The 72089-nt window shown below is 37.9% G+C and overlaps 3 protein-coding genes across 6 annotated transcripts in view; all 3 read left to right on the forward strand.

Annotated features, from left to right (window-relative positions):
* LOC124408721 overlaps positions 1-2407 on the forward strand; it is a 6808-nt gene extending 4401 nt beyond the window's left edge. Inside the window, exons 4-10 of one of the 2 annotated variants that reach the window (XM_046885858.1) lie at positions 26-94; positions 702-773; positions 857-970; positions 1057-1122; positions 1187-1255; positions 1350-1508; positions 2133-2407. In XM_046885858.1, the coding sequence (XP_046741814.1) occupies positions 26-94; positions 702-773; positions 857-970; positions 1057-1122; positions 1187-1255; positions 1350-1508; positions 2133-2321 (738 nt within the window). In that variant the 3' untranslated portion in view covers positions 2322-2407. Of the gene's footprint in view, positions 1-25; positions 95-701; positions 774-856; positions 971-1056; positions 1123-1186; positions 1256-1349; positions 1509-2116 lie in introns of both variants that reach the window. The other variant, XM_046885859.1, reaches the window with a different exon arrangement.
* Positions 2408-13590: 11183 nt separating this feature from the next.
* LOC124409331 (keratin, type I cytoskeletal 10) lies at positions 13591-31209 on the forward strand. The gene is made up of 8 exons (XM_046886884.1): positions 13591-13788; positions 23471-23665; positions 24271-24406; positions 26306-26428; positions 26748-27042; positions 27303-27589; positions 29498-29632; positions 30935-31209. The coding sequence occupies exons 3-8, from the start codon at positions 24302-24304 to the stop codon at positions 31031-31033; spliced, it is 1044 nt and encodes a 347-aa protein (XP_046742840.1). The 5' UTR covers positions 13591-13788; positions 23471-23665; positions 24271-24301; the 3' UTR covers positions 31034-31209.
* A 4882-nt stretch (positions 31210-36091) lies between these two features.
* On the forward strand, positions 36092-50760 carry LOC124409288. 3 transcript variants are annotated; one of them, XM_046886821.1, is made up of 5 exons: positions 36092-36363; positions 47550-47819; positions 48069-48560; positions 49870-50142; positions 50308-50760. In XM_046886821.1, exons 2-5 carry the CDS (start codon positions 47550-47552, stop codon positions 50392-50394), a joined length of 1122 nt encoding a protein of 373 aa, XP_046742777.1. In that variant the 5' UTR covers positions 36092-36363; the 3' UTR covers positions 50395-50760. The 3 variants fall into 3 exon arrangements, with proteins under 3 accessions (XP_046742777.1, XP_046742776.1, XP_046742775.1); XM_046886820.1 differs by lacking the exon at positions 36092-36363 and adding an exon at positions 38543-39195; XM_046886819.1 differs by lacking the exon at positions 36092-36363 and adding an exon at positions 43088-43162.
* Positions 50761-72089: the final 21329 nt, after the last annotated feature.

Genomic DNA, 72089 nt, shown 5'->3' on the forward strand with positions numbered 1-72089 from the left:
TGAAATAATTATTCACAATTTTCAGCCCAATTCGGACACGGACCTCGTCGAACTTTTTGAAGCCGGTATACCTTTAATAGAGGGCTTGTCACAAGTAAGCATTTCACGTGATCCACCGATTCTGACTGGAAATATACAATAAATAAGTAAAAAATAAATTATACAATAACATACAGACAATAACGTCGATCATTTCGCTCGGTGATATGTTTTGCGGTACTTACGGAATCTCAAAAGTGGCTCAACCGATTTACTCCCAATTTGGAAACAGGATTTTTGAATATTCTATCCTTTTTTCCACGATATAGAATGTTTTATTATGTTATTATTTTTCTTCGAATAAACTCGTGACCGTTTGAAGTTGAAAGTCGCTTTTTCAGTCAAACTGTTTTTACTTCTCTTTTATTGAATTAGCAAAAATATATACTTATATCTATATCATGTATATAAAAATCTTAAAGCGTGGGATAAAATCGAATTATTGGCTGTATAAAAATAAATTTCAAAATTCACTCACTTTTTGATTAATTCATTTACTCGAGCTCATTTATCCATTATTAGGATTTCTCTTGATCGATATCGATCAATCAATACCTCGGACACATGCTTTTCACTACCTCTTTGATTTCCCTCCATTTATAGTAACCAATAAAAGCTCCCATTTTCCAGTAATAATAATAAATTTGATTTATTCTTTCAAGGGTGACGAAGATGGTGAAGGCGCCATTGACCTGGTCGGAATTATTTCACCTATCATAGCAAGTTTGAGTGGGGTGCGCAGAAATTAATTATAATCACTCGCAGTTACTTTCACAGTAATAAACCCATGCATTGACGTTTTTCTCGACTCTTGCAGCCAAATCAAAACGGTAATGGAACCGTTTTCCAAGCTATCCTGCCACTGATCCTTCCACTAATCAGTCCGTTCATCGGGCCCATTGTGGGGCCCATAATTCAGTCAAGCAGTAGCGTAAGTTTTTGACTCGATTCATGCAATGTGCCAGTTTTAGCATCAATTTTAGAGAACTAGACTACTCCGATGACGCCATTTTTCAGCCTGATCACCAGAGCGGGTCATCGATTACACCACTGATCCAAGCCATCGCTGGACCACTCAGCCTGGTAAGTCGCAAATCAAGTACAAGAATAACAGATCACCGATCGCTTCCTTGATCTTGGATTTCAGCCGGCACAACCCGGAGGCATTTCCATAGCGTCCAGCCTGATCGCTGGAATCATAGCCAGCCTGAGCAAGGTGGGTACAGATGAAAGTTTACCCGGATCAGCCAAGTCGACGGTCTTCTTTTGAAATAATGCGAAAAACCACAACCTGGGCTATTCACTTTCAGGATTTGAAAGCTGGTGCCCAAGGCGGATCTGACATCAGTGCGGCAATAAGTACACTCGTTTCAGGAGTAGTAGCGGGCGGAAGTGCGGGGCTCAGTGCAGGACACATGAAGCAACCGCGACCAACGCGGGCACATCACGGATACGGAACTTATGGCCAGGTATAAATTGCCTTGTCCTATAGATCCGACCCGCGAAACCCGTTTATGATCCTTATTTCGAAAAGGAGGTCACAGCTTCTCGTAGTTGAATTTAACGGAGTGACGTCACGCGGTGGATACGTATTTTGCACCGTCGATAACCGGATATTGGATTGGATATATTGCACAGAATTTTTCATGGAATTACGGAACCAAGAATCATGTAACTCCCTCTGTCTATGGGGATGTCTGGAAATGTATCAAATTCATCGAATCTCTGTTCATCAAGATCATTATTCGTATCGTCGAAAGAAAGAGACTATTATTTCCGGTTTCAATATCCGGTTTATCGGATGAGCGAAAGTGTGTATCCTTTCTAGAACTTCTCGGGGGCATAAAACTCATTTATTTTAATACGATTACGTGGGAAAGATGAAGCCTCGCTTCTCACAGATTGGTGCAGAGAACATTTCTATTGCGATGTCGTTCACGAACGTTGTGCAAGCGGTCTCTGCATTTGAAATAATTGAAAAATGACTTCGACACATTCGCCTTGACGGCCCTAATTTCTTCACACGCACTTCACGCACTCCATTCCTTTTCTTCTTCTTCTCTCATTCATCTCATAGACTGGTGTCCCGGCAGGGTCCAGTCCCCGCTAGCAGCGTCGATACCCTGGATCTGGTAGGCTCCTCGATCAAAGATACTCTGGGCCTGTCGCTGCAGCTGGCCAAGTCCGTATTCTCTTCAGTGACGGAAATTTTGGGTGCCTCATCAGCGGAACATCATCGACCCGTTTACGGGCCTCCGAAAGCTGATCATCGTGTAACGTAACTTTAAACTTGGCCATTTGAAATTATCATTTTAGATACGTGTTGTGTGAAGTTATAAATTTATAAGAGATTCATCGTTGTTTTGAATCCAAACTCCACTAACACGATTAGAGAGATTTAGTACTCACATCAGATGCTCGATAAAACGTTTCTCACTTGCTCGTTCATTGTCGCATGTAATTTACCAGAAACAGACCGGTACTTGTATTATTCATCAAATTCTCAAGCTCCAATCGGAAATGTGCAAATTTTTAAATTGCATGAATACCGTGTAACCATTTTATTGAAACGATGTTTGCTGATTTCGACATGTGATTGACTCTGGTTGTATCCCGAATGTCGTAAAATTATAAATAATTGCAGTTACAGAATATGTTCGAACTTCGACGTCGAGATTCAAGTAATAGACTGTTTAATAATCAAAGTAACAATACTCGATTTAACATCCATTAGCAATTGATATTTTGATTGAATACTCTTAAATAAAAAAGGCTTGTGTATCGCATCAATCAAGAACGAGTTTCTTTCTTATTTTTGTAAGCTATCGCTACAACGCTCACAGTTGTAATGATCTTTCAATGAGATTGGGGAAATGAACCCCCTGATATTCAATTTTCGTCACCGTACTACGTCACAAGGTGAAAATAATCTAATGGCATCATTCACACGTTGCATGACAGGTAAATTAACCCTTACGCTGCACATAAAAAATCAAAATGAAATTTTTAATACGAAAAAAAATCATAAAACAAAAAAATACCGAGAAATGGATCATACTACTTGAAAAATCATATCCTACTGAATTTTCAATTTTTTGCGCTAAAAATTGAGTGAGTAACTCTCAATATACGGATATTGAAGATGAAAAAAAAAATATGGAGATCCTGCGCGCTGCAAAAACGGAACTTATCTTAGTGAGTGAGGTTGAAATTTTAGCAAATGAACGAATTATCGATTCTCACGATATTTCATTACATATATATCGGATCGAATCAGAATATTTTGTTTTCTTTTTAAATGAAATTTAAGATGAACATACCGTGGGGTCATGTTGACCCCGGTAAACTACGTCACGTTCGCAGGTATTGCGGAAGCAAAAATTAAATTGACGTGACGGCTTACGTCGCAGTAGGTATCAAATTTTTGACATCCGGTTATGAATGCTCTTATGATTCGACATCACGAACCATTCGAGTCAGCGTATATAATCTCACTTGCACTCGTTGGCTTCTCTCTTTCTCCCGGTACTTCCGCATGGCTCTCGGTGACTCAAGGAAGTATCGATTCTCCGGTTACGCACTGCACTCGGGCACGCATATGACGTGCTTCGTTACGCATGGCGCAAACGTGTCTGTATGTTTGAGTAACTCTGGTTAATAGGCACAATGCTTACGTATGCATTGGTATGTGTGCCAGCCGGTATATTACTCGGAAGAAATCATTCACCAAAGAAAACTGGTCGCGCTTATGCTTATACCTGTTCGCTGATAATAATTTACCCAGCGTTTCTTCTTGTACCTTCTACATACCTGCATCGCACACTTTCTAAGGTTATTCAAATTTTTCTTCACCGCAGAACAGTGGAATTTTTAAGGGTGGGGCTCAAAATTTGGAAGGGTCAGTATTGCGAATGGCCGATACATCGGAATTTCAAACTTGCGAAAATAAAATAACGAAAGACGGATTGTTCGAAATGTTGATTTTTGAAAGTGGCGCTGATTAGAATGACTACTAACCGGTGACTGAAGATTTCGAACAATTCATCTTTCGTTATTTTATTAACGCATGTTTGAAATTTCGATATATCTCGTGCAATTAGCTGATTGCTACGAATCCGTATCAGGATTCAAATCATCGGGATAAATCGCTGTGTTTAAAAATCCTCTCATGGGAGCCATGAAAAAATGTTCCTTCTTCACTGGTGAATATATTTATTTGTTTGGTTCGGCAATAAGATACCGGAATTTAAAAAATTGCAAAAATTCCTCATACAATTTGCTGAAGGGTATTAAAACTGGATGAGATAGAAAACCAAAAAATTATAAATCAATCCGACGTAGTGTGGTAAAAGCTTGTTGCAGCTAACAATAAGAGAATAATTAAATTGTTGTTAGTTGAATGCTCTTAGTGAAAGTCTTTTGCCTTGTGTTAAAACACGTTGCCGGTAAGTTTCATCTCTCACATTGAACCATTACAAGTTTTTAATAAAATGATTGGTTAAAATTTATCTACAACTGATGTTTCTGATGACTGCAGAAGAGATTAGCTGATCAATTATTACGACAAATTAAATGAACAGAAAATTATACGTTTCGGGCAAATGATATAATTGAATTATTTAGACACAAATGCAAAGCAATCTTGCCGTTAGAAATAATAGAATAAACGGCAGTTTGTCTGTGGGGGAATGTCGAAGTACTTTCTGGTGCTTGGTGCTCCATCGGACTGCCTTAAGTACTGCTCTTGACTTGTAAGACCTCGTGGCACCCGATAGTCACCTTGGAACTACTTTCTTTAGCCTGCTGATTCACTTCGCCATTTACACCCATATTAGTAGCCGCATATTTCGTTACATTGCAGATTTATTTTTAATAAAAATTGAAAGTGAAAAGAGAACGTCATTCAATACATAAGAGCCGACAAAAAATGTTCAAAACAGCTTAAGATTGATCAAATATAGTGATAGACGAACCTGTGTTACGGAAAAAAGCTTATCTTTCTTTCGCAAAAAGTTTGTCTGAAATTTTTGCCCATAGTGAAATAAACTAACTGGCACATTACCCTTTATTATTATTCACATGATAGAATCTCTAAAATCACTCACAGTATTTCAGAAAGTGGTAAAATTATTTTCAGAATGATCAATGAACTTGGTACAAGTTGACGAGAGAGAATTTTTTCGAATTAACAAACTATCGAAATTGATTAAAATTTACAAGTTACGAATTCTGTTGCATTTTTAATTCATACATTAATAAAAATCTAGATATTTGGAATTCCTATGTACGTATGATCGGCACGTATTTCTACTGAGGGGTAATGCTGTTTTTGGAACAACAATTATTTACAATTTTTATGAAAAACGTTCGGTTCGCCGAAGAGGAAATATTGTTTCAAAAGTGCTTGCGCGTTTCACTGAATTATTTTCACCCAACAGTGAACCGAAACACTTTCACCCAGTGCAGGTGCTCTAATTGTGAACGGGAGTTTTAATTAGTCTGATATGCTCCTTTGTTAGAAGTTTCTCGTCCAATGTCACGTTAAGGCCAAACGGATAAAGATAATGCGAGTCTCCTGATCCTATGAAGTCTTGCACGAAGAACGAAGGACCTGCGTCACTCTCTCCTTGAGCGATAACTTTTTCTGAACACGTAACGTAAACATGTGAATGCGAAGCGGCTGGATGATTTATCAAAGATAAAAAAGGATCTTTAAAAAATGCTACATGCTGTACAGCATTCGAATGCGAAATAATAAAACCGTTGAACTCGTACGTTACGAGTGAGAAATGCGTACTTTCACCGTCCTGAAAAAATCTGCCTAAGACTTGCAGACTCCGGAGTGTCAATGTACCTGTAGAAGTGGTTAAAATTCTCGTGTTACAGAATCGCAGGTAAACCTAGTTTGAAAAAGTTGATAATCTACCGTCTGGTTTATTTGACTTACGTAAGCTCGGACCATTCGTATAATCGTAAGTGAATATTCACCTGCAAAAATAGGAGGGTGACAAAAACGAGGAGGAGTATCAAGTTACGGGACGATCAGAAACAGAAAGCAAACAAAGGTAGGTAACCACCATCTTGGATTATTATTACTCTGTAAAAACAAAGGATATCGCATTATGTATCATCAAATAGACATTTGGTAAGTGAGAAAAAAATTCCTTTCTCCCAGTGATGTGGATCCCCTTTTATTAACAAAAACCCTGAGCTTATGTCATTTACACGCCACACGGCAGTTTGCAAAACGTTAAAATTATTTTGTCATTGAGTTGAATCTCGCGTGGACAGTCTCGAATGTGATTCAATTATCACTTTGGTCGTTAGTATAATTACATTTCATCCGATGAGTAGTCTCACGTGTAAAATTGCGTTATTTTTTCAATAGCATTAAAATAATTATTCAGTTGGAACAATGCATCATAGGAGCATCGCGCAAATACGATTGCTTAATTATATGGTCGGCAACTTTCTGAGTTTATTTACTACTTCTTGAAGTGTTGTGTAAATGCCAGAAATTCTGCGAAGCTATTGAATATATGAGTTCGCTAAATTTTGCATCAATCGTAACCAGTCTTGAGTACAATGCAAAAAAGTTGTATTGTAACTTTCTTTCAAGTTAACGCGTGTCTGAAAAACAAAAAAAAAAAAATCATACAACGTTGAGTAATGAAATTAATTTATTTCCACCACTGTAGTATGAAATCAGTCGTGTGACATATATGATATATTTGTTCTGTCTACGATTTATATTTACAATTATCTAGTAACTTTGTGCAATTTTATTTCGCAACTTCTCTGCCTAAATCGATGAAGCTTGATGAAGTAATTGCCAGAGTTTCTCATGAAAACATCTTGATTTTCGTCTTGTTTTATACTTTTGGTGTTTCGTATGCATATTAAACACTAAATTTGACAGCTTCGATTTGTTGATTCACAAGATACTGCAAAGTAGTAGTCAAAGTCAATAAGCAACGTGTACAAACGCACTTGTAAGTCAATTTTTCTTTCAAAAGCCAAAAAATCGTTAATCCTTTTACAGTAGCTCCTGATGGTTGTTAGAAATTAATTAAGTCATACCATGGACAGTGTAAGGTTGAAAAAGTGGACCCATTATTAAGTCAATGTTCCGGTGTTTGTCGGGACCTGATGCCATCAAACAGACGATGAGAGCAGCAGTGAAAGCACATTAAATTTTTTTCTTCTCTTTACTTGGGATTCAACAGGTTCTGCATACATTACCGCTTGAATCTTGTCTACTCATTTTGACTAGTAAACTGCTACGTGCCAAAAACCTGATGGTTCTTAAGATTATGTATGTAATAATATACGATCAGAATACGAAATCGAATCTCGTGAAAGTTGCAGCATGCGATAACTATTCATCGTGCGAATCCTTCGTCAACTCGAGATTCACTAATTTATTTGTATTCGTTTTCGAAAAAATTAGACGGTTAGTTACCTCTCAACTAATTATACTATGGAAATCCGCATGCACTTTCAATGTCACTGAGTTTTAAGAACTGAAGGAATATTACTTGTGCCAGTTGTGGCATATTTTATCTGTGATATGCATAATGCGTCGAACATCAAATAAATTAGCCACGTGCAAAGTGCAAAGACAAATGCATGTAGTAACAACAAATTTAGTGAGGTGTTTTGGCTCGGTTAGTAATCTTCTACAATCCAGGAACTAGAAGGTTTGCTAAAACGCTGCGAATGTGTACTGATCGACACCTTATATCTTTATATTGGCAGAATAATTGTGAAATAAAGATCATAGATTCTTGTCAAATAATTGTCTAACTATGATATTCAACTATTACTATCAACAGCCTTCTTCAAATCTAATTTGTGCGGATCAATGCAGCAATTGATAAACAGGAGAGAAGAAAGAACTTGTAAGGCTCATTGAAACCTACGTTCATTTAATAGTGACTCAGTAAGTACCCCCCTACCCAAAAGTATTTTAATAATAATCTCAAGTCAATATAACCCAGCTGATGTTCAGAAGTGAGGACGTGATCGCCTGGCTAAATAATCAAGTTGCAAGCTTCTTATGTGCTGCAAATACCCCTGAAAAAAATTTGAATACAGAAAAAACGAAATTAGTTCAGCGTAAAACGAATGAGTAACCATCGATAGATCGTTGATCTTATTGTATACTTTATTGATCCTATTGTATACATAACAGCAGTGACCGTATCATGTTATCACGATTTCTTATTTTTTTTATTTGTTTATTTATTGGCGCAATGCGACCGCGGAGATTGAGAGAGACGAATAAGAAGCAGGAGGCTGAGTGTTAGGAAAGGATGCAGACGTGTTATACGAGATGGAATTCTCAAGTGAGCGGTAAATCGACGAAAATGATGGATCGCGAATCGTAGATGAGAGCCCGGGGCCCTGCTAAGGCCATTCACTTTCGAATCCTAAAGAAAGCGCGATTCTCGACAAACTTGAGGTCGGTGTATGACCTCAGATATTCTCGGTCGATCTTCTCTTTCACCGACAACTTCGAGGTTGCGCGGCTCGACGTTTCCTGAAGATTTGTCATCGAAGGTGCGTTCCGCGGTAGCGTTGATTGATCTGTAACGAAATTGAAAAAAAAATGTTTAAATTAATAGGAAGGCAGGGAAAATGCAGCGTAATCACATGAGCTTTCTAAACACTTCTGTAACCCTAGTTATAACGGCTAGACAAATCTGTTGAATTACAGATTTAGTCTCCCTTACGCGCGATCTAGGCGTTACGTGTTACCCGTTACGCTCGCAAATGTTATTCATAACTCGTCATTATCAAGGAAAAAGTCTAAATTATAAGCCGTTATAATATAATTGCACGCAAGTTTCATGTATCAGGAAAGTCACGAAGCAACACGCTAACCGGTGATTGTTGCTGAATTATTTGGTCGACAAATAATTTCAGACCTGTGCACAGAAATTAGATTCTATTTCTAATGCGGTATCCACCCTGCACGGACAAACCCACTTCTAAAAATCTATTTCGTAATGGCACAAAGAACATCGTGTGATTTTCGTCACACCGGTTATAAGACCTGACCGCAAAGGAATCCCACACTCACCTTTTTTTCAGAAATCATGCCGATTCCGGCTCCTCGGAGAGCACTTTCGATTTGGCCAAATATCAATTTTCGAACGAGTGAGGGAGAGAGAGGAAGAGAGAGAGAGAGTGAGAGTGAGAAAGTGAAAGTTATGCATGGTGGTTCAGCACTGTTCATTCTTTTGGCATTTAAAACAAGTTTTTAAATCTTGAGGTGATTCGCTATCAAATTTCTTGCACAGTTTCATTTTCTCATAACTCTCACTACATAAAATTTATGCGACATCTTCGAAGATTATTTTCATTGCATATCTATTTGATACTTTCTGTATATTTCTAGAGATTTGATCATGAGAAATTTGAACGATAATTTATAATCATTCTGTACTTTCAATTATTTACGGCGATATGTCGTCCGAAAAAAATCGTCTACCATCAGCTGAGCCTTGGATTGACTCCAGCCACGGTATAATTTTCCATTAAACTTATTACGCCCTAAGGCATCATGTAATATAAACGGCGATGCAGATTCACACTTACGAAACAATTCTCTATCTGCTTTGATATATCTTTGCGGATCGTTGCGCAAGTTTTCCATCTAGACTAGAGCTCGACTATAAAGTTTTGAAACTACGTATCGTAAGCCTTTTGCTTTATTGCACCGAAGACACAGACTCGAACCGCATTCTCACTGACGAGCTATCATCGTTTTACGTTTCAGTGGTCAGAGGCCATATTCTCCATAATTTACTGCAGGCCAACAATTTCTCTGACCCATGTGCAGGCGCACAGAAACTCAAAGATCAATGCAATCGTTTCGATTCGATAGCTGCTTTGCGAGCAGCCAACATCTTCAATGTCTCATAAATTTTCATCAAAAAATACTATCAAAATAAGAGTAGTTTCGTTTTTAACGTTCCTCAATTCAATCCAGCTCATCCCTATGGCTTCAAAACAGTTATAATTGCAGTGAAAAGGCGGAAGTTGGTGTCGAGCAAAGCTGGGCCATGGTTCGTGCATGTAAACGTTGGGTCCAGCCAATAGGTATTCAACCGGCTTGCAAAACTTGCCCTCGAAGCAGCGCTGGCTCAGGCAAGATGTTCACATCCATGAATTATTTACGTAATCATGCGGCAATCACTGTGGCTTCGCTCTATGACCCTTAAAGCAGACTTTCTAACTGCATTCTGGGTGTACACTTGTACAACCAGGAGTACAGCCTTGTGTCGTTGTGGTGATTGTGAAACCATTTTAGGGGTTAAAGCGAACCCGAGTTCGAGAACGACAAGTATTGTCACATGAAGAGGTTTCCGAAAAACACTTCTACTGGAAGTCGTGTTAAATAAGATGTGTACACACATGAGAAGTAGTTGATCAAAAGCGGGCAAAGACTCATTGTGTTACGGATCCATATCATCGCTTCAAATTTCAAGTACATCAAAAAATTTTAGAGTTTCACTGACATGTTCCTCTAAGCCACGTGATGGGCCCTGCCACCTGAAAACGTGAAACTTCCATCTTCGTTCTTTCGCGATCTATGCGGAAGTACGAAGTTGCGGACGGAGTGTATTGAGTTACGAGCAAGAAGGTGGAAGGTGGCATTTCAAATGACAGGTTACAATGTAACGAGGCTAACGCTGATTTCTTAAGTGTCAATTTTCTCTCAGACGAGAGCTGCAGAATAATACTTTGGACCTTTCTGGTGATCAGTAATCAGAGATTACGTCTGCTGCTCCATGCGTGTTGTAAGCTCTCAACGTATAGTAACTGCTGTAAGCGTGTTTCGCTAATAGCGTTTGCTTTTGCTCCTATTTCAAACTACTCGCTGGCTCCTTGCAGGCACACGTCTTGATTATACGTGACAAACGGTTGTCGATATCCGGAGAGCATAATCAGTGATCCAGTGAAACGCACGTATATCGAGAGATTCGAATATTTCATTAATGAAATGTAAGCTCCGTGAATTGAATGGCGGTGATGATGGTACAGGAGCAGCATCCTGCAGTTATGTCATCGAAATTACTTCGAGGTAAACTGTAGAAAGAAATTTGAATTGCTTTTAGGTTTTTTGCTGCAACGTTGGATGAGTTCATTAGTTGTTGGTATTTCGAAACGGTAATTAATCCAGTCATGGCCGGGTGTACAGTAATTGCAACCCTTTGCAAATGGTCTGAAATAATGCAATATACACCTGAATCGATTCGAGAAGCTATCTTAGAGTTATTTACTATTCCGTAGATAATTCGTTTTAATTTTCCTTACGTATCCAATTGAAGGACGAGGTACATAAATGCCTGTGTAATGAAAGCGCAGCTGTAAATATATGCAATTTTGATTCATAACTTCATAAATTATTATTCCTAAATATGGGAATAATTTTGCAGAGTTTCAAATTAATTATGACACTTCAATTAGCGTACTGAATATTCTACAGTAACGCTACGAGAAAAAAAGTTTCACAGAAAACGTCGATGAATTATCATCTTGCTCGCCAACTACGTAAGGTATACCATATTTATGTATACGAGGGAATATTTTTCTCTCACTTACTTTGAAACCAAGAACAAGTTAAACTGTACTAGAGCAGTCAATTTTTTGAAAATTAAAAGACGAGATTTTGTATTCTCGTTCCAATTATTTTGTTAGAACGTTCGTCAAAGCTTTAGTCGTTAATAAATTGTCAGAACTACGTAATCCAGATACTAACCAACCACTTTCATTGCACGGGTAAAAAGAAGGGACGTTTCACCACTCGCATGTTACGATTATGGAATCCAAACGCAACCTCATAATTATCAGTTTGAAATAGGATGGCAGGTTCACACAAGTCGAGGCCTTATTCCTCAGAGCTATACATAAGCAGACGAGAAAAAGTAGTTCTGGTTAAGTATAGGCCATAATCAAAGTCTGTCAAAGTCGGTACTAATTCGATATTGATATAGGTGTATTTTATCGACGTCCTTTCTATCTAAATTTAAAACATGATTTTAACTTTATGCTAATAAACGTGCAGTTGAATGATTTTTTGTTATATAATTTATGAGAAGTTTCCCGAATCACAAATAGTTATGGAGATATGAAATGCTGAATTAGTTACATATTGTAAATTGTACATCCAAAACTATTGAACGTATTGATTATCTTCAATCAACTATGTGCCTCGCATCTTGGAATAAACACTTTTACTCTTACTGTCAAATTTCACTAACATTTCTCACTCTAACAAATTAAAATTCGTGACTAACGATTTAAAAGCCCTCAGATACCATCTTACGTAGAAATATGAGGATTTTTTTCATTTTGAAAAACTATAATATGGATTCACCATTATAAATTTCAGAAGTTTACACGAATTTTGCTATCAAATAATTCAAAAAGTACTGACCGATTAAAATCGAAATCACATCACTTGTAAATTTGGGAAAGCCGCGTCGATTGAGATCGAAATCATTAAAATCCGGTAACTCCTTCTCGAGATATTAGATCGGATTGGAATCATCGAATTAAAGCGTCGAGATCTAGCGAAAACTGAGCCTTTCAATTTCGGGGTGATTACAATAACTGCCTTTCAGTCACTGAAAACAGAGAAACGAAAAGTTTAAAATTAATAAGAATGAAAAATATGGAAAACAGTTAGTCTCGATCTAACATTAACAGTTACTTGAAGAATCTTGAAAACGACAAAATCCACATTTGTCGTCAATCTAATATCAAGATCTTCTTTTCCCTCTGCAACTTTCCAAGTCTTGTGTAAGACTTTTTTTGATGGCATAATTCGTTGCTACTTTCATGTGTGAATGTACTTCACCTACTCGCATTATCACCGTGTCGAAAACGAGCCTCAATAATTGAGAAGACTGCAATCGTGTCCCCTCAAATCGTTATCACAATTACTCTCTTATTAGATAAGTATATCCGCAATAGCTTCTGCATTTTCGACATGAAGTTCCGACGATATTGACCGTTTCGCTTAGCTATTACCCAATAGATTTCTACCAATAAAGGTAAGGGCACCGTCTACGCTGACATTACGCCACTGGTACCGGGCATTTCTTTTCAACATCCGGCACACGCGCCATTTCTCTGCTTTCTTTGTTTCAATTGCGCGAGGCAAAAGACACGCGAGCAAGCCAGCTTACTTACAGATTCAAGTCGCGAGGCACAAGGAGAAATTAGTCTTGACAGTGGGCGTGTTGGTTCCCAGCAGACTGTTACGCCTAGCAGTCTAACAGTGAGTGTCATCTGCGCCACAGGTAAAGACTGAAAGAGACATAAACGGTATCGAGAAACAGTCAGCAGACCAAGAAGGCACGAGTATTGCTGCCAGATCGTCTACCAATCGTCGGCATTCTGGTTGCCGAGACGTAGGTCAGTGAAATGCTCGCCTGAAAAGGACCCGAGCCAAGGAGAAACGGTCCAGTAAGGTGGTGCAGTACGGTACTGATTGTGAGACGCCAAAGGTAAGCCGGGCTGCTGTCTGCTGATCTCTGCGTGAGGTGTTTAGAAGTGATTTAATCGCCTCCAACATCGCTCTCGTGATTTCAACCAAAGTGTAGACGGTGTCAAGTAAATTCGAGTGGAGTGGAGTGGAGTGGAGTGGTGGTACTGTAGCCAGAAGCAAAGATCCTATCGGGAAACGTGTTCATGGTTCGAGGAGTGGGAAGGAAGCTCACCGACCCAAACTCGGTGAGCATGCGACCTTTTATTACCTTTGTTATTGTTATCAAGCTAGAGCACAAACACAATCTTACAAATCCTGCTGGATGACGTTTTTGCTTCTCATTACTGTTGCTTTTGATATTCGTATACTCTTGACGTAAGGTGGTTTGCAGGCATGGATGATTAGCAAGTGAGCAGTTCAATCATGCAGAATGATGATCACTTTCTCTGTCTATATTATACTAGGAGACGAAATTGAGTCGATAGTTCGAACAGGTTTCTGAGGATGAAATTAGGTCGCGCCAATCCTTTCTCCGGGTGAAAACTTATTCGGGCGAGACAGTGACGATTGTCAATTAGCTCCATCTGACGCATGATAGAAAAAATTGGATCTTGATTCTCACAGCAGAAGCATGGACACGTATACTCTGTAAATAAAATGTGCGTGGAATGGTTGATAAAAAATATTGAATGTCGCATGCATATGCATTTGCACGTTTCTTATTTGCAACTTGAATATTTCTATATGTATAAGGCAATGTTCCACTTTGCGATTTGTTATGCGTCTGCAAAAAATATCTCTGCTCGGGTCCAGAGCATGCACGCTCTGCACACTAATGCATTATAAATATGTATAATAGCAATAGTAATCATACAGAGTATTTTTCTTCTATAATCTCGAATGGTAGAGAATTTCGTCGAGAAAATTGATACAAAGTCCACCTCAGTTGTCGTAATTGCATAGACATCAGAAGTCGCTGTACAAAGTGCAATCAGACTAGTAATTATTTCGCAGGCGTCACGTATATTCCCTGTATTGAATTCTATATTCATTATTTTTCGTCAAATCAGTATATCAGAAATAACCTCGATTTATGCTATAAAAATTCAACGCAGAAATTAGCATCACAAGTAAGAAATGCTAATTTGAAATCAGCAATCACATTGGCAATCATATTAAAAGAGTTATTGATCAGATCATAATTTTTATAGTAAATTTTATTTTCTATAAAACTACGATGACTGCGAAATTTTTTATGACTTTGATATTCAGATATTCATTTTCATGGTTTTCGATGTCCGAGAACCTACCTTCAAGAACTTTATAGATCTTGACGTAACATTCTTGTTTAAGTTAATTAATCATCTGGAATGTTGATTTGTGTATGTTAAGTCAGAACTTGATTGCTACGGGTTATGAGAATCATCATCTGTGCAAAATACCAAAGTATTTGTTTGTTGGTGCCAATTTTCCAGTTCCAACCGGGCAGAATTATTTTTTGCGAAACGTGAACATTGCTTGGCACGTGGCGTTTATGATATTTCTTTACGGATCCTGTTAGAATACTAATATTCAGTCTCCTAAATGGCTTGATATGAGTGTTCGGATTAATCGGCTTAATCGGAATTATAAGATAGATTTCCCTTCTGAAATTCACACACTAACGAAGTAATGAAATAGCATTTGCTATATAAATCGATGGATGTTTGATAATACTCGTTGCCTTATCAGTAAAGTGGTGAAAAATAGTGAACACCTCGCAGACTATAATTAATATAAATAGCAAGCTCCGTTCCAAGGCATCTGAATTATTAATTGGTGAGAGCAAATTCTATTTCATTGCTCCGTTGAAAAATAATTCAAAAACCTGTAATCATGAGCAATTCACTCAAGTATATCAGCATCGTTTCAAAACAAGCACACAAATTAATTACCACATCAGACGAAATAGATCCTCACGTATTTGATGACAATTGGTTATTTAGACTTACATAGTCTTGAAATAAGAAAAGAGTTATCATAAAACATTTTACTAATATCTTTTTTTTAGTTTATCTTTTTTTTCTAATTCAAAAAAAGTAGTTTACCACAGTTTTTTCCCATGAATGTTTGATTTTCATCGACTAGCAAAGAATGTGATTACTTAAAAATGCTGACTAAGGGTTTTAGTGTCAGTGTTGCCTAGGTCAAGATTGTAGTCAACATAAATGCTATTCCCACACTTCACGGTGCAAAATAAGTCAATGTTTCTCGATTTCAATGAAGTTTGGGTGGTAACTAGAATTTATTCGTTATAAATAAAACGAATTAACACATTTCAAAGTGATTCACAAGATTTCGCACAATTATACCGTCGATCAAGACTGACTATAGCATCCTCCAAACGAAGCATTGACAAGATCTGACACATTAACATTCGAATCCTTCAGTCCTGAATCCGCGAAACTTAATTCTTTAAATGATTGAATCAAGATGCATTTTCTAACTCAACGATGCGGAGAAAACTCTACACAGATCAATACAATATTTCACTAAATTTGCTTCTCTCCAATAAAAGTACAAACTGACGATCATTTCATTTTAACAAAGTGCATTTGACAAAAAATGAAGCTTACAGACTCGATGTACAGTAGAATTGTTGGTTTCTAATTTGACAAAAATATACCGTGTTTTAATATTTAGATTCGAATATCGGTTGGACGAATGGAATTCTTGGTGAATTTGGTTTCAGTGTTAAAATACTGCAAATACCATTTCTACACTGTGACACTCGACATTAGACAGTTATCAGATACGACGAGCGATTGCTTTAGGTTATGAATCAATTTCCGTGATGTTTCACACTCGAATGATAAGTTGAAGAAACTCATAAAAAATTTCTCAACCAGTCTTTACTGTATATTGCCATACGCCCATCCGCTATAAAAATACAGTCACCCATTACAACATCTATTGCGTACATAATAATTAGGAAAGTAGATGTTATTTCATCGAGTTGGATTTACCCGAAACAGTTGAAGAAATTTCGCAACCCAATGATTTTATGTACAATATTTTTGATAATGGTCTAAACTTATTACATGCGTTTAGCTTAGCAATTTCAGAATTATTACATTTCTTTCATTAAGCCATTTGCATGTACTCTTGACATGGTTTATCGTGTAATTAAGCTATCTCAGATAATTAGCTGTAACAATGTTTTTGTATTATGAACAACTGAAAATTTGGCTAAAAAATTGAATTTCAACTCTCATAAAAACGTTTCCATATTTTACACGAAACAGAATATATGTTCTGACGATGAGACAAAAATTGTATGATTACACAGAGCATAAGTCAAAATCAATCACGTCGCAGAAAACGATGTCGAAGTTGAAAAATTTCTGTAGTAATTACCAATGATTGATTCTCATTAATTTTCACTCGTAATATAGGTAACAAAATATCTTGGAACCAGTATCAAATAGTGGATACAACACTTAAAGAGAACCTTCTTCTCAATGGTGGTCAAATTAACATTTTCTCTGGAGCTGTACGTGATTGGCTAGTCGTTCAATTGACAAAATTAAAATTTCATATTCAAAATTTCGGTTAGACAGTGAAATATTAGAACGGTGTGGGGAAAATCTCTTGACACACAATCATCCATTGGGCGATGAATGGATTTCAGCATCCAAGACACTGGTGTGAAGCAGGTACCTTGTTTATATTCCAATAAAATGTGGTGCTTACTCGGAAACACCCTTGGCATTATTATTTGTCGGTATGGAATGAGGTTAACTCGCTAACTGAAGTTAACCCGATCAACCACAGGCTGTGAAATATTTCGTAGAACATGTCAGACCTCGTTTGCGAAATAGTAAATTTTGTTCCAATAAGCGATCTACACTTTGAACCAAAATAAAATTGACATGTGACTCAATACCTGTGATAAAATTAGAAGGCAGTTTCTCGAGTTAAAGACTGCATTGAGGGAAGGTCAGATTTTGTGGACTTTTGGACATTGTCCTTGAAGGTCAAAGTATATTTTCAACAACAGAATTACTTTCAAAACATCGTTTGCTGAAAAAAAAATTTTTCGCTTAGGGCAGTAGTGTTGTAATTACAGTATCTGGTTTCCGATCTCACAATCAATCATGTAGTTTCATCAGACGGAAACTCCGTCGCAGGTAGGTACTTTACTGCAGGATGGATATTTAGACATGGCTAATCTGGCCCAGTTTTCAGCACACTGCTCAAGGGATTAATTAGCGTAGGCTTTTAACAGCGGCACAAAATAATTACTAAGAACTGGATCAACGCTTGATGTAGCATTATTTCGGTCATAAGTCTTTAATGAAACTTGCGCTGGTTAAGTTCCGAGACTAACTAAGTGCATCCGCTGTTACACTACGATCTTGTTAATAGTTTATTCTCATAGAGACTTTCTTCACCTTTCTCTCTTAGAACAAGCATCATTGAACATTCTCATCGAAATGTCTGGAATGTTCTTTTTCTGATGTCATGTATCATCGTACGGATTTCCTTCATTTTGAGAAACTCTCTTCTGTTCTGTGCGCATCTCAGAAAAGTTGGAGTAAAAATATTTCAGAATTCTCCACTTTCAACGTTTCTTTACCCATTGCATCACGCATGGAAATCTGAGAAATTGCTAAACTGTAGAATGTGTAAATCCTATCGTGGTCTGTTCCCATTTCATGAATATTCATTAGCTCCATATTTTTTGTTTTAATTCAACTCGCATATTTGGGCCAGCATTAATCCGAATTTACTTTTACTTTCAAACATAAAATTACAGTTGAGCCAACTCCACTATTACGAGTGTGTTTAATAGAGGGTTGTGGGATTGTTGAAAAACCGACGAACTGAGCAGGGTCTGTTTCAAACTTTTGTCTCGTTAAAATAATGAAGTCGTTTCAAACTCTGAGAAATTATGATGTTTAAATCTGTGCTTACATCGAAAAATCGTGGCATATCAGCTTTCGCCGTCAAATGACATTGGGTTAGAAATGTCAGGGATGCAAATACGGGTGTGATAAATGACTTATTTATTGACTAATTATGAATGAGACCAAAGTTACAAAATGAGCTTCGACGATATTAGAAATTTTATCGTAAACGTGATGTTGTTAAGATTGTGTTTCTCGACATTAAATAAAAAATGATATAGAGTGTTGGGAACTGTATCCAGATAAAAAAGTTTTCGCATGATATTTAGATCTCATTTTATTAGAATTATATATTATGACCGTTACACACGTGACATTCTTACACTCGGAGAAAACTTTTTGCCTTTTAAAAAAAAATCAATTTGTAGTCGCATATTGTGGAAAATTATCTTTTTTATAAATGCCAAAGTTATCGAAATAATTGTTTCAAAATTGCAAGAAAATTTAATTGAATTAAATATATTTATAAAGACGAAATCTCCATGTTAATTAAATCAATTTAATGAATTTATACATTTTCATGATATTGTCAAAGTGTTTGAGAGAATATCCTCTGGTAGATTCAACTAAGTTGCTTTAGACATTTCACTAAATCTCGAGTTTCACTCGATCATATGATCACCTCGTAGATCGCAGCCCGTCTTATATCGAAAAACGCCTAGCAGAGAAAGGAGGATGAGTCTTAAGGAGACGAGCGAATATAAATCGTTACAACAAGCATGTTTCTCTGATTATCGTTTCGTTCTATCGAAACTTGGTATTGAGAAACTTAATAACTTGATAAATGCAACCCGTGCGAAATGAGGCGAATTCCGGATTATACAGAGATTTTATAATTGTGAAACATGGTCCTAGAAGAAAGTGAAGCCAATCCAGTTCACTAGTCGTTCGTTATGATAGTTTGCTGAATCTAGCTTCCACACCTGCAAACCCGCACATTCTTGCATAACGTGAGGTGTGTTTCAAGTTTCTAGAGATCATCGTATCGCTAGAGAGTTACGAGAAGTATATTATATATGCTCATTCACGTGGCTTCACGTTCCGAAAAGAGCATCGCGAAAGCTTCTCATTAAGGATCAATCCATCGTACAGTCACACGAGAAATCTCGATAGAAAGACGGGCAGTAAAAATCTGTTGATAATCGATTGATTTTGAAGCGTCCTCGATTGATATGATGGGCATAATATTAGTTCAGGACAAGTTTGACTAACTGAAAAAAACATCATGAACCGAACATTCGGAAGCAGTTACTTAATGTTTAATGGCATTATTAAATGTCTTTTTTTACAATCCTGGCAAGTCTCTATAGATAATCACCAAAACACTTTGTATTATAAAATTGTGTGACACTGTTAAAAATTGCAATTTCGTCAGAATTCGTTTTTGCGGAAATTCGTGGGGAATCCACTGACAAATTATGGAACAATATCTGATTTTTCGAAATTTGCCAAAGATTACTATTTAAATATGAAAAAATCTAAATGATTATGTGATTCTTCTGAAACCAACGAATGAATTTTGACTTTGCTTCTCTTTCATCAGTTTTTTCACTGGATTGTACAACTTTAGTACGCGAAATTTCCCCACGAGGCGCCACCTCACATGACCACATCCGGCATGCAGTCCACATACGGTTTATATTTATTTCTCAATTTCTCCAATCGATGTATGTACTTCTCACAACGAATGAAATTTCGAAAGGAATTCACACGGCGAGAATTCAATCGTCCGAAAATTTGAAAATCCTGGAAACCCGCGACTTTTCACGTTTTGTTTCGATGAGGTTTCATCGATAAAAAATTAATCCAATACGAGTGAGATTGTCATTAAAAATCGACCAAGCGTTTCTACATTTTGTAATTACATCTAAGCTCATTAAAATACTAGCAGCTGTTAGAGGAACGTCAGATTTGATTTCGTACCGGATCATTAAAATCATATACATGCTAAAAATATGAATATTTCGTCGTGATTATTTTTTCATTTTTCATATTTTACGAAATCAGATTCTCCACCGGCCGTAAATAAAAAAGTCTTTAACTCTGCTGAAGTCGTTTCAGCGCGAGAAACGATTAATGAATAATTAGTAAATTCCTGTACAACAAATCAATATTTTCTATGGTGTTCAGAATTCTTTTTTTGTGCTCAGTGAAATTGGAGTTGAGTAAAAGTTATGGTCAGACACAATTCCATTGTTTCTCGTAGCTACAGAGTATCGTTAGTATTTGCACAACGAGAGAGGAAAACTGTTCTTATATTTCAATCCAATTAAATTCTTTAAATTGAATAAAGAAATTCTCAGCACATTGTGATGTCTAAAAATAAAATGCAAATCAGCTGTATTAACAGGAAATATTTACATGTATTTACATGTGACGGTACAAAACCCGTTAATTGATTAAAATTATAACGATGTATAAATATTATTCAACTGATTGTGTAAGCAATAGACGTGTAAAAATAAAATTTGATTTAAAGATCGGAAAGTACTAAATAACATACTGATAATTATCAAGCTTTGTTATTTACAAAATTCATTGTTTCACGAAACTTTTCTCTCCGCATAACCAATTACGATTCTTTGATTATATCTAAAAACTTCCGTTTAATGATTCTACAGTTCATTTTAAGCGTCCCGATAGAATATTCTTACTTAACTATAGATGTTATCGGTGAGGATAACAATTGGCTCTTCCCGAAATCCACACCGAATAAATTAGGATATTTTTACTTCATAGCGATTGATGACGTAGCGAATGCGTCGGCTGAATAAAGGTTGATTGATTCAAAAACAAGTTGCTTAACTCGGATCGTAGGATAAAAAATAGAAATGTCCATGAGAAATAAAAGCCATAAGTACTTTCACTGCAAGGTACACGCATGTTAATACAAATATTAAATTCACTGTAGATTGGCTCGAAGGATCGTTTCGCTGAGTAATTCTTCACCAAATGAATGAGTCGAGCTTGCAAGCAGCTTGGGTTGGTCGTTGTGCACAAAAATATGCATTCGCATTTAATGCCGTAGTATTATTATAAGTGTCATTGTTCGGGACGTGCGAAAATGCTCAATCACCGATGGAACGAACCAACTTTTCATTATTCCACATCAGGGACAATGCGCGATTGCGAGTCTGGCTTCATGACGGTGACAGAATCTCATATGAAGCAATTTGTATTCGGAAGCACGTCTCCGAACCGACCCACTGCTACAAGTCCCGTTTATTCCTATGAATAAACATCAAAATTGAACATTTTTTTTGTTTTGTTTTTAGCGATTATTATTACTGTTATTACTATTTGTTGAATAAGCGAGTATCATGTAAGTCTTGAAAAGTAACTAGAATTGAGGCACGTCCACCGGTTTGAATTCATAAGGATTTATATCTTTGCTTGCAACTATGTGCAGAATTACTGTGAATTGTAAGTTACGTAAAATTGAATCCTGTATCCCGATTCGGAGAGATTTACCGTTGCGTAAGAGAAAGGTGATAATTAGAGCCACTGATATGAATCTACGAACCTACGACTGTTATTTATTTGCAATTAAAATAACCTCCGATTTATAAAACGCGATACACACAACGCGCTTCGAAGGAATCCAACATTTTTCGTTTCTTCTCAAGCGTAAATTTACAGCCAGTGTTACAAAGAAATGATGAAATTAAAAATCCATTGGCTACCCTTTTGAACTATTTTTTTGACTTCGATTTGGGCAATTTTTTTCTTGCCTTTTACACAAGCCATCCCTTTCGTCCAATAACTAATATCTATACGTTTTTACGTAGAGCCATTGGGCAACCAAAGAAATGATCCACACATTTTTTACAGCAAAAAATGTTGTTTTCAATTAATGAAAATTTGACTGAAAAAAATTTTGTAATCAAATATTTGCTCTAAAGTGATGAATAATGGAGGCTGAAATTCGTGTATTTTATATTATTTCTTCTACGTTTCTTTTTCATTGTTTCAATAAAATTTACCCTTATTGACTTCAATCACTGCATGTTCACTCTAATTGTTTTTATAAAACTTTTTTCATTTGACTGTATACCCGATATCACATCTTTGCAACATACTGATCCGATGACATCGATGACCGAAGTATCGTGTTCGTTAACGTTGTTCGATACCAATTTGTCAGTGACGTAAACGCGTTTACTCTGTCAAATATTGGCACAGTTTCTAAACACATTGCATGCAGGCTTTAAAATTGATCGACGTATCTTTTACTTCTTTAGATTCCGTTCGCGTTTTCGCATGTATTTTTTTTTCCAACCTACACACTCCAATCAAATTGCAAGATTAATCCTAACGCCGAACCGCTTCAATCTGCAAACTTGGTATAATTTATGCGGACCAGTCAACGCACTACGTTTACAGTATTACGAAACATTTAATTGTGAAACCACACAGTGAGTAATTGTAACGGAGTGATGTAGACTGGTTCGATGTTCGAAATATTAATTTGGGCCATAATTCTGGCATATAGTGATACACCCAACCAAAACTATGAATAAGTGGCATTCGATCATATTGAAATGAGATATTTTACGCTGCGCAAACTAGATCGTTACAGAAACCAATTAAGAAAACGAATAAAAAAAAGAAGAAGATAAGAAAAAGGAAAAAAAAAAAAAAAATTTGCCGGGAATAATTTTCAGAATTTACTACTACATTACGGCATCTAATATCGTGTTTCTAATTTTAATTGCAATCTTTCCGGCATGCAGTTGCCGAGAGAATGTCGAGTAACGAGTAACGTTCGTGCAGCAGGTATTGTGAAATATTTTTGGCAGACAAATTTTTACGGGATTAGGTTGTGTCTTACAGTTGGGTAAGAAAAACGAGGGATTTGGGAACTCGGCCTAATCACCGAGGCACATTATTCAATTCCTCCGGGCATACGTGCCGCCTAAAACAACGACATTAGCGCTGCTCTGCGCCGAGCAGCCTCTAGTACGAATATTGCTTATAGTGGAATAGGATATAAGAGGTGCTGCAGTCGAAAGCACCCCACCTACGAAGCGACCGACTCTAGCAAGACTACCATACTTACATTCGCTGACCGCAAGACATCGAAGTCGCCTCTCTGGAGTCTCTCAAACGAGGCCTACACGCCGCCTGGAACACATCTCGAAACACGCACGCATCCCCTCGGCCGACCGACACGGTAAGTCACTACTAACGTCTGTCCCAGGGGCTACTTTACCTCAAGGTTATTATCACTCTGACAGCCATTAATAGGATATACTATTTGCCTAACTCCTGTCGTGATAAATCCTACAGTGTGGCAGTGTTTTTTAATTGTAAAAGAAAATGGATCTTTTTAACGAGTTTCCGGGTGTACTTTTTGTTCACTTTTTTTTTTTTAATGATATTCGTTCAGCAACGCGTACGTTGAAAATTTTATTGCCGTAAAGGTTTTCCTCATTCGTTTTTGTTTGTACAGAAATTGTTTGCCTTTTTTTTTCTGTCGAGAACGTGAATTGGTTCTTCAATTTGGATAGGATCTCACGTGATTTCTGTTTTCATATATCTCTTGACTCAGGTTTGAATAATTTCACGATTTCTCTTCGGCTGTGTGTAATAAATGTAAAATTAGTTTGACGAGTTCAGTACCATGTTTTTGACCAGTCGAAAAGATTTGGACATCCTTTCACTCCTCGGACGCAGTTGTGACTATTGCAAAATTACTTTGATAGTTGAAGTAGGCGACCGCACACTTGCTCTGTTATTATCCTGAGCCGTTGAATAATTACAGACTTTGTGTTTCAGGTATACTTTAATTTATTATCAATCCAATAAAATGAAACTAGCCTGTACGTTGTGTGGGCTTCTCGTGGCAGTGGCGGTTGTCAACGCCGGTCCCGTCAAGAGACAAGCTGCTGATGAGCTGAATCCACTCAACGAAGTGAGTATTCATACTATTCCATAACGTGTCTGATAATTTAGTTTTACGATCAATTTGAGCTTTTAACTATCGTAGTAGATGCTAGTGACCCTGGTACAACCCATCAAATTGTAGTTCAATTACAGTCTGATCTACAATGAGTCGAAGTTTCAAGTTCAAGCGCTCTGAACCGAGCATACCAACAAAGTAATGATAAATTCGTAAAGTTTCAGTTCTTAACGATGATCTTTACTGTTGATTACATATTTAAATGTTGCCGTGACTGCGTCGAGTTGAATTTTTTTTTTTTTTTTTTATATTCAACCGGCGTTTAGTCAAAAGAGTTTCGCAACGATTATCAAAAGAGACTAGCCTGATCAAGTCTGTTTCCGTCGTCGTAAGTTTCTGTGAATCCTTTCACTCTCTCCGCTAATAGTGCAGCAGGTTTTGCTGTACAGAAATTTATAGCGAGAATAAATGGAATTGACGAATTGATATTGAGGTAGTTTGTCACAGAAAGTATTTGCGAGATTTAGAGATTTGCTATCTTTGGAGAAAAAACGTAAGCTTAAGCCACCGTTGACGATAACCGAATGAGTTCGATAGTGAAAGTAGTCGAACGAACGGTCCAGCCGATAAGCATAGAGAAACAGTCAGACAAGCAGACGTGCCTGTATGTGTCGGCACACATGGAGCACGTGAATGTCCACGTATGAATAAAAATTTACACATATCACCGGCAAGCACGCGTCCCCTCGTTAAGTCTAAGTCAAATTATTTCCCATGTTTGACAGGCATGTGTGCGAAAGGAATTATACATTCCCGTGTGTTAATTGTTACGTAACGATTCAGCAGCCGTTGCTCTACGATTTCTCATTTATCGTTAGACGGCGGCATTTCTTCATTGAATGTTTAAAAATTATAGATGTAATTATATTGTTTCTTATGATTGACGAACAGTAATGAACTTTAGTGCATGCGGTAGGTTGTAGTTATGATGCCGTTGGATCGTTGATGTCAATCGCGAAACAATTTTTGTTCGCAACGCTAGTTTCAACATTTTTAATGGAGTTAATCTTTCTTATTGATCTGTTAAAATTTTTATTTGGAAATGAAAACGATTAGTTAAGAATTATCGTAGAATATGAAATCGAATATGTTGCATATTTTTGCATCCGTAATCTCTTCCTGACATATATTGCTGATTTTTTTTCCCTTAAATACGAACTTCACAATATTCCAAGCTTCCCACTTAAATTAATAAATTTCTAAGAATTGATCACCGAAAACTTTCTTGACTAGTCGAATTTACACGTTTGAGGACATATAGTTACGTCACTCATGTCCAGTTGCTATTCGAGCGAATGAAAGTTACACAAGAGAGACGGACCTACTGGCCGAAATGTTGTCCGATGAATTCTTATGGCTCTTAAGAAGAATTTCATGAATTATTTGCCTCGCGTTTCGTATTTATTCATTTCGTTCTAGCAGTTGGGTTCTTCAGATTTAGCAAGAAGCAAGGACACTCGCGTTATTGTAACGAAAGCTTTTCTCTTCAAACTCGGATAAACATATTCGTCACTCAGCTTGAAATTATAGTTGTAAACATTATCAGGTGAACCGAAAACATTCGGACAAGTTTAAGGAAAACTTGTGAATGTTTAAAATTCTACAGTTGATCCTGAATTTCAATCTCATTCACGTGCATTATTTGTGATAAATTTAACCAAACGGTGAAATGTTTTTTGTCCAGCTCCTTTGATTTTAATTATCTCAAGTTTTTCATGATAATTATCAGCGGCCTTAAATGTTACTGAGCTATCAGCATCACCTAAAACGTGTAGCTCAAAAAACCAAAATAGCCGTTAGAGTCTACTCTTAATTCTTCTTCATCTTGATATGAGCATTGTGTCACGGCAGGTATATGTGGTCGAGGCTGACGGAGATGCTGCCACCGACACTGAGAGAGGAGACAGGGATAAGAGGAAAATTGGAATCATCAAACTGGGTGCCACGAATGGGATCATCAACTTCGTCTTCGGGGTAAAAAACATTCCAAATTATTATTGCCACCAACCTTCAGATAGCAATGATATCAAACCAATAGCATATTTCCGGTTGACTTCCATTTACATTTACGTAAAATACCCACTTTTCATCTGCAGGAGTGAAGGCTACTTTCTAAGCAGGACTAATCCAGTGACTATAGAATCACTCGATTCTATTTGTGATAATATTTGTGAAGATGTGTGCATGGAGTATTGACCTAGTTGAGACCTATGCTCTACTTCAATAATCATTAATTTCTACCGTCTCCGACAACTCAGGTGTTCATTTTTGAGTTATGCTTCTTTCGTTTTAGAAACTAGACTCCTTCTTAGACGCGAAGACGAACGCACTGGCCGCCTTAGACGAAGGAAACAAAGCCAAGAATGCGGCTTTTGGCATTGACAACACCCAATCAGCTACCGGCCAATTTATCAGTAACCTGATATCTCAGAAGATCCAAGCTGGCACAGCCAGCATCGGACCTCTAATATCCGGTGCCACGGCATTCTTTTCAACCGCTAGCAACGGCATAGGAAATGCAGTTGCATCCAAAATCGGCCCCCTCAGCTCTCTCGTCAACACATTCTCATCAGGAGGTAGTCAGGATGGTCGGTATATTTGACTGTACATTTTTAAATCCTGACATTACTTGCACGTTTGATCCTTTAACCCTTCGTGTGATCACGAAGTCTTTTAGGGCCAAGTCGTTTCTTCAATATCATTTTTTATCAACAATACTTTGAAAACCTTTGAGTCTGTCAAATTTTGGATGATGTAATCAGCACTTCGAGAAGAAGTCCATGTGTCACGTGATTAAAAACAACCATCCGATTTCCGTTGACTGTGAACCATTTGACTAAAAATTTAGGCTCAGCCGGTGGTGGTCTCCTTGGTGGTCTGAGTGGTGGTCTCGGAGGAATCTTGTCCTCAAAGATCTCGACGATCTCCAGTCTCAGCAGCGGAAGTGGCGGTCTGGGAGGTATTTTAGGTGGACTTAGCGGCGGAAGTGGAGACACTGGAGGGTCCTCAAGCGGCACGACTGACTTCGGCGTTGGAACTAGTGGCGGTGACGCAAGTGCAGGAGCAGGTCTCAGCTTAGGAGGCTCAACCGGTGGTGGCCTGAACCTCGGCGCCTTCGCCAACGTTAACGGCGGGGTAGGAGGACCATACTGAGTTATTGGAATGATTTGAAACTGCAGTCGGCTCTAACCCCGCTTCGTGGTTAACCCTTAATTATACTCGTCATCGGCGCAGGCGTATTTTGCGAAATCAAACTAATGAAATAACAAAACGCCTGTATCGACGTGTAAAATCGACGCCTAAATTGTTCATCCCGGAGATGCGATTATATTTATAATTTTTATTGTTAAAGCTATATCTACTTGTTGAGTGCATTACTTTTACATATTTTTCTACTTTGATTTCGTCTAAGGTCATTTTTTTACTTTTTATTCTTCGTTTTATATTTCGTTTCGCAATTACCAATTTCACAATACAATTTTATTATGCAAATCCTACTCGTGCTCTACAATTAAATTGATTCAGCATGGCGGGCCTGCCGGTTGATGTACGATGGAAATGATCATTTTTGGGTGCACATAATGACGCTTAACCAAAGTAGAGCGGCCGTGAAATACTTTTACTTTGGCCATATTGAGCTTCATTTGACTGAATAAATGATTGCCTCACGTTTGATAAACAACTGTGTCATTCATCTTCGGAAAACGGGTTCATAATATCAATAATGCGGTCATTTTACTCAAATCAATTATCACACTGCCCTATAAGGTGATAAATTCCCCCCCCCCCCCCCCCCCCCCCCCCCCAATTAATTTTGTAATTCCTAAACTTTCCGAATTCAAGTTTAGCTACTTGTTTCACTAGAAATATATTGCAGCAGACGATTATAACTAATGTTGTGGTGGTTGAAATGTAACCGTGGGTATAATAGGTCATACAAACGCAGCGTGCACGATAGGCTTGCTTGACGTCGAAGGGAATACCGCTTTTCAAAATTCTTTAAAAAAAAAAAAAATTTAATCAATGAGGGAAGAGTCGTTACACTTGTTCAATTTTTATTCTATTGTATGAAATTGTTTTTTTTTTTAGCTCGGCAGATAAAAGCAGCCCTTCGCTATAAATCGCCCACCACTCCCAATCTGGCCATTTCTATTTAGTTGATAATCAAATACTACCGAACCTTAAGAGACTTGTAAATATTAAGTCCTGATACGCAAGGCTCCAAGCTCGTCTTGCGTATCCTGTAAATGATGTAAATAGCGTTGTTAGACGCTCAAGAATAATAAAATCACATTCAATATTTTTGTCTACATATGAATTTCATTTCTCATCACCCTGGCCTACTTGATACGGATAATGTGCTCTCTTTCCCTGATCCTTTAATTCCGTTTTCTAATCCTTTGGTACTGCAGTGAAATTGCATTTTATTGTCACTCTCAACTTGTCGTTTATTTTATTTTTTTTTTTTATCTTCATTATTTAGTATGAACTTCAAAACATAGTAAAATTCATAATATAATCGTCTTGTTATGCTGTGGAGATTTATCGGAAAACATAGCTTCAAATTTTTACATACATTCATTTGACATTATTAAAGAATCGAGTCAGTTCCCAATCGTGGCGTAAGATCACTCCTGACGCCATGCGACAAATTCCTGCTTGTCACACTTTCTGCACACCCAGTTTGATGCGACTAGAATATTTCAAAACAAGTGGCTAATAAACTGACTTCGCAGCGCAGAAGCAAATTTCCGCATTAGGCAAATGCGAGCGGGTTGTTAATCGAGTTGAACAACTTAGACGGTTAATGGTTGCTAATCCACCACATCGATATATATTTCGAGTCACGCTTGGCTATCAAACGTAAAACCTGATAGCTGAAGGTTGCATTCCGGATAGTTGCACTGCCTGCGAACCAGTTTTACATCCACGAAGGCCAGAGAGATGAAATTCACATTTAGAAACGTTTCTTCAATTATTTCTTTCGTTTTTCCCAAGTCCAATTCAGCTAATCGCATTTATTCATTTTCTATCTTGAACCAGACCATCGCAACGACGACCGAGGATATTCCCGAATTTGACAGGACTCACGTATCTCTGGATGTTCCACCGACTGTTTTCGGTAGCGGATACACCCTCATTACCAACGTCAGCAAGGTGCTGAGCAGCGTAATAACGGTGAATAGCTTACTTACTATACCAATTACATATTTTCTTGTGGTTTCAATCGAGAACACAGTTTGCCAATATGTCAGCGTCCCTTCACTTGCCGTTACGAAACCCAGCATCGAATAGCCTGTAGACAAACACCTAGATTACACACCTATTGCATCCACGTATGGTGCAGAGGTCGGATGCTGCGTTCAGAAATTCTCAACACTACAGGCTATTCGTCGAATATATTCAATTTCTCACCCAACAATCCGGCTCAGGTTTACAATTCTTCTGCTAATCTCAAATCTTAATCTACCTGATAAGAGGTCCATGATCTGTAAGATATTGGAAGGTCAATTTTATTGGTCGAATCGTGCATTTCAGTTGTTCGCCTACGCTAGTGTCGTTTCACCACACTGTTTAGAAATGGAGCATTTTACTCACGCTCCGCAAGCGACGAAAACTGAACTTTTCAAACAAGTGTCCGAAAAACACGTTTTCAACTCAAAAAATTTACTTTCTTACAAGAAACCTTGTATTTCCAAATACTAAAGTATAAAAATTTATTCACTCATTCTTTCTCCAAGCTTCGTCTAATTTAACCCAAAAAATACTCTTTTATGATATCTACGGTGGAATAAGTTTCCAAATAATAAATTATGTAATCCTATACTTTGACGTTGATGAAGGTTTAAAAAACAATATACTCGTATGATGAACAAAAAGAAATGCAGAACGGAAATGAAATAAAAATTGTCCATTGTCATTCCTTTCAACAAAATTCAGTTTCACCGAAAGAAAAGTGCGAACTTTTCAGAAAAAATTAGAAATCAATTTTCGGTTTGTGTGCATGGGAAGTTCAATTTTCTAAGTATAGAATTTGAGAAGAGCAGACTAATTAAATCTTTATCAGTCGTCATCTTTAATAAAATCAGTATTGAATTTAATAGAATATTGGCTTGTCAGTACTTAACTTGGTTTGCGTGTTCGGGTACTTAGAGCATGTGAGTTACTGATTAATGGAAAGCGTTCAATTCTTTACTGACTCAAGGACGTGAAAAGGATATATATATAATATCGCTGCCCTGATCAAATTAATTACGGATTGCGGAATAGTCCAAGGGGTTTTGAAATCTGCTTTCCATATAAGTGTCTTCGTCGCGCATTGCTAATAATTTTTAAATAAAACCATCCAAGTTCATTTATAACACATCCAATGGTGAAACTGAATAAATCATGCAAATGTAAATTGCGATTTTTTTGGATATACATACTTTTTCCTATGCCTATAATCGGCAATCAGACATTTGTGATTTATTTTCACAGAATTCAGCCCGCAGAACACAGAACGTTTTGGAAATATTCAAGCCCTTCTTCCGCGGAGCTTTTGCAATCAAAGGTCTACCCTCCGACAATCCGAAATAGAAGAAAATATGGGAGATAATGAAGACAAAGGATCTGAAGAGTTAACTCAACTGATCGAAATCTTTGGAGAGCAACAATCAACACTGGTAAATGATGCTCAGGAACGGTTCAGAATGTACTATATTTTTCACAATCCTATTTAATATTTATTTTTTAAAGTCTCCAAGGGTCGTAAAATTATTTTTACAAAAATATTCGGATTGGCACATCGCTCCAAATACAATTATTCAGCAATTTAAAATAATCATATTTACATGCTATTACGGTTAATTTTTTTTTAATATTTAAAGAAAATAACAATCTTCTACGAGACCGGAAACCATCGATTTTAAAATCATTGCCAAGGTGCCATTACATATATATTTAATTTAGAGTTCGAAGAAATCAAAATTTCCCGGTGCTATTTTTATATTTATCAATTGGTGCCTGAGCTATTCCCCTAAGTGATTCGATATAAGTAAAAAATGATTATCAAATGCTTACGTCTTCGACGTACTTCGCCTATTTATAAACTACACGACGAGGATGTCTATCGTTTAATATGAAATGCGTGCAAAGACACTAATTGCGCCGCGTGAACAGTGATTAAGTTTAATGATAATATCGCGCTACGTTACGTTGGGCTACGTTGATCTATTGACCAATCTTACGTTATGCCACGTTACGGGTTATACAATTAATCCCTGCTTACCTATCTCGGGAAAGCAGTGAACGATTAATAAACTCCTAGCCTTCATTTACATGTATAGATGTGTGTTATAGACATATTGCAAGAACGTGGTAACTTTAGACTCTATTTTTTTTTTTACATTATTTTAATACGTAAAAACATTATATTGCGCTATAATGTATAAGTTAGTCCCTTTGTATTATAGATGGTATATAAAATCGCTGTATATTTTTTTACATGTGTATCTATGTGTATATATAATATATGTATATGTATAATAAAACTGGTTGTAGAGTCGACTTTAATTTTTCTCAACATTGTTCCGGGTCATGCAAAGTGTCCGGGGAAAGCGAGGCAGACATTATGTGAATGTATCGCAGCTGAGGATGCTTCCGCAATGCGAGCGAAATCAATTTCTAGCGAATGCCAGGCTGGAGCTACGGGTAAGTGCTTGATTTTTTTTGATAAACCTTTTTGGAATTAGAAAGATCTGTCCAAAAGTTAATCATTTCATTTGGAATTTCAACGAATTGTTACTAACTGAAAAATATACATCGCTGATCCTATATGCAGTATAATTGAATGCTAATTCCACCATATTCTTTTGTAAGTAAGTATTCAGAGGATTTTAGGATTACTTTCGTCAGACAAGTATGCCTGTTACTTTTTATTCTACTCGCCAGGAAATACATTTTTATTTGAACTGTTACTGAATTTAAAAAGGTAGAATATATTTTTGGGGTCCTCGGGTACCCCAAGCCAACTTTGAACTCTACCCGTAATCTAGCAGATGACAGTTCCGGGTTGGGATGCTATCTGTAATTCACTTCAACGTTCTCAGAGTCGGGAGAGATTGGTGATCGTGTCAATTCTCTGTTGTCTGTGAGTCAGTAAAGGCCGCAGTCGCACGTGGGGTCTTTCGGTACCCCAGTTTCCGCTTTGCGTACATATTTTGTAGCGGTAAGTCAATCTTACTTTCACTAGTATAATTACTTATTTTGATTGTTAATCACATGTAAGGTGAGGTATCGAGATGTTTGCATGTTTCTTAGCATTTTTCGAACAAATAATAACTGTAAAGTAAATAAACATCTCATATTGAGTAAAATTCGTGTAGGTAATTTATTTGTCCGCTAAGTAAAATTTACTTATTTGTAAAGAAAAAATACATTCAAGGTTGAAAAAAGGTGCAATATGTAATTTTTCACTGACTTTATTCATTTACGGCTTCTTATTATTTTCAGTTTTCGGATGGATTGATAATTAAACTTTTTGAAAAAAATTAATTAATATACCGTATCATCTTAAGGCTCAATCTATTTCCTTTCAAACTCCGTTGGAAGTTTGGAAACCGGTTGATTAGAAAAACAATGAGACTATTTTGATTTAAAAAAAGTCATGTTTAGCTCTTCATTGTAATTTTTTTGCTTTAAACAAGTTTTTCTCAATTTTATCTTTAAGATAAGAGCTTTTAACATATACCATCGTGTTTCTGATTCTAAAACGAAGAAAATTATGCATAATAATGATGCGTAAAAAGGTCTTGGCCCTTTACTGTTTTCAAATCTCATTGACATCCGATAAATAAATTAGAATTTGACTGCTTGAAACCTGAAATCACAAGTGCGACACAAGAAATTTTGTATTACAAACACGTACAAGCATGATTTTTCCTTTTTCTACGCGTTACGTAGTCACGGTATGATTGAAAATAATTCATTATCTAATAAGGCAATATTTAAATGAAGTATGAACAAAATATTTCAAATCAAAATGATGTTTATTTCGTGAGGTTTAGTCCTTTGAAAATAGTCACTTGAGACGTTCGAGCAAAGAGAGCTGCACAGGATGTTACTTCATAAGCGCCGCAGTATGGCAAGTTGCCTATCATCCTGGCTCGAACGTCAGCTCGATTTCTTACAGAGACTTCCCTAGCTGATCCGGAATTCAAGCATTTTTCACCTTGCGAATATTCCGCTGTACTATGATCGAAATTATTTGGGAAATGAGGAAAAAAAAATTTCACTTACAGCCGCGTTTTCTAAATTTCTTTCTCCTTGTAATAATTCTGGTGTTAGATTTTCATAAGATTTTTTTTTTTTTATTATTTTAAAATGAAAACCTCATGGGATCTACAAAGAATTACAAGTCTTAAGTTAGACCTGCAGACTTGAATGGTTTTTGATTATGTGAAGCAATTACGTGTTAGAATTAGTATATCATCAGAATATTTGGCGTAAAATTTCAAATGGTTTAAAATTCAAGATGAAATCCCATTTCTAAGTAAATCCTTAATTTTCATAGCATTTCACACACGTGATGCCGTCGATCACCTGGAAATAATATGGATTTTTTTCATGGGGTTCGTTGTATCTGCATATCTACAGTTGAGTTTTGATGAATTCAAAAACAAATTCCCAAGTATTATCATCATTATTTGCACTGTAATATTGACAGAATACAAAATTACTCAACAGAGAATCGGTTGCCAAGGAAGCTCAAGGGCATTACGATTATTTTTGCGTAACATAACGACGATAACTACGCACGATGATTTCCGATCAAACTCTTTTCCAAAATGTCACCATACTTTTACCTTCTTGAAAAATGGATATTTCTGATCGTTATTCATCAACTAATCTAGCATCATTTTTCTAATTTTACGAGACTTCGATCAATTGTAGATAATGTTACCTATATTGATCTAGGCTTCCACAAATAATTCCTGCATACTTACCTTCAAATATGTATAGAACATACAGTTTCATACAAAATTTTTTTTTTAAATATTTTATAACACAAAATTGACGAAGTAAAAGTTTGTAAAAGTGTAGTAGAAAATACTCTAGTTACATCTAAAATATACTATTTCCCGACTATTCTCAACCTATGAAGATCTTCCGAAGTTATCTTAGCGCAAACGTTTTTATGAAAGAAATAATTTTTCGTACTAAATATTCGGCGACTATTTTTTCATTCACCAGAATTAAGCTCACGAAAGTCGCGTACGTGCGTGGAATGTATGATGCACCGCAAAAACAAACAGGCATAGTTAGCTCTTGAATAGAAATTTTCAAGTTCCAATGACAGAACCAGTATTAGACCTACGTATTTCGTAATCGATTCTTTCATTAATGTTATGCTAATCGAAGTATGCTGGAAACCCTTAGTAATTGTAGAGGTATAATTGGACGTTAAAAAACGAGGTGCAAAAATTCGAAAGTCCTTAACCCCAGTATTTTCCAAGTTTTTGCAACCGTTTACGCACTACTAATCACACGAATATCTTTTAGTTTCTTTAGCGAATAGTAGGAGAGCGCGGGGAATGTATTTTATATTAATTAAAATTTGAATTCACAACAGCGGAAATGAGGTAACGGATATATTCATATCTCGTATCTCGATCTTCGTACATGTAGTCCGAATACTTACACTACAGGAATTTCAAAGTCAGCCAAGAAGAAAACGATCGTTTTTCGAGAAGAGCATGAGAGCGAATTTCAAAAATACTCGGAAACAAAAATAAGAGTAAGAAATGAAAAAATTATAAAAAAAACTGTCAGCTGTTTTGAATTTGGATATTTTTTACCTCACTTGAGCTTGTCTGTAGTATGTTTCTGAATGTTATAGGTCGGTACAAAATTGATAATCAACCGTCTGCAGACGATTTTTAATGAGATCCTTTTTCAGAAGTTTTAGTTACCATTTCCACCGTAATTCAGCCGTGAGATTGTATAAAAAAATCAATGAAATAAGATTTCTCATTAAAGAAACGAAGTCATTTACTTCCTAGCTGAATGTGTGTTGAATTGAAAATACAACTGAAATTACGTTTTGTGATACAAATTCGATTTTTAATGAAATAAGTACGATTCAAAAAAATTTTCAAACATCCGATGTGACACATGAGAATGTTTCAATAACCATTCATACCAAAATAACATCGGCTTTTAATTTTTGAACCTTTTTTCATTCGCAAAAATCTCCCCACTTCGGTTCTAAGTTTATAAAAATTATGGTATCTGACAAAGAATTTTTCCAATTTTTAAACTGTATCGATCAAAACAGTTATTTAAAAATATTGTAAAAAATTGAAATCGATTAAAAAAAATCTAACAAACAAACTGAGTGACTTTAAAAGTGAGAAAAATCATATAAAAATTCAGACTATTCTCTTGTCTAATCTGGTGATTCATTTTTCGTCACATTCGGCGCCATGGACAAATTTCTTTCAGCAAGATCCATTTGTTGCAGAGATGCAGCTCAGCCTGGTTCCGGATACGAAGCAGAGGAATGACGGTGTCTCGAGTGTCGTAAAAATCCAACCGACCTTGAGGGCTGGCCAGAGATCACTTTGAAGCTGGGACTTCGGGCCACATCACTTCAGTTCTGGGCAATCTGTGGTTCGACAAGATGCGATCCGCGGTATATAGCAAAGCCCTGGAGTCAAAACCCAGCTTGTTTCAAAGAGAACTCCGGGCTGATAGGTTATACGAGTTGTGCAACACGTTTCGTGTCTCGATGCGTGTCTCTTGAATCAAAGTGCATCGCAGAAGATCATACTGGATGTTGTAACACAATAATCACGCAGAGAGGATCGAAATTCTTCGACTAGCCGACGCTCAGCTGCGAAAATTATAAGGAAAACTTCCTACCGAAGGTTGGTTGTTACAAAATAAATTTAAGAGGAGGATTATAAGCCTGCAAGTGCAATTTTTTTCACGAACAATTCTACAGACGATTTCAAACGATAAATGAAAAAGAAATTGTTTTTCTTGGCCTTTCTTTTTTTTTTTTTTTTTGTTGTTGTTTTCTTTTTCACCCTGGCACTTACAACCTTGTTCAAATCTACTCATCAATTTATGAAGACTGCCCAATATGAAGAGAGATCTTTTTTTTATATTTATGACTAGAAAAAATATATTCAGTTTGTGAGCTGGCTAAATAGCCTCCTATTATATCGTTGTTATTAGAAATATGTCATTTCTTTTCGCGTCCAAGTTGAGTTGTGTAATCAGTTAGTCACAATTTAGAGAGCGCTAATTATCTAGAAAAAGAATCCGTTTCAGTATTGTTTACAGATAAACCGACCATAATTAAATACTTGTTCATAGGAATAAAAATAATTTTATTGAAAATTAAAAACTCTCGAATATGTACTAAGTACTTATGTACTAAATAATATATATATATATTTCCTTGCTATTTTATCAGTACATAAATCAAACAATTTTCGATAACGGTTCGTCGGGAGTAAGCGTTCAGTTAGCAGTTGAAATAAATGTTTCAACGGTAGGAAAGTAGATTGACATAATCCCTCAAAAACGATAGAAAATAAATGAAGGAATCTTATTTCAAAATGTTATCGGCTGCACCGCTGGAATGTATGTATTCATTCATAACGATTATAATTGATGCAATTTGAATTTATTGCAATTTTAACCTGTACAGTGAAATGCAATGAATTTCGTGTGAGACAATTTGAAAAAATTTCGCATTTTAGTGTCAAGCTAGATTTGTTGGTCAACATCAATCCTTCGCATTGACGATGATTATATTATCGTGTCAAAATCGAATGAGTCTACATTTAACGAAACGAATTTTGCTATCGATCATTACCACGTTTTTATCGTATTTCCAAATTTTTTACCCAACAATTTTCTATTTCGTCGAATATCAACGTATACATAAATTTAAAAATTATACGTAAGTGAAAGATGTTGGTTTTTTTTTTGTTTCACAACGTCGCCATCGTAAACCTTGATTTTTTGAATGTTCTATAATCTACTAGTGAAGCAGACGGTTCCCTACTCTTCAGACGAGTGAAAAATCGCTATTACACGTTGCAAAATATTGTCCAACGACGTAATCGGTGCTCAGTCAAGTCATCGACGCATATTTTAAAACTCGTCGCGTGGCTGTTAGAGCTCAGAATTACAATCGTTTATCTCCTTTCTCATACTGTGGCTATCAGATTCCAAGATTTCAGTTTATTTTCATATTCCTTCGGCTTATTACCGAACATCTTACGTATACATATTGCGGATCGAGGGACCAGCTGAGTGTCTCATTGGGATTTCACCGGTCCGAGAAAGTCATTAAACTCTGGCAGAAATATCAAGGTGGGCAGCTAGGACATCGTCAAATTTTTACATTCAATGCAGACGATCGTCTATAATCCTTATCCGCATGAGTTACTTGGATCAAACAATATCTGTTTTCACGTGTAATACCGAAAGCTATTTTCCAAGCAAATTCACCTTATCGAGCAATACCAACGGTCAGAAACATTAAGTTTTTCAATTTCAGCGTCTCATCCACGTATACAGAGTGTTAATCGTGTAGCTGCGATCTAAAGATTAGCGAAATTCTGCAGACGAAAGTGATTCGACAGCGCGAATATTCGAATTGTCTTCATTTGGAGTGCGTTGGCCTTTCGCGCTGACGCAACAACATTTCAATTCCAAAAATGAAAATCCATCCGACCCAAATACTAATGATCAGTTGCCGTCATTTTTTAAAACAAATATCTCAGGAAGTCTGTCAAAAATTTTATGGACGGAATATTTGTCGCTACGTAAGTCACGTGTAATTTCAAATTAGATGATATATAAGTGGGAAGGATGTTATTCCTACACGTTTTCGAATGTAAACTTCTCCGTTGACACTTGTGAGCGTAAAAATTAATATCCATTAATAACGTGCGGCGACAATATACAAACTTACAAAAGCTAGTCTATCAATTAACGCCGAAAGACTATCACCGCCAGTTTTTGATGCATAAGAATTACAGCACAGCCTTAGAACCGTGGCCAATGAATCGGCCCGCAAGAAAACAGCTGTTATGTAAGTCGGAAGGGGGACTTGTCGAGTTTAGTGAATGGACCGAAAGAGAATGGAAGAGAAGATTGAAGGAAAATAGTCTTGGGAATGGAATCGCGTCCAGCCAGCCTTAAGCCATCGGTCTCGTTCATGGCACCCACCAGAAAGACGCCATTGGCCAAATCACGGTCTTCAGTAAGGTCCCAATGCGCACTGTGTTGACTTCTTGGAAAACGTGGTAACTCTTGAAAATCGAGATATCAGAGCGATGAGCCTGGATGGACGGCTGATTTCTGCTCGAGGTAAAACGTGCTGTGCGTGCTTCAAGGGTCCCCTAATCGCCAGTGAGTTTGGAGTTGAAGTGCTGAAATGTAACAGCTCGAATTACTCGTGGAACTGAAAGAACTTTGACCATTTGTACAAAAAACGACGTTACAAGCCGCATTGCGCCACAAGAAAAGTGAGTGAACACTCCCCGACCTTCCATTCATCCTTTTTCCTTTGGAGTGTTAAGGCACCGGCACCGAGCCTTGTTTACTTCTACTTGGTTGAAGTTAGTTGAATGTTCACATCTTAGTCCAGCAGCTGATAATTGGCTGAGAGGCTCGAGCACTGGGGTCTTATTGATAGTCAATCTGGTCAACCCACCACTGCATATTCGATGATAAAGGTAATTGAGTTGTGATTTGAAACATCCTTCAAATTTTGGCCCAGTGATCCATATGCCACTGTCACTTTATAAGTTATTCCAGTGTTGGGATAACAAATCCAAGTCAATGTACACAATGAAACGAAAGTGTCCAATTGGACTGACTCTAAATTTGACACTTACTAGTCATGACGTTGTTTTGCATTTAGACAGTCAAGTGTTACAAGGTTCAGGCTCACGTGTAATAGTCTTAGGCAAATGGGTTGTTACTGGGATATATTAAAGAATGTTTTAGAGACGCCTAACAAATATTTTTTGATAGTTGAAGGCTGAAGCAATGCGCTATCTGGTTAAGTTTTGGCATAAGTATTACGTGTGTCTCGTTTTACGCATGGCATAAAGTATCTACCTAGCAGTGAGATTTTAATCTCGCTAATGAAAAGTTTCGTTGACCGAATAGTGTGATGTCATCATTGCGCAGCCTTATGTAAAATCACATAGCTATAAATTCTTTACGGATGCTTAAAAAAGAAGTGAACGGATGTACCTCAATTTTTGTAACCAAACTTGTCTATACATTGAAGATATCGTTGTATTCTTGAGATGATTCGTAATGGCAAATATTATGCGCGCATACAACTTCGTTCTGACAAACTTCCTGGAATATTTCGTTTCTGCGACTACGAGCTTAGCACACATTGACACAGTTCTTATCTACCCTCTGGGAACTGAATACTGTGGTTACGGTAGAAAAAGTAGGCAACAAAAATATTCAGAATGTCAAAAAATCACATTTTAAAAACATATTATTCTTGACCTGCCTTATATTGCTGTCGTGAACTAAGATCAGCTGGCAGTTGAGTTCGAGATGACATTGAATTGACAGAATCAGGTTAACTGAACGTTCAATCAAACTTAGAAGTATAGCCAAGAGCAGATTACTTCTGTCGCAAGGAATGAAACTACTAGTAATTGATCACTTGATTTTAAGGTATTGTGGGACGTACACTCCCAACCAAAAGTGTGTCTCGGTGAAAATATTAAATACTTCGCAATGAGATGAAAATCTGAAGAAAAAATCAATCGTAACCAAGTTGATATGGTAATTCGTTTTGAATTATAATAATGCCAAAAAGTTGCTAATGAATTGTTGAAACAAAAATTTGTGTAGCAAATTTCTAGTGATTTTTTTTTTTATTCCATGTAAAATAGATTCATTGATTTTTTTGAATATCCATGATTTTTTTGGAATGTTCAGTGATTTTTGAAAGACTTGTTTCCCAAAATTTTCTAACGCTCTATTTATCAAACTATTCGTTCCATGCCTCTAAAACTTCTTCAGTATAATGTATAACCATTCGACGAAAATTTTTCAAATTTTTTTAATTCTTGCAAACGAGTTATTCAAAATAGCCGGAAATTCCAGAAGAATTCATAAGTATTCAGAAAAGTCACCAAGATTCATGTGATAAAGGCGCATCTGAATGAATTGCTTTCATTTAAGCGACAAATAGTAGAATTAGGAAGCAACCAATATTGAAGGAAATTGGGAAAAAAGCATTTCAATCGTTGATGATTGATGACAAAGAACATTTTTATATTTATTGAACTACTTACCTTTAACATTTATTTGAACTACTTTATTACAGTCTTGATATATTCAATATTCGAAAATGCTTGCAAGAACAAACGATGCAGGTTTCTTATAAGTGTTGAGTCGATAGGCTTAGGCAAGACGTACGTTTGGTTAAAAAAAATGTCAAGGATTAGTGAAATCAATTAAAAATTGAAGATCACTTAGATTTCGTTCAAATTCAAATAAGCAATTGATCGGATCGAAATTTCACGAACTTCGGCTTTTAGCGGATACGCTTAAGTTATCTAACTTACAATTAGCACCGTTTCGCAACAGCTAATTCATACGTTAAAAATAATCCAGGACATATAAGAGCAGTAAAAAAAAAAAGAAAAAAAAAAACGAACGGCCAGCGGGCAAAGTTCTGCTGACTCAATTTACTCGCCATGGTCACCAGATTCTAGAATATTATTACAAGCGTTTTGTGGTCAGAGATCATTCCATGGATAATTGAGGGGTAAAGTGTTACAAGGATTTCTACCGATTGCATTTATGAGGCTTGCGTCCTAGCTCTCCATGTGTATGTATTATATTCATTCGTACAACATCAGCTCGTGAAATAGTGTCGTCGGCAAAGATTATCATGTGCGGAATGATGAAGTACGAAACAAGCGGAATTTTTACTTTGGTTAATATATTTCGTAAAATGTATGATTGAGTAATCTGATGTATGAAAACATTCTTGAAATCTGATGAAATGCGACTCTGGCATTCCGTCGAATTCAACTCAAACCCTTGACCTGTTCAGACGGTTTGTATACATGAAAAATTTTGCAATTCCAAATATGCATACTTACCTATACGTATAAGCTCTCAATACAAATCTGAATCTAAGAGTGTTTTGACCGATCAGTTCATGACAGTTTTAGTCGTTTTATTCATGATCTTTAAAATCGCTTTAAAAATGATTTTGGAATATTTTTTGGTCCATTAACAACAGTTTGACAAAAGGTCCTGTCTGACGTCTCTGATGCTGAAGTATATCTATATAAATCAAAAACAGTAAAATTGAATTTTATATAACTTTTTCGATCATCATTCTGAACGAAGATGAAAAAAATAAATGACTAAATTCTATTTTCAATACTCTACTTTATGCAGACTCGAAACACATGTTGGATGGTCTACAGAGAGTAATGACCTTCAGTTCAACATCAGCACAAATCTTTGGCAATATTCGAATGTTAATCGCCCGTCGTTCAAACATTGTTTATATAGTTGATAAACGGCTTTTCATCACAGACGCTTGGCGAGGCATTCGAAAAGGGAATGCCTGTGGAAACGTGCTAAAAAGTAAAGTCAACTGACAAATTCTCGTACGCGTAAATACATTCTGATTCCTTCACATAGTCTTTGTTTTAAAATTGAAATAAAATGAAATGAAAATTAATCGTCCATGGTTATTTTTAGAAGAATTAGTTAAAATCGTTGATGGCCATTGAAAAAAATATATGAAATCTAAGTTTTCCACCGTATTTTATATTATCATGACCATCCAAGATTTGATGACGAAATTGTCATCGATCTATAAAACCGCAAGTGAGTTGTAATTTCCATGTCCGTATAGTGTTGTTATAAAAACATTTGGAAAAGTCACCTAGACACATACTGACGCAAATGGTTGATTCTAAGGTCATTTCGTGCTTAAACTTTCGAAGAAACTTGCCTAACGCCATTATATAACCATAGATTAGGTACATAAAATGAAGAAGTATGAAAAATTCAAACACCAAACAATTGGAACGTCGTGTTTTGGAAGAAAGATGATTGTTCAACTGCAAGTAATTGAATTACACTCATTTTGTAATATATGTATATCTAGCTTATATTCCAGAAGGCATATTGTTGTAGCCTGCAACCGTCTGTTCATGTTTCAATTTCAGTTTAATCGATAAACGAAAAAGTAGGACTTAATTGTTTTTAGCTTATTTGCTTCGTAGTAAAAAATCGAACGTTACTAATTGTGAGGCTCAATCGATTATGACTCGGCATCGGTAAAGGAATGGGTTTAAGAAAATGTTGATTATACAATCGCAAGCAATATAACACGAAATGGCGGTTGTCCACCACGTGGTCAATTCGACAGAGAGTGAAAGTAAGGTGCGTCTTCTGTATTATCGAATCCTCCACGTGGTCGCGGTCGTTGCTGGTAAGACACTCTGGCTACGTGCTAACTGGACACCTGCAGTTTCGAGGAGGTGCTTTGTGTGCGAAAAAAATTAACCATATTCGATCTCGGTGGTTCCATTATCACTTTGGAACGGTACAATTATCAGGGCGAAACGCTATGGATTATTGCCGAGTAACAGTGAAATGATTTGGTCCAGTGAAGGGGCAACAAACGTCGTAACGGTATGTGCTCGTCATTCTGTAGATCAGTTCTCTGATTATTGCAATCACCTGTCAGGTATTGCACACTGAAAATCAAATTTATATTTGAATGAAATTCAAATGTGTGTTGAACCAGTATCGATAGTTGTTGATAATCAGCATTATCATGGTTTTTGTCATATTCAATTCCACTCTCTTTTTGGTTTTATCTGTAGGATCGGAAATTGAATGATACAATCTGATTCAATCGACATTTGAATAAGCAGAGTTACTGTTCTTCGTCCAATTTAATTTATTGAGATGTACGTCAATTGCATTATTTGATTGCGATTTTTTTGTCTAAGCAAACATTGAAGTAGACTAGACAATAATCTAGATTTGAATAGATTTTGTAGATGAATAAGATATTTTCCTAGATAGTTTCTGTGGTACTTTTGTAAACGAATGAAAAATTTTTGTTATTGCTCACAAATTTAACGTACGTAGCGAAAGGTTTTTGCGTCCGAGATGATTTGGGGGGAATAATATTTTGGCGACAAGGTAAGAGTGTGAGACAATGAACAGTCCTTGGAAGTTAAAATTTCAAGGACATTATGCACTTCAAATCTTGTGAGAACTTTTCGCATAAATTAATCTCGATATCCATGTAACGATTTTACAGTCGCGATATCAGAGTATAACAAACTCAGATGTTAGTCTATTATACGCTTGACGTTCAAGTACTTAACCACATCAAACCAAGGATGATTCAAACGAATCGATATTCATTCAAAAATCAAATACTTTCAATACTTGGCCATTATTTCCAATGGATGAATCCTGTGACACTAAACTTCTTATTCGGAATTCAGTGAACTTGTTCTGAAGTTTCATAAGCCAGGATCGTCTTGGAATGACATTCCATGCACGTGGAGCGGGCCATCACGTAGTTGAAATATAGTGTCGAAAATAATGTTACGTCAGAAGTGAACCCCAGAAAGAGCACCGCATATGTACACCATGTTGACCAGCGATCTCTGCGAACCATAGCGACTGTCAGTTTTTGTTTTACCTCGTCAGATGTCAGATAATGCCAGAGAAACTGGATCGATCGTAAGTGATTGATTCATTTGAATTTTTTGTGATAGATTATTTACTGTGAGATTTAATAATAAGAAACTGAGTGCCTAACTTCACCATTTATTCTTGTTCGTCAATGTACCTTTAGATTCGTCTAAAAAGTACTTAGTGAAACTGAACGCCTGTAGATTTAGTCACTTCAATAACGTGTGTGATGAAGTTAACGAAGAGAAGAATAAAAAATGGATAAACAAGAAAAGGATAAACACTTTTTTGCGCAAGTATAAATGAATAAATCTTCCGTTGATGAAATGTTTAGAAATATTCTAAAGCGTAACAAAATTTCAATAATTTTCGGAACTTCTGAAAATCACAGAACCGTCTTTAAAATTCCAAGCCTCGCCTGAAAAAATCTACTTTTTCAGCATTTCGTTATCATGTTCGCAGCACCAGTTTTGGAGTAGGTATAATTACTAAGAGTGGACAAAAAGATAGAATTCCTCACATTAACTTTTGCTGATTTCTCATTCTTGTCACGGTTGCGTTTTATTTCCAATATTCCTACATTTTATACTTGTCAAGTTATAACCATTAAATAGGTAAAATATACGAACTGAGTAGAGTATATTGAATTATTTTCTCACATTCTAATCGTGTTTCAGTAATTAGGCATTTCTCAATGACGTTTCGTACAGTTGCATGACTTTGTTCACACGGAGAGCTGTCCATTTTTGATTAGCGTAAGAAAAAGCTGAATGAAGATTAAATAATCCATGTCGTCATGGGTATTCAATGCAAGCAAAATTTCAAGAATTGATGTAAAAGTCGGTTTGGATTTTCTTGAAGTAGGTCATGCGTTATCGTTAGTCACAGATTGCATGAAACGACTAAGTAAAAATTGAATACGGATGACGATGCTTTCAGTATGAAGAGTTCATAACCGGAAAACCAAAATTGTACGGATCAGATAAGAGTTGTAACGAATTACAAATTCAGATACGCAAATATTTAAAAGTGACAGACATCTCTGATAAACTGGTAATAAATAAAATAATATCATTGTATGCTTAAGATGAAGTTTTTTCACGATACTGAACATTTTATGCAAGACGATTAGTTTCAAGTATAACGCGTAAGCCATGAAACATTCTTGCACAATCACAGTACAGCTGTATTAGTATGTGCGCCAGAGCAAAACCAATTCGTTGAAAGTAATTCGTGACGAAACTAACAATGAGCAATAAGCTGAGTAGTTGAATGACGTTAACAAGAATCTACAGTATTCCCATTTTCTCAGTTTTATTCTCTCCCCAGAGTTTTCATGTTTTATAACCTACTTAAGTATATCTACAAAGGACATAATCCAATCTGTATAAATCATTGATATACTTGAACGTTTTTTTTTTAAATCGCGAAGTAGAACTCAATTTTTAGGGTGTTGTTTGAAGTTTCATTAATAAAATAAATATTTTTATACTCATCACATTTTTAATATTCAATTTTTTTATTGCAAGATTGCTTCTTTTGGGGCCTTGAACATTTTAAACCGGGTTCTGAAGGAGAAATTATGATACTTGTAACGCATCATTTAAACTCCAAATCAAGGCGTGTCAATAAAGTTGCGAAGTAGGTGTAGATGTGTAGGGGTAATTGTAGTGTTAAGCGTCAAGAAAGCATCTTGATCCCCTTTTACATCAGCTGTTATTAGCATAAAGAAACGTATCGCGGGTGGCTTACCAACATTACCTCAAGTAATCCTGAGAACATTACAGGAAAAGTGATATTCACGTAATTCAAACTTATTAATTACGTTTTATAACATAGGTGAGGCTGATTCGCCTGCAATAAATGATGCTGAAAAATTCTTCATCGTCCATTATTACATTTATATTCATATTATGTAAACGCCTGAAGGACGATGACAATTTGCGTGTAAACTCTTCAGTATACAGTCGTTACGAAACGGTGATTATCGCAATAGGTTTTCTCGCAGAAATTCGATGGAGATTTCCCGTACTTTCTCCGTAACCCCATAACCAGGTATGTGCTTTCAGGCCGAAGTGATTTTTCTCACATGAAAATGATAAGTTATTGTGATTTCTATACCTGCACCTATTATAATTAGCAACACGCAATATGTTGGCGGTGATAGTAATAGACGAATGATAGTGGGAAAGAGGAAAAGCGTTACGAAATCGAATTCGTACTACTTTTTCACGATGGGAACCGCTTCCTGTTCATGTACTGCGGAAAGTCATAATTTTAAGTATCTGTATTATTTTACAACAGATAGGTTAAAATTCGTTAGGTAGCTGAAGATATACGCAGTAAAAAATATACCACGAAAAAGTGAATAATTTATAACCGTGAAATTAACTTGACTCACTCAATGTCTATTAAATATAGCTTAAAGTATGCTAACGGAATGGTGCAGACATTTAAGCTATCAAAAGACAAGGATGTTAGGTATGGTATACTTTATCGAATATGCTAGCCAAATTTGTTTGTCGACAGATACATTTTTTTTCAACAGAAACGGCATTTCGTTCAGGAAAAAAATGGTCGAAACAATAACTTGTGTTATCAAGCAGAACTAGATTCATTTGAATTAATGAAACATTCATAACCATGTTAGATCGCTATACTCAGTTGTTTGAATAAATTTTGTTTGTGTGTATGAACGTGAGACTGAGCGTACAGTCTATACCAAAAAATGTAAAAGTATGAAGCAAATTTGTAAAATCAGCGATACACATCAATTATCGTTTATTCGAGGTGATTTCTTTTTAAGGTAAAACAAAGTTGAGAATAAACGAATCTCAGCTGGAAAAAACTCGTTCACTTTTTAATTTTTGAGTAACTACATTACAGTATGATTTTTGAAATGCCAAAAATGTAACGTTTGCCGAATTTTCTTCAATTACTACCTACTTTGTGCAGTAAATCAAATCTTACAATTCACTTTTTGAGCTATACTACCTTATTTTCTGTGAGAAATCATATCAATGTTACTTAAAATTGGTGCCTTATGACCGGTGTAAAATCCATTCACAAATAAAATGAATAACGATTTATAAAATTAAACGAAAAACATGGCTTTGGCGTTAAGAAAGCGAAATAGTAACGTCACTTTCCGCAAATATTAGTAACTCTTGTTATTCTATTTACGATTGCAGTGAATTATTTTCCATGTTGTAGAGACATTTTTCAAATAAATAAGAATCTTGCCAAATTATATGCATCAGTTTCATAGCGCTCCCCATAGAATTATAAAGCCAACCATTGAATAGACCGTATGTATACTAAGTCACAAGAGAGCCACTGGTAATTCTGAAATATTCAATTACAGATGCACCAGCCAGTGATAGAAACCTGGGCCGTGAGTTGTCTACTAGCAATCTACGTCGGACCTCTTTGTGGAAGTCCTGTCAGGCCGCATTGGACTCCTCAACAATCGGGCAAGGCTGTCAAATATCCACAGACCGGAAACGAGTACCCCGTACATGCTGATTATGGGAAGGAATACCGAGGTTCAGTAAATTCCCAATTTGAAAGTAACGATCCATCCCAGCCAAAGCAGTGGTGGCGGTCGCGAAATCATCCAGCTCGATATCCTAAGGTAAGTTCACTTTTGGTTTCAGGTTTAAAAATATATTTTTACGTATGAAGATCAGCTGAGATAATTGAGTCAAGCAAAGTCATGTGGATGAATAGGAACTTAGAATTCTTAGTCGCATCTTATAATCAACTTTGAATAGAACATTTGAGTGTAATAAGCATCAGATTCTGACACAAGTGAGAAAATTTAGAAAGTCAATATCCAAATCATTGTAAAATCTTAGCTAATTATGATACTTCTTTTAACCAGGGATATGACCATGGTGACGAGTACTTAAACTCGTTTCGAAAAGACCAGAAATCATACTATCAGAGCCTGTCACAGGTGACCGAAAATCCTTCGAGAAAAATTCAAGACGAAGAAAGGTTCTCTGCCATGCCGGGAACACATAGTTACTACCAAGACTATCTTCCCCTCGACGTTGAAGACGCGGATCCTGACTCGAAGGAATATGATATGAAGAAGCTAATTGGTGAAGTCGATCTTTCGAATCCTTACGATGAAATCGACAGAAAAGTGGAAAATTCTACTACTGAAAGGGTCGCATCGCTTATTACGAAGATGTTGTTGGAAGAGAATTCTTATGTACCAAGTCTAAGTGACTTGGAGATCCTAAATTCTTTGGAGGATAAAATAATTGCAAAGGCCACCGTTCCAGAAGAAATCAAACGAGGAGTCAGACAGATATCAAGTCAGCAGAAGCCAGCAGCAGTCTTCACGTTGGCCAGGTTGGCTTTTGAGGTTGGTTTTCTATTTTGTGAGACGTAAGAAATTTCACAAATGCTTGTCTCTTACTGATGTGGCATTCATAAAGACGCAATTCGACATTGAAACTAATTTCATTTGATCTTCAAATCGAGGAATTTCATATCAGAGAAAATCCTCGAATTACAAAAGGATTCCGCCATAAAATAAGATCACAACTGGTCGTTTATACAGTAATATTGTACTGTAAAAGGGTAGAGAGGAAGAAGCTAGGTATGCAAACTTGTTCCAAGCGCACCAACGCTTCCTCAATTAGGTATTATACCTATATTTATCTATCGGCTATTATACTGCACACTTGCACAAAAATTTAAAAAGCACGTTCATTATATCCAGTCTTGTCTAACGAGAGCTCGATCTAATAAATGCGAATTACCGTGTACATCAATGAATTCATTGTCTGCTGCTCCAGAATTTTTACATGCCGAACGAAAAAGCCTACGGCTAAAACAACGAACCAGAGAGGCGAGAGTTACGTTTTAGAAAATTAATGAACTGCCGTAACGGTGGCGATATCGATATAACGTACGTCATGGTAACATTTACGTGTCACATCAATGAAGGCACAGGCAATGACAAGGTGATTAACTGGACATGCAAAGGAGAAAGTTTGTTTTATCGACGAAGTTATGGGTGTAGATGATATATGTATACATTATTATTGGATTACGTTCACGTAACGTTATATCGATATGGCCTAAGAATATTACACATGGTTTTGATCTTTTCAAACAGCATTTAACCGGATCGTGTTTTATTTCGGTTTTCAAATTCGGCGAGTTTTCATATGCAAAGGAATGCACTTCAAAATCTTGTTCTATGCAGCGTCTTGCCTGTATCATGATGTAAAGCATTTATCATCATTATTCAAACGTTGAAAAACAGTTTCCCAGCAGCTAGAATTTGTTTACTGTATTGCAATGATAAAGTTGGATAACCATGAAAAAGATACTCAGCTATTGGTATTATTTTGAAACGGACAAAAAAACGCCGGGTAAGCGGATAATTATTGCAATATAATTCGAATCAGTAACGATAGGAAATTTCTTTACCGACGCTTTCTGGACCATGCCTCTCACTGCTGAACTAAGTTTTGAAAGCCTCCATTTTTCCAGCAGTTTTCGGCAATCTTTGAGCAATGTGCAATTTTTCAGTCAATTGCTTGTTGGAATAAAGACGTTTCGAATTATCTGGATACCTGCTATAGGCAATGCACCTACAGGAGATAAGTTACCGATGGAGCTATTTACCGTCGGTCGGTACAACCTTGTTTACGTTGTTTCAGAAAGTGAACGATACTAAATCAGCGGTCAACCAGATTGGTGCCATCATTAGCAGCAATATTTCACCCGATGTTCCATCTACCTCGCGCCCCTCGATTACCACAAGTGCTGCAACTAGCGTGAGCAGTACTTTGTCAGATGCGAATACAACTATGACCACAACCACAACGGAAGCTCCTTTCGTGCTAACGAGATCTGCACTGCTGGGAATTATCAGGAGAAATCTCAGAGGATTGGTCAGATTGTTCAATATTGAGTGGCGGGAGGCGTTGAATGTAAGATTTTGGATGATGACAGTTTTTAATTATGCTTGAATATCTGTAGACTATCTGCATAATGTCGACGGTTTCAGAGTACAAGAAAATAATAGTCATAAAAGCATTCGCATCAAGTCACAGTCATGTATTCATTTAATGGATTTGTCTAAAATTATTTCACAGCAATCCCAAGTATCGGTGAGAGACTTTCAACGGGATCTTGGGAACCAAATTCGACCCTACCTCGAAGACAATCCCAACTTAAACTAATTATTTGGTTAAGAAATTGGAGCAGCCATCGTAGAATAGTCATTTATTCCATATTTAGGATCGCATTAAGTATTGTCAATTGATTGTATTTTATGAGTTCAATTTAGAAATGACCAAAGACTGCATTTGTCATAAGTGAAATACTTGAGTGGATTAATTCAACTACTGCCTATACCTAAACATCGTAATTTATTTATATTTATTATTTTAAATATTGATTTGTACAGTTATTTCTCAACCATAAGTAGGTATAATTTTCCTGTAATTTATTGTACATAGTCCTGTTTAGGGTCAATGCGTAACATATTATCTGTGGTGATTTTTGCATGATTTCTTTAATAACAAATTGAAGCGTGTTTCAATTTTTTAGATTGTGAACTCATTGCAGTAGATATAATGTAAAATTATTTGTCAAATGTACATCTATTCGTAAAGCATAAGTAAAGTTTCACGTCAAAATTGAATACGTAACCATGCTTCAGACCAATCCTATCGAATATTGTCCTACACAAAGTCATCGTACCCAAAATTATGCTACAAAATATTATCCCATACAAAGCCATAGTACTAGAAAGATGAGCAATAAAAAATACTATATTCTATTGCAAGTGCGGAAAGTAGGCAATGTTCGACTAGTATGAAGTTTGCAGCATGAGTCAATGGCGACTGCTGTAATCACACAAATCAGGCACCGCCCATCCGCACCTGTGATACGCGCTATTTTTTCCAACACTTGCGGTGAAGAGTTTAGTTTGCAATATAACAGAGGCTCCACTGACAGCGCGTAAAATTAAGGTTAGACAACCTAAGCTCGATTCGATAGGGCGTGAAATTGATTGATTCGAATTATTTGAAAGTGCGTATGCGCCAAAGTACCCCTAGTCCACGGAATCGGGCGCTTCAGTAATGCACATGATCCAACGTCGATTGAATAAAGTGTTTGAAAATGGATCACTTGATCCTTGCTTTACAAGTAGGTCTTCGGAATTCCTAGGTTGCGCGATAAGGGCAAGAAGATGAGGATTACAGACATAATCACACGAGTGAAATCGTTTTCTGCCTGTCAGGCAAACGAGTTTTTCTGGAGCAGTTCATTTGTAGGTGAATCATTTAAAGCACGTAAGTCGGATGCAGGAAATTGCTGATTCCATGCGCACTTCGGGAACGAGCAAACATCAAGGTGGAAAGTTGTATGATAGTTTCATGAGTGTGGTGAGGAAAGGTTTCGGAGGGCTATTAGACACAAAATAGCTGTTTTCGTTCGTACGTAGAACGTAGAGGTTAACACCCGAGTGCAATCCGCCGGTTAGATTTATGGTAAAGATTTTGATGCTTTTATGTGATGCTGCAATGGATTCTCTGATATACCGTATCGACATGATTTTGTGAAATGAATCATTGAGACAAACTGTGGAATCGCTATGAGCAACAAATGAAGAGTTACAGCCAAAAATTTATTGATTTCGTGTGTAATTCCTCTTCTGCTGGTCCTAAGCGTATTTTTGAATCTCTTTTGCATTTCTCGAGGTTCAATTGAGGTAATAAGAGTCTGGCGGAGTGATTCTCAGACGACGAGTTTCGAGATTGTTAGAATCGCTGTGAGGCAAATCTAACACCTGACCATTTAATTTCTTAGTATTGAGCTCATTTTGTAACATTACCAGATGATTTATTCGATGCACTGTGACAACGTAATGATGCAAGGTTCGAAAATGTCACGCAGTTCGTATACGCTGCATGCAACAGATTGGGAAATGCAGCCATAAAACAGATAGTTCCTCTGCAAATAGTAGTGAATATCTTTTGCTGCGTTTCCTGAGTTCACAGGGGTCTAATTGGTCAGAAAACGACGATATCAATTTATTCAAAAACCACAAATTTTCTGCTCGAAATGTGGCAAGGCTAACCCCGTTGTATTTTTTGAGAATATATCGACGATTTTGGGATGTGCTACGAACAGTTCTTTCATGCACTATTCCAACGTATTTTTGCAGGAGAAATCGATCTAGCACAGTCCCAATACGCTGCGAACAAGGAATCAAAAGTTACAGCCGCAAAACTAAAAATTTTAGTCGTCATTTCTCTGCTGTTGGTCCGACGCTCTTTATCATGTGTTTTCTGAATTCCTTGAGGTCGAATTACTCTAGAAATAGTCATACGAATCAATTCCGAAAAAAAAAATTTTCGGCTCCAGGAATGAGCAAAAACGTAAGGCTAACCCCTTTGGATTTTTGGCGAAAATTTCGACGATTCTAGAAAGTGCTGGAATAAATCGTCGGGCACTATTCCGACGTAATTTTGCGAAAGAAATCGACTAAGCGCAGTCCCAATACGCTGCGAGCAACGCATCAAAAGTTACAGCCGGAAAACTGGAGATTTTCGTCTTCATTCCTCTGTTGTTGGTCCGACGCTCTTTTTCATGTGTTTTTTGAGTTCCTGGGGGTCAAACTACTCGAGAAATGGTCATACAAATCGATTCGAAGGGTAAAAATTTTCAGCTCCGAAAATGAGCAAAAAAGTAAGGCTAACCCCTTTGGATTTCTGACGAAAATTTTGATGATTCTAAAAAGTGCTGCAATCAATTCTTTGAGGCACTATTCCGAAGTAATTTTGCGAGAGGAATCGATTAAGCGCAGTCCCAATAGGCTGCGAGCAACGCATCAGAAGTTACAGCGGAAAAACTGGAAATTTTCGTCGTCATTTCTCTGCTGTGGGTCCGACGCTCTTTTTTCTGTGTTTTCTGAGTTCCTGGGGGTCGAATTACTCTAGAAATGGTCATACGAATCGATTCCAAGGGTAAAAATTTTCGGCTCCGAAAATAAGCAAAAAAGTAAGGCTAACCCCTTTGGATTTCTGACGAAAATTTTGATGATTCTGAAAAGTGCTGCAATTAATTCTTTGAGGCACTATTCCGAAGTAATTTTGCGAGAGGAATCGATTAAGCGCAATCCCAATAGGCTGCGAGCAACGCATCAAAAGTTACAGCCAAAAAACTGGAGATTTTCGTGGTCATTTCTCTGCTGTTGGTCCGACGCTCTTTTTCATGTGTTTTTTGAGTTCCTGGGGGTCGATTTACTCTAGAAATGGTCATACAAATCGATTCGGAGGGTGAAACATTTCGGCTCCAAAAATGAGCAAAAAAGTAAGGCTAACCCCTTCGGATTTTTGGCGAAAATTTTGACGATTCTGGAAAGTGCTGCAATTATTTCTTTGAGGCACTATTCCGAAGTAATTTTGCGAGAGGAATCGATTAAGCGCAGTCCCAATAGGCTGCGAGCAACGCATCAAAAGTTACAGCTGAAAAACTGGAGATTTTCGTCGTCATTTCTCTGCTGTTGGTCCGACGCTCTTTCTCATGTGTTTTCTGAGTTCCTGGGGGTCGAATTACTCTAGAAATGGTCATACAAATCGATTCAGAGGGAGAAAATTTTCAGTTCCAAAAATGAGCAAAAAAGTAAGGCTAACCCCTTTGGATTTTTGGCGAAAATTTTGACGATTTTGGAAAGTGCTGCAATTGATTCTTCGAGGCACTATTTTGACGTAATTTTGCGAGAGGAATCGATTAAGCGCAGTCCCAATAGGCTGCGAGCAACGCATCAAAAGTTACAGCTGAAAAACTGGAGATTTTCGTCGTCATTTCTCTGCTGTTGGTCCGACGCTCTTTCTCATGTGTTTTCTGAGTTCCTGGGGGTCGAATTACTCTAGAAATGGTCATACAAATCGATTCAGAGGGAGAAAATTTTCAGTTCCAAAAATGAGCAAAAAAGTAAGGCTAACCCCTTTGGATTTTTGGCGAAAATTTTGACGATTTTGGAAAGTGCTGCAATTGATTCTTCGAGGCACTATTTTGACGTAATTTTGCGAGAGGAATCGATTGAGCGCAGTCCCAATAGGCTGCGAGCAACGCATCAAAAGTTACAGCCAAAAAACTGGAGATTTTTGTCGTCATTTCTCTGCTGTTGGTCCGACGCTCTTTCTCATGTGTTTTCTGAGTTCCTAGGGGTCGAATTACTCTAGAAATGGTCATACAAATCGATTCGGAGGGTGAAAATTTTCGGCTCCAAAAATGAGCAAAAAAGTAAGGCTAACCCCTTTGGATTTCTGACGAAAATTTTGTTGATTCTAAAAAGTGCTGCAATTAATTGATTAAGGCACTATTCCGGAGTAATTTTGGGAGAGGAATCGATTAAGCGCAGTCCCAATAGGCTGCGAGCAACGCATCAAAAGTTACAGCTGAAAAACTGGAGATTTTCGTCGTCATTTCTCTGCTGTTAGTCCGACGCTCTTTCTCATGTGTTTTCTGAGTTCCTGGGGGTCGAATTACTCTAGAAATGGTCATACAAATCGATTCAGAGGGAGAAAATTTTCAGTTCCAAAAATGAGCAAAAAAGTAAGGCCCTTTGGATTTTTGGCGAAAATTTTGACGATTTTGGAAAGTGCTGCAATTGATTCTTCGAGGCACTATTTTGACGTAATTTTGCGAGAGGAATCGATTGAGCGCAGTCCCAATAGGCTGCGAGCAACGCATCAAAAGTTACAGCCAAAAAACTGGAGATTTTTGTCGTCATTTCTCTGCTGTTGGTCCGACGCTCTTTCTCATGTGTTTTCTGAGTTCCTAGGGGTCGAATTACTCTAAAAATGGTCATACAAATCGATTGGGAGGGTGAAAATTTTCGGCTCCAAAAATGAGCAAAAAAGTAAGGCTAACCCCTTTGGATTTCTGACGAAAATTTTGTTGATTCTAAAAAGTGCTGCAATTAATTGATTAAGGCACTATTCCGAAGTAATTTTGCGAGAGGAATCGATTAAGCGCAGTCCCAATAGGCTGCGAGCAACGCATCAAAAGTTACAGCTGAAAAACTGGAGATTTTCGTCGTCATTTCTCTGCTGTTGGTCCGACGCTCTTTCTCATGTGTTTTCTGAGTTCCTGGGGGTCGAATTACTCTAGAAATGGTCATACAAATCGATTCAGAGGGAGAAAATTTTCAGTTCCAAAAATGAGCAAAAAAGTAAGGCTAACCCCTTTGGATTTTTGGCGAAAATTTTGATGATTCTGGAAAGTGCTGCAATTGATTCTTTGAGGCACTATTCCGACGTAATTTCGCGAAAGGAATCGATCAAGCGCAGTTTCAACAGGCTGCGAGCAACGCATCAAAAGTTACGGCCGAAAAACTGGAGATTTTCGTCGTCATTTCTCTGCTGTTGGTCCGACGCTTTTTTTCATGTGTTTTCTGAGTTCCTGGGGGTCGAATTACTCTAGAAATGGTCATACAAATCGATTCCGAGGGTGGAAATTTTCGGCTTCAAAAATGAGCAAAAAAGTAAGGCTAACCCCTTTGGATTTTTAGCGAAAATTTTGATGATTCTGAAAAGTACTGCAATAAATTCTTTGAGGCACTATTCCGGAGTAATTTTGCGAGAGAAATCGATTAGGCGCAGTCCCAATAGGCTGCGAGCAACGCATCAAAAGTTACAGCCGAAAAACTGGAGATTTTCGTCGTCATTTCTCTGCTGTTGGTCCAACGCTCTTTTTCATGTGTTTTTTGAGTTCCTGGGGGTCAATTTACTCGAGAAATGGTCATACAAATCAAATCGGAGGGTGAAAATTTTCGGCTCCAAAAATGAGCAAAAAAGTAAGGCTAACCCCTTTGGATTTTTGGCGAAAATTTTGACGATTCTGGAAAGTGCTGCAATGATTTCTTTGAGGCACTATTCCGAAGTAATTTTGCGAGGGGAATCGATTAAGCGCAGTCCCAATAGGCTGCGAGCAACGCATCAAAAGTTACAGCTGAAAAACTGGAGATTTTCGTCGTCATTTCTCTGCTGTTGGTCCGACGCTCTTTTTTATGTGTTTTCTGAGTTCCTGGGGGTCGAATTACTCTAGAAATGGTCATACAAATCGATTCCGAGGGTGGAAATTTTCGGCTCCAAAAATGAGCAAAAAAGTAAGGCTAACCCCTTTGGATTTTTGGCGAAAATTTTGACGATTCTGGAAAGTGCTGCAATTATTTCTTTGAGGCACTATTCCGAAGTAATTTTGCGGGAGGAATCGATTAAGCGCAGTCCCAATAGGCTGCGAGCAACGCATCAAAAGTTACAGCCGAAAAACTGGAGATTTTCGTCGTCATTTCTCTGCTGTTGGTCCGACGCTCTTTTTCATGTGTTTTTTGAGTTCCTGGGGGTCGATTTACTCGAGAAATGGTCATACAAATCGAATCGGAGGGTGAAAATTTTCGGCTCCAAAAATGAGCAAAAAAGTAAGGCTAACCCCTTCGGATTTTTGGCGAAAATTTTGACGATTCTGGAAAGTGCTGCAATTATTTCTTTGAGGCACTATTCCGAAGTAATTTTGCGAGAGGAATCGATTAAGCGCAGTCCCAATAGGCTGCGAGCAACGCATCAAAAGTTACAGCTGAAAAACTGGAGATTTTCGTCGTCATTTCTCTGCTGTTGGTCCGACGCTCTTTCTCATGTGTTTTCTGAGTTCCTGGGGGTCGAATTACTCTAGAAATGGTCATACAAATCGATTCAGAGGGAGAAAATTTTCAGTTCCAAAAATGAGCAAAAAAGTAAGGCTAACCCCTTTGGATTTTTGGCGAAAATTTTGACGATTTTGGAAAGTGCTGCAATTGATTCTTCGAGGCACTATTTTGACGTAATTTTGCGAGAGGAATCGATTGAGCGCAGTCCCAATAGGCTGCGAGCAACGCATCAAAAGTTACAGCCAAAAAACTGGAGATTTTTGTCGTCATTTCTCTGCTGTTGGTCCGACGCTCTTTCTCATGTGTTTTCTGAGTTCCTAGGGGTCGAATTACTCTAGAAATGGTCATACAAATCGATTCGGAGGGTGAAAATTTTCGGCTCCAAAAATGAGCAAAAAAGTAAGGCTAACCCCTTTGGATTTCTGACGAAAATTTTGTTGATTCTAAAAAGTGCTGCAATTAATTGATTAAGGCACTATTCCGAAGTAATTTTGCGAGAGGAATCGATTAAGCGCAGTCCCAATAGGCTGCGAGCAACGCATCAAAAGTTACAGCTGAAAAACTGGAGATTTTCGTCGTCATTTCTCTGCTGTTGGTCCGACGCTCTTTCTCATGTGTTTTCTGAGTTCCTGGGGGTCGAATTACTCTAGAAATGGTCATACAAATCGATTCAGAGGGAGAAAATTTTCAGTTCCAAAAATGAGCAAAAAAGTAAGGCTAACCCCTTTGGATTTTTGGCGAAATTTTTGGTGATTCTGGAAAGTGCTGCAATTGATTCTTTGAGGCACTATTCCGACGTAATTTCGCGAAAGGAATCGATCAAGCGCAGTTTCAACAGGCTGCGAGCAACGCATCAAAAGTTACGGCCGAAAAACTGGAGATTTTCGTCGTCATTTCTCTGCTGTTGGTCCGACGCTTTTTTTCATGTGTTTTCTGAGTTCCTGGGGGTCGAATTACTCTAGAAATGGTCATACAAATCGATTCCGAGGGTGGAAATTTTCGGCTTCAAAAATGAGCAAAAAAGTAAGGCTAACCCCTTTGGATTTTTAGCGAAAATTTTGATGATTCTGAAAAGTACTGCAATTAATTCTTTGAGGCACTATTCCGGAGTAATTTTGCGAGAGGAATCGATTAGGCGCAGTCCCAATAGGCTGCGAGCAACGCATCAAAAGTTACAGCCGAAAAACTGGAGATTTTCGTCGTCATTTCTCTGCTGTTGGTCCAACGCTCTTTTTCATGTGTTTTTTGAGTTCCTGGGGGTCAATTTACTCGAGAAATGGTCATACAAATCAAATCGGAGGGTGAAAATTTTCGGCTCCAAAAATGAGCAAAAAAGTAAGGCTAACCCCTTTGGATTTTTGGCGAAAATTTTGACGATTCTGGAAAGTGCTGCAATGATTTCTTTGAGGCACTATTCCGAAGTAATTTTGCGAGAGGAATCGATTAAGCGCAGTCCCAATAGGCTGCGAGCAACGCATCAAAAGTTACAGCTGAAAAACTGGAGATTTTCGTCGTCATTTCTCTGCTGTTGGTCCGACGCTCTTTTTTATGTGTTTTCTGAGTTCCTGGGGGTCGAATTACTCTAGAAATGGTCATACAAATCGATTCCGAGGGTGGAAATTTTCGGCTCCAAAAATGAGCAAAAAAGTAAGGCTAACCCCTTTGGATTTTTGGCGAAAATTTTGACGATTCTGGAAAGTGCTGCAATTATTTCTTTGAGGCACTATTCCGAAGTAATTTTGCGGGAGGAATCGATTAAGCGCAGTCCCAATAGGCTGCGAGCAACGCATCAAAAGTTACAGCCGAAAAACTGGAGATTTTCGTCGTCATTTCTCTGCTGTTGGTCCGACGCTCTTTTTCATGTGTTTTTTGAGTTCCTGGGGGTCGATTTACTCGAGAAATGGTCATACAAATCGAATCGGAGGGTGAAAATTTTCGGCTCCAAAAATGAGCAAAAAAGTAAGGCTAACCCCTTCGGATTTTTGGCGAAAATTTTGACGATTCTGGAAAGTGCTGCAATTATTTTTTTGAGGCACTATTCCGAAGTAATTTTGCGAGAGGAATCGATTAAGCGCAGTCCCAATAGGCTGCGAGCAACGCATCAAAAGTTACAGCTGAAAAACTGGAGATTTTCGTCGTCATTTCTCTGCTGTTGGTCCGACGCTCTTTCTCATGTGTTTTCTGAGTTCCTGGGGGTCGAATTACTCTAGAAATGGTCATACAAATCGATTCAGAGGGAGAAAATTTTCAGTTCCAAAAATGAGCAAAAAAGTAAGGCTAACCCCTTTGGATTTTTGGCGAAAATTTTGACGATTCTGGAAAGTGCTGCAATTGATTCTTTGAGGCACTATTCCGACGTAATTTCGCGAAAGGAATCGATCAAGCGCAGTTTCAATAGGCTGCGAGCAACGCATCAAAAGTTACGGCCGAAAAACTGGAGATTTTCGTCGTCATTTCACTGCTGTTGGTCCGACGCTCTTTTTCATGTGTTTTCTGAGTTCCTGGGGGTCGAATTACTCTAGAAATGGTCATACAAATCGATTCAGAGGGAGAAAATTTTCAGTTCCAAAAATGAGCAAAAAAGTAAGGCTAACCCCTTTGGATTTTTGGCGAAAATTTTGATGATTCTGGAAAGTGCTGCAATTGATTCTTTGAGGCACTATTCCGACGTTATTTCGCGAAAGGAATCGATCAAGCGCAGTTTCAATAGGCTGCGAGCAACGCATCAAAAGTTACGGCCGAAAAACTGGAGATTTTCGTCGTCATTTCTCTGCTGTTGGTCCGACGCTTTTTTTCATGTGTTTTCTGAGTTCCTGGGGGTCGAATTACTCTAGAAATGGTCATACAAATCGATTCCGAGGGTGGAAATTTTCGGCTTCAAAAATGAGCAAAAAAGTAAGGCTAACCCCTTTGGATTTTTAGCGAAAATTTTGATGATTCTGAAAAGTACTGCAATTAATTCTTTGAGGCACTATTCCGGAGTAATTTTGCGAGAGGAATCGATTAAGCGCAGTCCCAATAGGCTGCGAGCAACGCATCAAAAGTTACAGCCGAAAAACTGGAGATTTTCGTCGTCATTTCTCTGCTGTTGGCCCAACGCTCTTTTTCATGTGTTTTTTGAGTTCCTGGGGGTCGATTCACTCGAGAAATGGTCATACAAATCGAATCGGAGGGTGAAAATTTTCGGCTCCAAAAATGAGCAAAAAAGTAAGGCTAACCCCTTTGGATTTTTGGCGAAAATTTTGACGATTCTGGAAAGTGCTGCAATGATTTCTTTGAGGCACTATTCCGAAGTAATTTTGCGAGAGGAATCGATCTAGCGCAGTCCCAATAGGCTGCGAGCAACGCATCAAAAGTTACAGCTGAAAAACTGGAGATTTTCGTCGTCATTTCTCTGCTGTTGGTCCGACGCTCTTTTTTATGTGTTTTCTGAGTTCCTGGGGGTCGAATTACTCTAGAAATGGTCATACAAATCGATTCCGAGGGTGGAAATTTTCGGCTCCAAAAATGAGCAAAAAAGTAAGGCTAACCCCTTTGGATTTTTGGCGAAAATTTTGACGATTCTGGAAAGTGCTGCAATGATTTTTTTGAGGCACTATTCCGAAGTAATTTTGCGAGAGGAATCGATTAAGCGCAGTCCCAATAGGCTGCGAGCAACGCATCAAAAGTTACAGCTGAAAAACTGGAGATTTTTGTCGTCTTTCCTCTGCTGTTGGTCCGACGCTCTTTTTCATGTGTTTTTTGAGTTCCTGGGGGTCGATTTACTCGAGAAATGGTCATACAAATCGAATCGGAGGGTGAAAATTTTCGGCTCCAAAAATGAGCAAAAAAGTAAGGCTAACCCCTTTGGATTTTTGGCGAAAATTTTGATGATTTTGAAAAGTGCTGCAATTGATTCTTTGAGGCACTATTTCGACGTAATTTTGCGAGAGGAATCGATTGAGCGCAGTCCCAATAGGCTGCGAGCAACGCATCGAAAGTTACAGCCGAAAAACTGGAGATTTTCGTGGTCATTTCTCTGCTGTTGGTCCGACGCTCTTTTTTATGTGTTTTTTGAGTTCCTGGGGGTCGATTTACTCGGGAAATGGTCATACAAATCGATTCGAAGGGTGAAAATTTTCAGCTCCAAAAATGAGCAAAAAAGTAAGGCTAACCCCTTTGGATTTTTGGCGAAAATTTTGACGATTCTGGAAAGAGCTGCAATTGATTCTTTGAGGCACTATTCCGACGTAATTTCGCGAAAGGAATCGATCAAGCGCAGTTTCAATAGGCTGCGAGCAACGCATCAAAAGATACAGCCAAAAAACTGGAGATTTTCGTCGTCATTTCTCTGCTGTTGGTCCGACGCTCTTTTTTATGTGTTTTTTGAGTTCCTGGGGGTCGAATTACTCTAGAAATGGTCATACAAATCGATTCCGAGGGTGGAAATTTTCGGCTCCAACAATGAGCAAAAAAGTAAGGCTAACCCCTTTGGATTTTTGGCGAAAATTTTGACGATTTTGGAAAATGCTGCAGTTGATTCTTCGAGGCACTATTTTGACGTAATTTTGCGAGAGGAATCGATTGAGCGCAGTCCCAATAGGCTGCGAGCAACGCAACAAAAGTTACAGCCAAAAAACTGGAGATTTTTGTCGTTATTTCTCTGCTGTTGGTCCGACGCTCTTTCTCATGTGTTTTCTGAGTTCCTGGGGGTCGAATTACTCTAGAAATGGTCATACAAATCGATTCGGAGGGTGAAAATTTTCGGCTCCCAAAATGAGCAAAAAAGTAAGGCTAACCCCTTTGGATTTCTGACGAAAATTTTGTTGATTCTAAAAAGTGCTGCAATGATTCGATTAAGGCACTATTCCGAAGTAATTTTGCGAGAGGAATCGATTAAGCGCAGTCCCAATAGGCTGCGAGCAACGCATCAAAAGTTACAGCCGAAAAACTGGAGATTTTCGTCGTCATTTCTCTGCTGTTGGTCCGACGCTCTTTTTCATGTGTTTTTTGAGTTCCTGGGGGTCGATTTACTCAAGAAATGGTCATACAAATCGATTCGGAGGGTGAAAATTTTCGGCTCCAAAAATGAGCAAAAAAGTAAGGCTAACCCCTTCGGATTTTTGGCGAAAATTTTGACGATTCTGGAAAGTGCTGCAATTTTTTTTTTGAGGCACTATTCCGAAGTAATTTTGCGAGAGGAATCGATTAAGCGCAGTCCCAATAGGCTGCGAGCAACGCATCAAAAGTTACAGCTGAAAAACTGGAGATTTTCGTCGTCATTTCTCTGCTGTTGGTCCGACGCTCTTTCTCATGTGTTTTCTGAGTTCCTGGGGGTCGAATTACTCTAGAAATGGTCATACAAATCGATTCAGAGGGAGAAAATTTTCAGTTCCAAAAATGAGCAAAAAAGTAAGGCTAACCCCTTTGGATTTTTGGCGAAAATTTTGACGATTCTGGAAAGTGCTGCAATTGATTCTTTGAGGCACTATTCCGACGTAATTTCGCGAAAGGAATCGATCAAGCGCAGTTTCAATAGGCTGCGAGCAACGCATCAAAAGTTACGGCCGAAAAACTGGAGATTTTTGTCGTCATTTCTCTGCTGTTGGTCCGACCCTTTTTTTCATGTGTTTTCTGAGTTCCTGGGGGTCGAATTACTCTAGAAATGGTCATACAAATCGAGTCCGAGGGTGCAAATTTTCGGCTTCAAAAATGAGCAAAAAAGTAAGGCTAACCCCTTTGGATTTTTAGCGAAAATTTTGATGATTCTGGAAAGTACTGCAATTAATTCTTTGAGGCACTATTCCGGAGTAATTTTGCGAGAGGAATCGATTAAGCGCAGTCCCAATAGGCTGCGAGCAACGCATCAAAAGTTACAGCCGGAAAACTGAAGATTTTCGTCGTCATTTCTCTGCTGTTGGTCCGACGCTCTTTCTCATGTGTTTTCTGAGTTCCTGGGGGTCGAATTACTCTAGAAATGGTCATACAAATCGATTCAGAGGGAGAAAATTTTCAGTTCCACAAATGAGCAAAAAAGTAAGGCTAACCCCTTTGGATTTTTGGCGAAAATTTTGACGATTTTGGAAAGTGCTGCAATTGATTCTTCGAGGCACTATTTTGACGTAATTTTGCGAGAGGAATCGATTGAGCGCAGTCATAATAGGCTGCGAGCAACGCATCAAAAGTTACAGCCAAAAAACTGGAGATTTTTGTCGTCATTTCTCTGCTGTTGGTCCGACGCTCTTTCTCATGTGTTTTCTGAGTTCCTAGGGGTCGAATTACTCTAGAAATGGTCATACAAATCGATTCGGAGGGTGAAAATTTTCGGCTCCAAAAATGAGCAAAAAAGTAAGGCTAACCCCTTTGGATTTCTGACGAAAATTTTGTTGATTCTAAAAAGTGCTGCAATTAATTGATTAAGGCACTATTCCGAAGTAATTTTGCGAGAGGAATCGATTAAGCGCAGTCCCAATAGGCTGCGAGCAACGCATCAAAAGTTACAGCTGAAAAACTGGAGATTTTCGTCGTCATTTCTCTGCTGTTGGTCCGACGCTCTTTCTCATGTGTTTTCTGAGTTCCTGGGGGTCGAATTACTCTAGAAATGGTCATACAAATCGATTCAGAGGGAGAAAATTTTCAGTTCCAAAAATGTGCAAAAAAGTAAGGCTAACCCCTTTGGATTTTTGGCGAAAATTTTGATGATTCTGGAAAGTGCTGCAATTGATTCTTTGAGGCACTATTCCGACGTAATTTCGCGAAAGGAATCGATCAAGCGCAGTTTCAACAGGCTGCGAGCAACGCATCAAAAGTTACGGCCGAAAAACTGGAGATTTTCGTCGTCATTTCTCTGCTGTTGGTCCGACGCTTTTTTTCATGTGTTTTCTGAGTTCCTGGGGGTCGAATTACTCTAGAAATGGTCATACAAATCGATTCCGAGGGTGGAAATTTTCGGCTGCAATAATGAGCAAAAAAGTAAGGCTAACCCCTTTGGATTTTTAGCGAAAATTTTGATGATTCTGAAAAGTACTGCAATTAATTCTTTGAGGCACTATTCCGGAGTAATTTTGCGAGAGGAATCGATTAGGCGCAGTCCCAATAGGCTGCGAGCAACGCATCAAAAGTTACAGCCGAAAAACTGGAGATTTTCGTCGTCATTTCTCTGCTGTTGGTCCAACGCTCTTTTTCATGTGTTTTTTGAGTTCCTGTGGGTCAATTTACTCGAGAAATGGTCATACAAATCAAATCGGAGGGTGAAAATTTTCGGCTCCAAAAATGAGCAAATAAGTAAGGCTAACCCCTTTGGATTTTTGGCGAAAATTTTGACGATTCTGGAAAGTGCTGCAATGATTTCTTTGAGGCACTATTCCGAAGTAATTTTGCGAGAGGAATCGATTAAGCGCAGTCCCAATAGGCTGCGAGCAACGCATCAAAAGTTACAGCTGAAAAACTGGAGATTTTCGTCGTCATTTCTCTGCTGTTGGTCCGACGCTCTTTTTTATGTGTTTTCTGAGTTCCTGGGGGTCGAATTACTCTAGAAATGGTCATACAAATCGATTCCGAGGGTGGAAATTTTCGGCTCCAAAAATGAGCAAAAAAGTAAGGCTAACCCCTTTGGATTTTTGGCGAAAATTTTGACGATTCTGGAAAGTGCTGCAATTATTTCTTTGAGGCACTATTTCGAAGTAATTTTGCGGGAGAAATCGATTAAGCGCAGTCCCAATAGGCTGCGAGCAACGCATCAAAAGTTACAGCTGAAAAACTGGAGATTTTTGTCGTCTTTCCTCTGCTGTTGGTCCGACGCTCTTTTTCATGTGTTTTTTGAGTTCCTGGGGGTCGATTTACTCGAGAAATGGTCATACAAATCGAATCGGAGGGTGAAAATTTTCGGCTCCAAAAATGAGCAAAAAAGTAAGGCTAACCCCTTTGGATTTTTGGCGAAAATTTTGATGATTTTGAAAAGTGCTGCAATTGATTCTTTGAGGCACTATTTCGACGTAATTTTGCGAGAGGAATCGATTGAGCGCAGTCCCAATAGGCTGCGAGCAACGCATCAAAAGTTACAGCCGAAAAACTGGAGATTTTCGTGGTCATTTCTCTGCTGTTGGTCCGACGCTCTTTTTTATGTGTTTTTTGAGTTCCTGGGGGTCGATTTACTCGGGAAATGGTCATACAAATCGATTCGAAGGGTGAAAATTTTCAGCTCCAAAAATGAGCAAAAAAGTAAGGCTAACCCCTTTGGATTTTTGGCGAAAATTTTGACGATTCTGGAAAGAGCTGCAATTGATTCTTTGAGGCACTATTCCGACGTAATTTCGCGAAAGGAATCGATCAAGCGCAGTTTCAATAGGCTGCGAGCAACGCATCAAAAGATACAGCCAAAAAACTGGAGATTTTCGTCGTCATTTCTCTGCTGTTGGTCCGACGCTCTTTTTTATGTGTTTTTTGAGTTCCTGGGGGTCGAATTACTCTAGAAATGGTCATACAAATCGATTCCGAGGGTGGAAATTTTCGGCTCCAACAATGAGCAAAAAAGTAAGGCTAACCCCTTTGGATTTTTGGCGAAAATTTTGACGATTTTGGAAAATGCTGCAATTGATTCTTCGAGGCACTATTTTGACGTAATTTTGCGAGAGGAATCGATTGAGCGCAGTCCCAATAGGCTGCGAGCAACGCAACAAAAGTTACAGCCAAAAAACTGGAGATTTTTGTCGTTATTTCTCTGCTGTTGGTCCGACGCTCTTTCTCATGTGTTTTCTGAGTTCCTGGGGGTCGAATTACTCTAGAAATGGTCATACAAATCGATTCGGAGGGTGAAAATTTTCGGCTCACAAAATGAGCAAAAAAGTAAGGCTAACCCCTTTGGATTTCTGACGGAAATTTTGTTGATTCTAAAAAGTGCTGCAATGATTCGATTAAGGCACTATTCCGAAGTAATTTTGCGAGAGGAATCGATTAAGCGCAGTCCCAATAGGCTGCGAGCAACGCATCAGAAGTTACAGCCGAAAAACTGGAGATTTTCGTCGTCATTTCTCTGCTGTTGGTCCGACGCTCTTTTTCATGTGTTTTTTGAGTTCCTGGGGGTCGATTTACTCAAGAAATGGTCATACAAATCGATTCAGAGGGTGAAAATTTTCGGCTCCAAAAATGAGCAAAAAAGTAAGGCTAACCCCTTCGGATTTTTGGCGAAAATTTTGACGATTCTGGAAAGTGCTGCAATTTTTTTTTTGAGGCACTATTCCGAAGTAATTTTGCGAGAGGAATCAATTAAGCGCAGTCCCAATAGGCTGCGAGCAACGCATCAAAAGTTACAGCTGAAAAACTGGAGATTTTCGTCGTCATTTCTCTGCTGTTGGTCCGACGCTCTTTCTCATGTGTTTTCTGAGTTCCTGGGGGTCGAATTAATCTAGAAATGGTCATACAAATCGATTCAGAGGGAGAAAATTTTCAGTTCCAAAAATGAGCAAAAAAGTAAGGCTAACCCCTTTGGATTTTTGGCGAAAATTTTGACGATTCTGGAAAGTGCTGCAATTGATTCTTTGAGGCACTATTCCGACGTAATTTCGCGAAAGGAATCGATCAAGCGCAGTTTCAATAGGCTGCGAGCAACGCATCAAAAGTTACGGCCGAAAAACTGGAGATTTTCGTCGTCATTTCTCTGCTGTTGGTCCGACCCTTTTTTTCATGTGTTTTCTGAGTTCCTGGGGGTCGAATTACTCTAGAAATGGTCATACAAATCGATTCCGAGGGTGCAAATTTTCGGCTTCAAAAATGAGCAAAAAAGTAAGGCTAACCCCTTTGGATTTTTAGCGAAAATTTTGATGATTCTGAAAAGTACTGCAATTAATTCTTTGAGGCACTATTCCGGAGTAATTTTGCGAGAGGAATCGATTAAGCGCAGTCCCAATAGGCTGCGAGCAACGCATCAAAAGTTACAGCCGGAAAACTGGAGATTTTCGTCGTCATTTCTCTGCTGTTGGTCCAACGCTCTTTTTCATGTGTTTTTTGAGTTCCTGGGGATCGATTTACTCGAGAAATGGTCATACAAATCGAATCGGAGGGTGAAAATTTTCGGCTCCAAAAATGAGCAAAAAAGTAAGGCTAACCCCTTTGGATTTTTGGCGAAAATTTTGACGATTCTGGAAAGTGCTGCAATGATTTCTTTGAGGCACTATTCCGAAGTAATTTTGCGAGAGGAATCGATCAAGCGCAGTCCCAATAGGCTGCAAGCAACGCATCAAAAGTTACAGCTGAAAAACTGGAGATTTTCGTCGTCATTTCTCTGCTGTTGGTCCGACGCTCTTTTTTATGTGTTTTTTGAGTTCCTGGGGGTCGATTCACTCGAGAAATGGTCATACAAATCGATTCCGAGGGTGGAAATTTTCGGCTCCAAAAATGAGCAAAAAAGTAAGGCTAACCCCTTTGGATTTCTGACGGAAATTTTGATGATTCTGGAAAGTGCTGCAATTATTTCTTTGAGGCACTATTCCGCAGTAATTTTGCGAGAGGAATCGATTAAGCGCAGTCCCAATAGGCTGCGAGCAACGCATCAAAAGTTACAGCTGGAAAACTGGAGATTTTCGTCGTCATTTCTCTGTTGTTGGTCCGACGCTCTTTCTCATGTGTTTTCTGAGTTCCTGGGGGTCGAATTACTCTAGAAATGGTCATACAAATCGATTCAGAGGGTGAAAATTTTCAGCTCTAATAATGAGCAAAAAAGTAAGGCTAACCCCTTTGGATTTTTGGCGAAAATTTTGATGATTTTGAAAAGTGCTGCAATTGATTCTTTGAGGCACTATTTCGACGTAATTTTGCGAGAGGAATCGATTGAGCGCAGTCCCAATAGGCTGCGAGCAACGCATCAAAAGTTACAGCTGAAAAACTGGAGATTTTTGTCGTCTTTCCTCTGCTGTTGGTCCGACGCTCTTTTTCATGTGTTTTTTGAGTTCCTGGGGGTCGATTCACTCGAGAAATGGTCATACAAATCGAATCGGAGGGTGAAAATTTTCGGCTCCAAAAATGAGCAAAAAAGTAAGGCTAACCCCTTTGGATTTTTGGCGAAAATTTTGATGATTTTGAAAAGTGCTGCAATTGATTCTTTGAGGCACTATTTCGACGTAATTTTGCGAGAGGAATCGATTGAGCGCAGTCCCAATAGGCTGCGAGCAACGCATCAAAAGTTACAGCCGAAAAACTGGAGATTTTCGTGGTCATTTCTCTGCTGTTGGTCCGACGCTCTTTTTTATGTGTTTTTTGAGTTCCTGGGGGTCGATTTACTCGGGAAATGGTCATACAAATCGATTCGAAGGGTGAAAATTTTCAGCTCCAAAAATGAGCAAAAAAGTAAGGCTAACCCCTTTGGATTTTTGGCGAAAATTTTGACGATTCTGGAAAGAGCTGCAATTGATTCTTTGAGGCACTATTCCGACGTAATTTCGCGAAAGGAATCGATCAAGCGCAGTTTCAATAGGCTGCGAGCAACGCATCAAAAGATACAGCCAAAAAACTGGAGATTTTCGTCGTCATTTCTCTGCTGTTGGTCCGACGCTCTTTTTTATGTGTTTTTTGAGTTCCTGGGGGTCGAATTACTCTAGAAATGGTCATACAAATCGATTCGGAGGGTGAAAATTTTCGGCTCCAAAAATAAGCAAAAAAGTAAGGCTAACCCCTTTGGATTTCTGACGAAAATTTTGTTGATTCTGAAAAGTGCTGCAATTAATTGATTAAGGCACTAATCCGAAGTAATTTTGCGAGATGAATCGATCAAGCGCAGTCCCAATAGGCTGCGAGCAACGCATCAAAAGTTACAGCCGAAAAACTGGGGATTTCTGTCGTCATTTCTCTGCTGTTGGTCCGACGCTCTTTCTCATGTGTTTTCTGAGTTCCTGGGGGTCGAATTACTCTAGAAATGGTCATACAAATCGATTCGGAGGGTGAAAATTTTCGGCTCCAAAAATAAGCAAAAAAGTAAGGCTAACCCCTTTGGATTTCTGACGAAAATTTTGTTGATTCTGAAAAGTGCTGCAATTAATTGATTAAGGCACTATTCCGAAGTAATTTTGCGAGATGAATCGATCAAGCGCAGTCCCAATAGGCTGCGAGCAACGCATCAAAAGTTACAGCCGAAAAACTGGGGATTTTTGTCGTCATTTCTCTGCTGTTGGTCCGACGCTTTTTCTCATGTGTTTTCTGAGTTCTTGGGGGTCGAATTACTCTAGAAATGGTCATACGAATCGATTCGGAGGGTGAAAATTTTCGGCTCCAAAAATGAGCAAAAAAGTAAGGCTAACCCCTTTGGATTTTTGGCGAAAATTTTGACGATTTTGGAAAGTGCTGCAATTGATTCTTTGAGGCACTATTTCGACGTATATTTGCGAGAGGAATCGATTGAGCGCAGTCCTAATAGGCTGCGAGCAACGCATCAAAAGTTACAGCCGAAAAACTGGGGATTTTTGTCGTCATTTCTCTGCTGTTGGTCCGACGCTCTTTCTCATGTGTTTTCTGAGTTCTTGGGGGTCGAATTACTCTAGAAATGGTCATACAAATCGATTCGGAGGGTGAAAATTTTCGGCTCTAAAAATGAGCAAAAAAGTAAGGCTAACCCCTTTGGATTTCTGACGAAAATTTTGATGATTCTAAAAAGTGCTGCAATCAATTCTTTGAGGCACTATTCCGAAGTAATTTTGCGAGAGGAATCGATTAAGCTCAGTCCTAATAGGCTGCGAGCAACGCATCAAAAGTTACAGCTGAAAAACTGGAGATTTTCGTTGTCATTTCTCTGCTGTTGGTCCGACGCTCTTTTTCATGTGTTTTCTGAGTTCCTAAGGGTCGAATTACTCTAGAAATGGTCATACAAATCGATTCGGAGGGTGAAAATTTTCGGCTCCAAAAATGAGCAAAAAAGTAAGGCTAACCCCTTTGGATTTCTGACGAAAATTTTGATGATTCTAAAAAGTGCTGCAATTAATTCTTTGAGGCACCATTCCGAAGTAATTTTGCGAAAGGAATCGATTAAGCGCAGTCCCAATAGGCTGCGAGCAACGCATCAAAAGTTACAGCCGAAAAACCGGAGATTTTCGTCGTCATTTCTCTGCTGTTGGTCCGACGCTCTTTTCCATGTGTTTTTTGAGTTCCCGGGGGTCGATTTACTCGAGAAATGGTCATACAAATCGATTCGGAGGGTGAAAATTTTCAGCTCCAAAAATGAGCAAAAAAGTCAGGCTAACCCCTTCGGATTTTTGGCGAAAATTCTGACGATTCTGGAAAGTGCTGCAATTGATTCTTTGAGGCACTATTTCGACGTAATTTCGCGAAAGGAATCGAATAAGCGCAGTTTCAATAGGCTGCGAGCAACGCATCAAAAGTTACAGCCGAAAAACTGGAGATTTTCGTCGTCATTTCTCTGCTGTTGGTCCGACGCTCTTTTTTATGTGTTTTCTGAGTTCCTGGGGGTCGAATTACTCTAGAAATGGTCATACAAATCGATTCCGAGGGTGAAAATTTTCGGCTCCAAAAATGAGCAAAAAAGTAAGGCTAACCCCTTTGGATTTTTGGCGAAAATTTTGACGATTTTGGAAAGTGCTGCAATTGAATCTTTCAGGCACTATTTCGACGTCATTTTGCGAGAGGAATCGATTGAGCGCAGTCCCAATACGCTGCGAGCAATGAGTCAAGAGTCACAGCTAAAAAACGAACAGTTTGTTTGGCTGATTTGTCCGCTGCTAAATTTCTGGTTGTAATCCCTCTGCCGATGATCCTACGCACTTTCTGCTCCGTTTTCTGAGTTCCTGGGGGTGCAATTAGTCCAGAAAGGGTCCTACGAATAGATTTCAAGACCAGAAATTTTCGATCAAAAAATGGCAAACAAGTAAGGCCAACCCCCTTGAATATTTGGTGACAATTCCGACGATTTTGAGAACTGCTGCAAACAATTGTTTTACGCACCATTCTCACGTAATTTTGCGAGTGAATACAAGTGCGCACATCCTGAAATTTTTGCGAATAACTGATCAAAAGTTCCATCCGAAATACTACAAATCCAACAGATTTTCCACATGGGAAGGGGAAAAAATCAACAAGTCATAGCCAAACTGTTTAAATTTTACTTTATTCAAGTCAATTCAACATGTCACAATCGTGATACAAGTATTTGTGTGTCAGTGTGTAGCAATATAACAACTTGACGAATAGAAGCACAGTGATATACAAAAAGAACGGCAATTATGTTATTTAACACTACTTAAGAAATCTTACCATAACATGAGGATATTAGTTCACAGTATGTATTGTTTTGTACAAAATATGCACGAAAGCAAATCAGATAGTTCCTATCGTAGTTTCTGAGTATAATAATGCAGCTACGAATAGGATATTGCCTAAGTTATGGCCTGTGTGCAGGCTCATTACATCTCCGCAGGATACGATGTATGATGCAAGACATTGTACACATTGTATTGTTTTTTACTCATGTAACCTGGATTCAAATAAATGAAAAATGAATCAGCTCCGCATTTTCTTTGTACTTTCCTAACTCTCCAGCTTAGTCAATAGAAAAGGATTTTCGTGCTAGAAAGAGTTATTTTTGGCTACATTCGGATTGTTTGTATAAAAATATTATCAATTTACCATTCAAATTTCTTACCTTATCTTGGCTTTTTATTAATTATATTGTCGAATGCAATCATTAACCTCCGAGTTGTCTTTTTTACTTTCACATGACAGATTAGTATTTCTCAACGCCAAACGTAATTATTTTCCTTGAATTTCCATTCCCAGCGATAAATTTGGCAAAAAAAAAACAAGAAACTCAAAACCTCGCTGCAGCACGTGTTTTCATTGAAATATAAAATGTAAAATTTAACTCATTTTTTCTCTCATTATTTGTAATCGATGTTAGGGGCGTTTCGATGGAAACTCACCCGACCCCCAAGCGAAGACCACTTCACCAAGTAAGTATACTTATCATCCAGAAATTTGTCATTTTTCCAACCATGCATTGCTGATGCATTGCGTCTTCATTTCCATCCTACGTCTGCTGAAAGTTCGAACACCCATAAAAGACTGGCAAGCAGTGCAACGACATGCGTGAACGACATCATCTCTGCAAAAATATTAGCAGAACAGGTCCCTGAGTCGTCCAGCATTCCGTTTCGTAATAGAGAGTTGAACTCGGCAAATGTTGCCCACGCCTTTCCGTGCTAAAAAAATGAGACGAAAAAATCAACCCAACACATTGCG

Source organism: Diprion similis, chromosome 8 (genome assembly GCF_021155765.1).
Source record: "Diprion similis isolate iyDipSimi1 chromosome 8, iyDipSimi1.1, whole genome shotgun sequence".
Classification (NCBI taxonomy): Eukaryota; Metazoa; Arthropoda; class Insecta; order Hymenoptera; family Diprionidae; genus Diprion; species Diprion similis.

Coding starts and splice junctions, on each gene's coding strand:
- LOC124409331 (XM_046886884.1), top strand. CDS start 24,302: ATGAAACTAGCCTGTACGTTGTGTGGGCTTCTCGTGGCAGTGGCGGTT. Junction 24,407..26,305: donor AGCTGAATCCACTCAACGAA/GTGAGTATTCAT, acceptor GTGTCACGGCAG/GTATATGTGGTCGAGGCTGA. Junction 29,633..30,934: donor TGCTGAGCAGCGTAATAACG/GTGAATAGCTTA, acceptor TTATTTTCACAG/AATTCAGCCCGCAGAACACA.
- LOC124409288 (XM_046886819.1), top strand. CDS start 43,124: ATGATTTGGTCCAGTGAAGGGGCAACAAACGTCGTAACG. Junction 43,163..47,549: donor GGGCAACAAACGTCGTAACG/GTATGTGCTCGT, acceptor ATTCAATTACAG/ATGCACCAGCCAGTGATAGA. Junction 48,561..49,869: donor TGGCCAGGTTGGCTTTTGAG/GTTGGTTTTCTA, acceptor ACGTTGTTTCAG/AAAGTGAACGATACTAAATC.